Source organism: Salvelinus namaycush, chromosome 21 (genome assembly GCF_016432855.1).
Source record: "Salvelinus namaycush isolate Seneca chromosome 21, SaNama_1.0, whole genome shotgun sequence".
Lineage (NCBI taxonomy): Eukaryota > Metazoa > Chordata > Actinopteri > Salmoniformes > Salmonidae > Salvelinus > Salvelinus namaycush.
Genome location: NC_052327.1, coordinates 35,081,393 through 35,153,481, shown reverse-complemented (window position 1 = coordinate 35,153,481; position 72,089 = coordinate 35,081,393). Strand labels below are relative to the sequence as shown.

At 42.6% G+C, this 72,089-nt stretch overlaps 3 protein-coding genes across 5 annotated transcripts; 1 reads left to right on the top strand and 2 right to left on the bottom strand.

The window, feature by feature from the left end:
* The first annotated feature begins 28,881 nt into the window (after positions 1–28,881).
* Positions 28,882–35,614, top strand: znf277 (zinc finger protein 277). Of its 3 annotated transcripts, none has more exons than XM_039017623.1 (11): positions 28,882–29,009; positions 30,903–31,119; positions 32,508–32,596; positions 32,710–32,792; positions 33,171–33,373; positions 33,624–33,756; positions 33,912–33,976; positions 34,128–34,224; positions 34,337–34,379; positions 34,641–34,815; positions 35,056–35,614. In XM_039017623.1, exons 1-11 carry the CDS (start codon positions 28,976–28,978, stop codon positions 35,240–35,242), a joined length of 1,326 nt encoding a protein of 441 aa, XP_038873551.1. In that variant the 5' UTR covers positions 28,882–28,975; the 3' UTR covers positions 35,243–35,614. The 3 variants fall into 3 exon arrangements, with proteins under 3 accessions (XP_038873551.1, XP_038873550.1, XP_038873552.1); XM_039017622.1 differs by having other exon boundaries at positions 34,083–34,224; XM_039017624.1 differs by lacking the exon at positions 34,337–34,379 and having other exon boundaries at positions 34,083–34,224; positions 34,658–34,815.
* Positions 35,615–41,225: 5,611 nt separating this feature from the next.
* tmem168b (transmembrane protein 168b) lies at positions 41,226–47,606 on the bottom strand. Its single transcript, XM_039017620.1, has 5 exons — positions 46,283–47,606; positions 45,831–46,136; positions 45,442–45,584; positions 43,149–43,423; positions 41,226–42,982 (listed from the first exon to the last, which is right to left on the bottom strand). Exons 1-5 carry the CDS (start codon positions 47,108–47,110, stop codon positions 42,435–42,437), a joined length of 2,100 nt encoding a protein of 699 aa, XP_038873548.1. The 5' UTR covers positions 47,111–47,606; the 3' UTR covers positions 41,226–42,434.
* Positions 47,607–48,507: 901 nt separating this feature from the next.
* Positions 48,508–60,973, bottom strand: bmt2 (base methyltransferase of 25S rRNA 2 homolog). Its single transcript, XM_039017619.1, has 5 exons — positions 60,746–60,973; positions 53,032–53,173; positions 52,617–52,748; positions 52,324–52,438; positions 48,508–51,937 (listed from the first exon to the last, which is right to left on the bottom strand). The coding sequence occupies exons 1-5, from the start codon at positions 60,906–60,908 to the stop codon at positions 51,305–51,307; spliced, it is 1,185 nt and encodes a 394-aa protein (XP_038873547.1). The 5' UTR covers positions 60,909–60,973; the 3' UTR covers positions 48,508–51,304.
* Positions 60,974–72,089: the final 11,116 nt, after the last annotated feature.

The following is a 72,089-nucleotide window of genomic DNA, read 5'->3' as shown; positions in this document are numbered from 1 at the left end:
GCAAAAAATATTACATTTTATTTGGAATGGCAAGCCAGACAAAATAAAAACAGGCCTATTTATATAATGAATATGAATTTGGAGGGCAGAAATTATTAAATATTAAAGCATGAGCCCTCTCACTAAAGCCTTCAGTCATACAAAAGCTATATTTTAAATCCAAACTGGTTCTTTAGCAGATTAGTAAGAATGGCTCACCCTGTGTTTAAGAATGGCCTTTTCCGCTTTATTCAGATTGCAACCTCTCACTTAAGGTTATTTGAAAATAAAAGAATCTCCAAAATGTAGCTTTTTTAAAAACAAGCCATAGAAAGTTGGTTGCAATTTCAGTTTAATCCAACAGAAAAGACAGAACAAATATTACAACAAATATTATGGTTAAACTCAAATATACTAATTAATTTTTTTTAAACATGAAAATAATGGTGTAATCTTTGTAAATGATATCATAAATAGGACTATTATTTAGAATTCAAGGGACACGTAACCAGCATGTCTACCGCAGCATTCTGCAGCGATACGCCATCCCATCTGATTTGCGCTTAGTAGGAATATTATTTGTTTTTCAACATGACAATGACCCTAAACACACCTCCAGGCTGTGTAAAGGCTATTTGACCATGAAGGAGAGTGATGGAGTGCTGCATCAGATGACCTGGCCCAATTGAGATGGTTTGGGATGAGTTGGACTGCAGAGTGAAGGAAAAGCAGCTAACAAGTGCTCCTCATATGTGAAATGCTTCTTCAAGACTGTTGGAAAAGCATTCCTCATGAAGCTGGTTGAGAGAATGCCAAGAGTGTGCAAAGCTGTCATCAAGGCAAAGGGTGGCTAATCTAAAATATATTTTGATTTGTTTAACATTTTTTGGGTTATTACATGATTCCATATGTGTTATTTCCTAATTTTGATGTCTTCACTATTATTCTACAATGTAGAAAATAGTAAAAATATAGAAAAACCTTTGAATGAGTAGGTGTGTCCAAACTTTTGACTGGTACTGTATATGTCTCATCAAAAGACTCCACTATGGAAGTAACCACTTTACTGTACCGTTTACACCTTCTGTATCCTGTGCATGTGACAAATAAACGTAGATTTTATTTGATATTGTGTGTGTTTACCAGAGACGGTAATGTGAAGAATAACATGACCTGCATCAAAGTAAAATTAGGATATAACGTTAGGCCAACGAGACAGTGTCCATGTTAAAAAATTCTCCGGTAGAATGCACTGCTTTTATTTCGTCACACATACTTCCGTAAGCTATTTTTGTAATTAGCTCGCCATTAACTTGTAAGTAATGATCTTGGTGTGAGTTTATTTTCCTGTAATAAAATAATACAAATTAGCTAAAGTTAAGACGTCAGCTAAATGATATGGTCATTATTTAAACTTGCTAGCCAGTTAAATTAACATTAGCTAGCTAGCTAGCTAACAAGTTAGAAATGAACCAAAACATTGTTTAGAAAGTTGCTTTTAGTTGCCTGGTTTGCTAGATGGACATATAGTAAATTCATTTTTAAACGAATGAGGGTTTAGGTGTTAAAATACACCAGGTATGCTATTTTGGACCACCACGACAACGACAAGTTTGATGTCGGACGACAATAGAATGTTCATGATATCTCTGCAACAACTGGCTACTGACATGTCCATAGACATAGTATAAACCAGTTTTTAGTCTTGAAATCTTTGTTTTTTTAGTACACCACTGTACTCACTCTGTTTAGCACATGGCCTCACATGTGAATCCTTAAAGAGATGGGTGGGGCTAAGGCTTAAGAGGGTGTGAACAATACTGAATGGGTGTAGACAAAGAAGAGCTCTCCAGTAGGTGTACCAAAACATTCAAGGGGCATTTTCTCAAAAGTGGGGTTTCAAGTTGATCAACTTCCAAAGCAAAATGACTTCCCATTATTCCTCAGCTGTAGTGTATGATATATTGTTTTCTAGCTCTGAGTCTAATTTTATCCAATGTAAAAAACACCATTTCAAATTTTGCTAGATAAGACTGAATCGAGCCGGTCGGTCACGTTTATTAACTAATACACAAAACAACACTTTTTATATTTAAATGATTATACAAAATCCTTGCAACCAATATAATGTTATATATATGGGGGATACAACCATCCCAGCTCTGCAGATTTTGCTGCGAAGAGACAGAATCATTAGATCATTTGTTTTGGTACTGTCCATACGTGGCTTGTTTTTGGTCACAGGTTCAGGAATGGCTGAAGAACTGCAACATTTACTTGGTGTTAACTCTGCAAATAGCACTGCTGGGTGATGTGAAAAGTCATAGTCAATACATTCAAAATATAATAACATTCTTAGCAAAACATTTGATCTTTAATTTACAATCAATAGAAACTATGTTCAGAAATAGATGGGAGGTGTTGAGGGAAGCTGGATGGGAATAAAAATAACAAAAAAACAAGAAAACGAATGTAAAATATACCGTGCCCGTAAAATGTATATACAGTAGGTTCATAACTATTGTGAATCAGCACAGTTAAAAACATATTTGTCAAATAGAAATCAAATCTGGATGATCTTCAGAGATAGAAGCTGATCTACACCCTAAATATATATATATTTTTAAAAGACACACCCAAGAAATATCCACATCAAACCACACCCCCAAGACAACTCTCGTTTGCCTTCAGTCATGGCTGCTAATATTTCAAATGAGGATGGATGAAAAATTAGGCAAAATCAGGATGTGCAGTCGCCCTTTATGATCAACCTGCAGCGCTCTGTGCTCAGTCTCTCTACCTCTGGCCCTATGACTGCTCTGTTCTGCTCCGGCCACAGTCAACCTGCAGTAACGAAGCTAATTAAAAAGGCCACGCACAGAATCAACCTACATCCATGGCACTCACACACACATTGCTGAGGGAACACACACACACACACATTGCTGAGGGAACACACTCACACACACATTGCTGAGGGAACACACTCACACACACACATTGCTGAGGGAACACACACACACACACATTGCTGAGGGAACACACACACACACATTGCTGAGGGAACACACTCACACACACATTGCTGAGGGAACACACTCACACACACATTGCTGAGGGAACACACTCACACACACACATTGCTGAGGGAACACACGCACACATTGCTGAGGGAACACCATTGCTGAGGGAACACACACTCACACACATTGCTGAGGGAACACACACACACACACATTGCTGAGGGAACACACACACTCACACACACATTGCTGAGGGAACACACACACACACACATTGCTGAGGGAACACACTCACACACACATTGCTGAGGGAACACACACACACACACACATTGCTGAGGGAACACACACACACACACACACATTGCTGAGGGAACACACACACACACACACACATTGCTGAGGGAACACACACACACACACACATTGCTGAGGGAACACACTCACGCACACATTGCTGAGGGAACACACACACACACACACATTGCTGAGGGAACACACACACACATTGCTGAGGGAACACACACACACACACATTGCTGAGGGAACACACTCACACACATTGCTGAGGGAACACACACACACACATTGCTGAGGGAACACACTCACGCACACATTGCTGAGGGAACACACTCACACACACATTGCTGAGGGAACACACTCACGCACACATTGCTGAGGGAACACACTCACACACACATTGCTGAGGGAACACACACACACACACACATTGCTGAGGGAACACACTCACACACACGCATTGCTGAGGGAACACACTCACACACACATTGCTGAGGGAACACACTCACACACACACATTGCTGAGGGTACACACACACACACACACACACATTGCTGAGGGAACACACTCACACACACATTGCTGAGGGAACACTCACACACACATTGCTGAGGGAACACACACACACACATTGCTGAGGGAACACACTCACACACATATTGCTGAGGGAACACACTCACACACACATTGCTGAGGGAACACACACACACACACACACACACATTGCTGAGGGAACACACTCACACACACATTGCTGAGGGAACACACACACACACACATTGCTGAGGGAACACACTCACACACACACATTGCTGAGGGAACACACACACACACACATTGCTGAGGGAACACACACACACACACATTGCTGAGGGAACACACACACACACACACACATTGCTGAGGGAACACACACACACACACATTGCTGAGGGAACACACTCACACACACATTGCTGAGGGAACACACTCACACACACATTGCTGAGGGAACACACTCCCACATACATTGCTGAGGGAACACACTCACACACACATTGCTGAGGGAACACACTCACACACACTTTGCTGAGGGAACACACACACACACACACACACATTGCTGAGGGAACACACACACACACACATTGCTGAGGGAACACACACACACACACATTGCTGAGGGAACACACTCACACACACATTGCTGAGGGAACACACACACACACACACATTGCTGAGGGAACACACTCACACACACATTGCTGAGGGAACACACACACACAATTATATAGCCTATGCAGACACACACACACACACACACTGAGCCCTACAGCATCCGACCCAAACAAATTCATGATTTCCGCACCCCTGTATACTTTATGTCCTATTTAACACCGTAATCTATTTTCCCAACCCACCATAGGGTATTGTAAGACATCAGTTACCATGTGGTAGAGGGAGAGGAACACCAGCATGAAGGCAGAAAATCAATAGTAGTATAACAATCCATCCTGACATGACCATATTGCCATTCTTACACTTCCATAGATTACATAATCCATATCAAAACCAATTGAATCAAATAAGGCATTAGGCCTATAGCGAGCTACAGTGGGTGTGAGGGAGGCACAGTACAGCTGTCCTACATTAGGCCAGCTTTCCTCCTCTGCTGACTGCTTGCAGAGTTGTGTTTATATTAACTGACAACCTTGTATTGATTCATATCCACCTAGCCAATACAGTATAGATCTATAAACCCATTAGGATACTACTACCACCCCATTACCTGGTATCTGGAAGCATAAAGTATAGTTTCTCACACATTTTCCCCACACAGTTTCTCCATTCAGCCATGAGAAGACTGCAGAGTGAGGAGACAGAGAGAGCGAGAGAGAGAGAAAGAGAGAGAGAGAGAGTGAATGCAGTATCAAAGAAAGGGTCAGAATGAAAAAGGCGAGATAGAGGGTATAGCTTGATGTGTAGCCTGAGGTAACGGTAACGGCTTATAATATGTCTGGGTAACACATGCTGTGTGTGTGCAATGAGCATGGGCTAATGCATGGGGAATCAACTCCCCCCACACTGAGCCATGACCAACCACCCTCGGCCTCGTCTCTCCATTTTTCTCCCCACCATAGGTTTTACGTTTTCTGTCACTGGTCTGAAATGTCTTCCTTTGCAGTGCTGCCAGATTGTTGTATTATCTGTAGGCCTACCAATAATGCATGGAGCGCCTGAGCGTGGCATTGTTTACTGCGATGTGACAACTGCACTCAAGCACATTAAAGTGTGCTCCACTGACGGAAAAAGCCTTTGTCAAGGCTGAGGCAAATGCATTAATACTGTTGACACGGTGACAAACGAGTTAACGCACCACATCTCTCTTTGAGCATTTGTATTCATGATGATACCCAGCTCTGTAACAAGCTGTGGCAATACTCTAGACAGATTATCTATCTATCATAAACAACCATTCATCTGGTAATGTTATTCTATTGTGCTGCTTTGAAGAAGTGGGCATCTGAGATTTTGTTGATAAAAAGAAAATGGACTGTAGTTGTTATAAAGTAATGACACTGTATCTACCCAAGTAGTCAGTTTATGAAGTCCATGTCTGAACATTTCCTAAAAGACATTGGAACTAAGATTGGAACGGGCATAGGCCTATGGGACCACACACACACTTCACCGAATGTTGATCTACCGTCCATCTGCCATTCGTTTGGTGTGGTGTGTTTTAGCGACCAGTTCGGCATGGTGTGTTTTAGGGACGTCTGACTTCCGACTTTTTCGCAGAATCGGTTTCCTAATTACGACGACACACTGTTCAGAGGTTCTAAGGGTAATTTCCATGTAAAAGGACCCATGAGCACCAACATGTGAAGTTCATAGGAGCATATAAAATTGGGTGTCAAAAGAAAGCTAAGAGTCTATCTTTTTGAGAAAGTAAGGCATATACAGTTGAAGTCAGAGGTTTACATAGACCTTAGCCAAATACATTTCAACTCAGTTCTTTACAATTCCTGACATTTAATCCTAGTAAAAATTCCCTGTCTTAGGTCAGTTAGGATCACCACTTTATTTTAAGAATGTGAAATGTCAGAATAATAGTTGAGAATGATTTATTTCAGCTTTTATTTCTTTCATCACATTCCCAGTGGGTCAGAAGTTTACATACACTCAATTAGTATTTGGTAGCTTTGCCTTTAAATTGTTTAACTTGGGTGAAACGTTTCGGGTAGCCTTCCACAAGCTTCCCACAATAAGTTGGGTGAATTTTGGCCCATTCCTCCTGACAGAGCTGGTGTAACTGAGTCAGGTTTGTAGGCCTCCTTGCTCACACACGGTTTTTCAGTTCTGCCCACAAATGTTCTATAGGATTGAGGTCAGGGTTTTGTGATGGCCACTCCAATACCTTGACTTTGTTGTCCTTAAGCCATTTTGCCACAACTTTGGAAGTATGCTTGGGGTCGTTGTCCATTTGGAAGACCCATTTGCGACCAAGCATTAACTTCCTGACTGATGTCTTGAGATGTTGCTTCAATATATCCACATAATTTTCCTCCCTCATGATGCCATCTATTTTGTGAAGTGCACCAGTCCCTCCTGCAGCAAAGCACCCCCACAACATGATGCTGCCACCCCCGTGCTTCACGGTAGGGATGGTGTTCTTCGGCTTACAAGCCTCCCCCTTTTTCCTCCAAACATAACGATGGTCATTATGGCCAAACAGTTCTATTTTTGTTTCATCAGACCAGAGGACATTTCTCCAAAAAGTACGATCTTTGTCACCATGTGCAGTTGCAAACCGTAGTCTGGCTTTTTTATGGCGGTTTTGGAGCAGTGGCTTCTTCCTTGCTGAGCGGCCTTTTAAGTTATGTTGATATAGGACTCGTTTTACTGTGGATATAGATACTTTTGTACCTGTTTCCTCCAGCATCTTCACAAGGTCCTTTGTTGTTGTTCTGGGATTGATTTACACTTTTCGCACCAAAGTACATTCATCTCTAGGAGACAGAACGCATCTCCTTCCTGAGTGGTATAACGGCTGCGTGGTCCCATGGTGTTTATACTTGCGTACCTTTGTTTGTTCAGATGAACGTGGTACCTTTAGGCATTTGGAAATTGCTCCCAAGAATGAACCAGACTTGTGGAGGTCTACAATTTTTTTCTGAGGTCTTGGCTGAGTTCTTTTGATTTTCCCATGATGTCAAGCAAAGAGGCACTGAGTTTGAAGGTAGGCCTTAAAATACATCCACAGGTCCACCTCTAATTGACTAAAATTATGTCAATTGACCTATCAGAAGCTTCTAAAGACATGACATCGTTTTCTGGAATTTTCCAAGCTGTTTAAAGTACAGTCAACTTAGTGTATGTAAACTTCTTACCCACTGGAATTGTGATACAGTGAATTTTATGTGAAATAATCTGTCTGTAAACAATTGTTGGAAAATGACTTGTGTCATGCACAAAGTAGATGTCCTAACCGACTTGCCAAAACTATAGTTTGTTAACAAGAAATTTGTGGAGTGGTTGAAAAATGTGTTTCAATGACTCCAACCTAAGTGTATGTAAACATCCGACTTCAATTGTATACGTTTTTCAACCATTTTCCATCCTAAAAAATAGGAATAAGCAAAGGCTTTGATTTCTTGTCAAACAGATGGAAAAGGTGTCTAGGAAAACATATACCAGAAAAGTCTTAAAAGATATTATTCTCTCTCTCTCGCTCTCTCTCTGAATATTTCTCAATATGCAAAGAAGAATAATGCATTTTTCTACCTTTGTTTACCTATTTAGGATACATCACCATGTGGAGAATTACATTCATATCCATAGTTATGCATTTTTGTGCAAATTCCATTACCGCAATTATGTTACCGGGTGTTTTTAACTCAACGTGTCATATAATAGCTGACACCCAATTCTTTTTGCATCTGAATCTTTGATTCTTAATTTGGAGCAGATATCTAACAACGTTTTTGGAAAATGTGGTCGCATAAAATAAATGAGGGAGATTTTACCAACCTTCTGTTGCCAAACTTTGCATCTGCACAGTTCTTCCAGTAAATTCGCAATTGGATTTCCAGGGCTCTGTCTTCCATATCAGCCAATGAGTAATGTTCACATAGGAAAGGCATCTCTGACTAGTAAATCCACCAGGGATGATACGCTAACGGCGTTTTCACACAGTTTTGAGCTATAGTTAGACTATTTGTTACATTGTATTTTTTTTTTCTCCATTTGGTCTGGTTAATTTCACATTACCAAATATCAAAGGAACTAAAATTCCTAAACAAAACCATGTTTCCCAGCCTGGTCTCATAGACTAGACATAACATAGTAAACGTAAATCCGGGACACTCAAATTAGTATGAGATGTTACGTTTGAAGATTACTTAAGGCAAGGTTACTTAAGGCAAAAACGAAAGGAAGGTGGTTGGTCATGGTGGATGGGTGGGCTTATAACGCGAACATCTAGCAACCCAGAGGTTGCATGTTCACATTTCATCACAGACAACTTTAGCACTTTAGCAACTTTGCTTGTGTTGCCCGGTATATTGGTACCACGGTAATATCACGGTACCAAAATGTCATGATACTTATAATACCAACTTTTTCGTCCCTACCAATCTAAAGAACCCGCTGGAGCCAGTTATAACATTTTTATAGAGTAATTTGTTTATAAGTTCAGTTAAATGTTTTAAGCAACAGCAACTAGTCTCTTGTATGCACCAGTCCAATAATGTCCACTTCACTTTCATGGGTATATACGTGGGGCAGCTGTAATCAGCCAGCCACATCCCTTACCAGCCATCACTCACCTGCTTCTCTCTGTCCACTCTTCCTGCACATCTATTCCCCCATATGTATTTAAAATACAATTTAGCCTTGATGGCGATCGGGGATGGAGACCCTGATCAGTCTTCTGTTTTTACATTTGTACATTTGATACATTGGATTAGTGCACAGAGTGCAAAGTTGATACATTGTACATCATTTCATCCCTGATATAACCAAGAGCACAGGCCAGTCTGAGTATTGGCTTTGCAAGTTCGCTGTCACGCAGCAGTGCCATAGGAAAAACAGCTTCGTGACAAGCAAGCTTACAGCAATGAAAATGGCTCGTCTCTAGCTCAAACGGTTAAAAGAATATGACATAACCGGAGCTACCTTTTTATCTTCATGCGGGATTTCGCACGCATTTGATATAATTTCACAAACCATGGATGGAAAGTCCTGTTATACCCAGAAGACTATACCTGTACATCAGTGAAAAGTGAGTATGACTGATGGAAAGTTATACATTTCATGTTTAATGATATGGGTTTGTCCATTTCCAGATAGTTAGAACCTTATGTTAAAGAAAGATCCACACCAGATCATGGTGACTATATTATGTTTTAAAGAATTATTATTATTATTTTTTTAAGTCTACACATGTTGGTGCTGTCTTAAATGTTATTCTGGTTGGTTTTACATGCATTACCCGCTAATTATTGGTTTGATAACAAACACCGTTGTTCAAGTCATGTTACCTAGCTAGCTAATAACCTGGTAACTTGACAGTAGTCCTAGGCAAATTTGATTGCCACAGGAAGAAAGTAAAAGGGTCTGCTACTCATGAGATGTGCTTCAAAAGGTGGGATTCATATAGGCCTAACTATATAAAACAATTGATCTCTTTCTGGTGCTCCTTACATTCGGTTTGGTGCCTAACATTTGTTAAAGTTGGAAGCAGTGTGTGTATGTTTGTGGTAGAGAGAGTGGTGTGTGTGTGTGTTTATGAGACCGAGGGAGACGTGTGTCTGTGTTAACTAAAGAGTAAAGGTTTCATGCAGTATTTTCCCCTTACTGCAACAATGACATGCAGATCAGTATGCATGTACAGTATATTCCTTCCTCACATTCCTCCAGCCAACTCACAGGTAGGCCTTTGCAAATATTAGCAAATTAGCCATTCTACGCAGTATTGTATGATACAGTGAACAGTGTGTAGTTAAATTCAATATGTGTTGAATTGAGTAAAACTGTGAATATCAGTGACAGGTTTTTGGTGTAGCACATGCGCATAATGTTTAGAAAACAGGAACAACCGTACGGGGGACGTGACAAACAGGAAGCTAGGCCACTCTGAATTTCCCCTCCGTGGTATCGCATTACAACTTGGTATCGTGATACTTGGCCTGGTATCGTATCGTTAGTAAAATCTGGTATTGTGACAACACTAAACTTTGCAACTACTTAGCATGTTAGCTAACCCTTCCCCTAACCCTTTTAGCTAACCCTTCAACCTAACTCCTAACCCTAACCCCTAGCCTAGCTAACATTAGTCAGCTAGCTAACATTAGCATTAGACACCTAGCTAATTAGCCACAACAAATTGGAATTCGTAACATATCATACATGTTGCAAATGTATAACATATTGTATGAATTGCAATTCGCAACATATCATACTAATTGTAATTTGTAACATATCATACGAACTGGATAATGGACATCCTGTCGAGGCTCAGGAGAAGATCCTGAAACGAAAGGTCAAGGGCAGGCAGAGGTCAGTAATCCAGAGCAGAGTCCGAAAGGTACAGAACGGCAGGCAGGCTCAGGGTCAGGGCAGGCAGAATGGTAAAAAACGGTAAAACTAGAAAACAGGAACTAGAGAAAGACAGGAGCATGGGAAAAATGCTTGTAGGGTTGACGAAAAAAAATGAACTGGCAACAGGCAAACAGAGAACACAGGTATAAATACACTGGGGATAATGGGTAAGATGGGCGACACCTGGAGGGGGGTGGAGACAAGCACAAAGACAGGTGAAACAGATCAGGGTGTGACACATCCACAAATTAATACATACCATAGGAAATATAACATATCATACTAAATGGAATGTCTCGGGTTTATGTACAGAACAATATGAAATGGTCTGAGACCAGGTTGCAGCCTCAGCCCAGCCCAGTTCCATGCGAGTAATGTGTTTATTGGACAAAAATTATTCAATTAAATCCATTTATGATTATCATGAAGCATCACTTGTGTGTCCCAATATTCATATTACTTTAGTTTTGGACTTCTAACAACATACGCGAGGAAACAGCGCAATAGCTGCTCTAACTGCGATGGGAATAGACTATATTCAGTAGACTATATCCCCGGTATAGACCCCGTCTCTCCTAATCTGCATCGGATGCGCTGCTACTCACAGAATGTTTCAGAGATATCAAGTTATGATGCTGCGTGTATTTCATCAAATGCTCGCAGTCAAACAACCAATAATAACACTCAACTCAAAAACTCTGGTTAATTTCCTGTGTTTGAACTGCGCTCTCATCTGCAGCAATTCGCACCACAGTAAGAATTGAATGTGACCAGGACCACCCTCTTTGAGAGAACCACAGTAAGTTGTTCAGTGCGCCCCTGAGTGCAGATAGGGATCACACCACTGCAAACAAACCAAACTAAGGGTTTAAACAGACTAGAGTTCGGAAAAATTGCACCAAACCAATTTGGTGTGAAAATAATGTCCCCTAAGGCAGCAAGGGATACTGATTGCAGCCAGCCGTTACTAGTTTTCCCCAAACTCTTTGCAGTTCTGCCTCTGCATCATTTCTCCTCAGTTTACCGAAAAGCACTCCGATCCTCACAAAACCCCCGCCCTGAGAGAGGGCTTGATTTGAGCTTTAGAGAGCCGGAGCTTGGCAGTAGCAACAGAACGAACTGGAAAAAAGGGCAGGGTACCAACCAAGACTTTACAATGTCAAGACCAGACATAATACTGAGTAATGTATCAAACTTCAGAATCAATTAAATGTAGGCAATGAATATTCTAAGCTCAAATAACCTCATAATGATTCATAATTTCTTTGTGGTGAACATGTAGTAAAAAATGTAATGTAACAAACCTCCAAACAAACTTCAATGCCATACTTCCGTGGCCTCCAACTGCTTTTAAATTCTAGTAAAACTAAATGCATGCTCTTCAACCGATTGCTGCCCGCACCCGCCCGCCCGACTAACATCAATACTCTGGACAGTTCTGACTTAGAATATGTGGACAACTACAAATACCTAGATGTCTAGTTAGACTGTAAACTCTCTTTCCAGACTCACATTAAGCATCTCCAATCCAAAATGAAATCTAGAATTGGCTTCCTATTTCGCAACAAAGCCTCCTTCACTCATGCTGCCAAACATATCCTCGTAAAACTGACTATTCTACCGATCCTTGACTTCGGCGATGTCATTTACAAAATAGCCTCCAACACTCTACTCAGCAAATTGGATGTAGTCTATCACAGTGCCATCCGTTTTGTCACCAAAGCCCCATATACTACCCACCACTGCGACCTATATGCTCTCGTTGGCTGGCCCTCGCTACATATTCATCGCCAAACCCACTGGCTCTAAGTCATCTATAAGTCTTTGCTAGGTAAAGCCCAGCCTTATCTCAGCTCACTGGTCACCATAGCAACACCCACCCATAGCACACGCTCCAGCAGGTATATTTCACTGGTCATCCCCAAAGCCAACACCTCCTTTGGTCGCCTTTTCTTCAAGTTCTCTGCTGCCAATGACTGGAATGAATTGCAAAAATCACTGAAGCTGGAGACTTCACCCTCTCTAACTTTAAGCATCAGCTGTCAGAGCAGCTTACCGATCACTGTACCTGTACACAGCCCATCTGTAAATAGCACACCCAGCTACCTCATCCCCATATTAGTATTCTTTTTTTCTCTTTTGCACCCCAGTATCTCTACTTGCACATCCTCATCTGCACATCTATCACTCCAGTGTTAATGCTGAATTGTAATTATTTCACCTCTATGGCCTATTTATTGCCTTACCTCCCCAGTCTTACTACATTTGCACACACTGTACATAGACTTTTATATTGTGTTTTGACTGTACGTTTGTTTATCCCATGTGTAACTCTGTGTTGTTGTTTTTGTCACACTGCTTTGCTTTATCTTGACCAGGTCGCAGTTGTAAATGAGAACTTGTTCTCAACTGGCCTACCTGATTAAATAAAGGTGAAATAAAAATAACATAATACAAGCAGAAGGATCCAGCCAAGTGTAACAGATGTAAATCGTACTCTCCTTGCGTTGTGTTTTGTCCAAATAAATCACATCAGCCAGTGGTCCCAGTTGAGCATCATTTATTTCTGTTGCTGTTGTTAAATAGCAAACAGCACGTTAGTTGTGCAGGGCTTAACGGTATTGATGGCTGTCGATGGCAAAAATCCCTTTGTCAGAGTCTATCTAGAAGATAGCGAAGGAGTCAGGCGCAGGACACAGGTAAGAGTAAAAGAACACTGTAATTTACTCAATCCAAGACCTTAACAAAAATCCCGTATAAAAACAAGGACAAAACAGGACATCGAACTCCAACACACAAAAGACAATCACGCACAAAACAGAAAGGGAAACCAGAGGGTTAAATAAGGAACATAATTATGAGATGGGAACCAGGTGTGTAAACAGACAAAACAAAAGGAAAAATGAAACATGGATCGGTGGCAGCTAGAAAGCCGGTGACGTCGATCGCCGAATGCCGCCCGAACAAGGAGAGGGAACAACTTCGGTGGAAGTCGTGACAGTACCCCCCCCTTGACGCGCGGCTCCAGCAGCGCGCCGACACCAGCCACGGGGACGACCCGGGGGACGACGATCCGGATGGAGTCAGTGAAATTCCTGGAGTAACGATGGGTCCAGGATGTCCCCCACCGGTACCCAGCATCTCTCCTCCGGGCCGTACCCCTCCCACTCCACGAGGTACTGAAGGCCTCTCGCCCGACATCTCATCGCCCCTCGATGTCCAGAGGGGGTGGAGGAACCTCCCGCACCTCAGACTGCTGGAGAGGACCAGCCACCACCGGCCTGAGGAGAGACACATGGAACGAGGGGTTAATACGGTAATCAGGGGGGAGCTGTAACCTATAGCAAACCTCGTCCAGTCTCCTCAGGACTTTGAATGGCCCCACAAACCGCGGACCCAGCTTCCGGCAGGGCAGGTGAAGGGGCAGGTTTCGGGTCGAGAGCCTCACTGCGGTGGCGGTCGGCACTCATCTTCTGCCACCTGATGGCCCTTTGTAGACGCACATGGGCAGCGTCCCATGTCTCCTCCGAGTGCCGAAACCATTCATCCACCGCAGGAGCCTCGATCTGGCTCTGATGCCATGGTGCCAGGACCAGCTGGTAACCTAGCACACACTGAAAAGGTGACAGGTTAGTGGAGGAGTGGCGGAGGGAGTTTTGAGCCATCTCTGCCCAGGGGAGAAACACCGCCCACTCCCCCGGCCGGTCCTGGCAATAGGACCGCAGAAACCTACCCACCTCCTGGTTGACTCTTTCCACCTGCCCGTTGCTCTCGGGGTGAAAACCTGAGGCAAGGCTGACCGAGACCCCCAGGCGCTCCATAAACGCCCTCCAGACTTTAGACGTGAATTGGGGACCCCGATCAGAAACTATATCTATATAATAGGGCCTCCGCAGTCTGTAGGGCCGTAGGGAGACCGGGCAAAGGAAGGAGACGGCAGGACTTAGAAAGCCGATCCACAACGACTAGGATCGTGGTGTTACCCCGCGAGGGTGGAAGATTCGTCAGGAAATCCACCGAGAGGTGTGACCACGGTCGTTGTGGAATGGGAAGGGGTTGTAATTTTCCTCTGGGCAGGTGTCTAGGTGCCTTGCACTGTGCGCACAACGAACAGGAGGACACATAAACCCTCACGTCCTTAGCTAACGTGGGCCACCAGTACTTCCCAGCAAGACAGCGCACTGTCCGACCGATGCCAGGATGACCAGAAGAGGGTGAAGTGTGAGCCCAACAGAACAAACGATCGCGGACATCGAACGGAACATACTTACGCCCAACCGGACACTGGGTAGGAGTGGGCTCTGAACGTGACGCCCGTTCGATGTCCGCGTCTATCTCCCACACCACTGGTGCCACCAGGCAAGAAGCTGGAATAATGGGAGCGGGATCTGCGGACCACTCCTCTGTGTCATATATCCGGGACAGTGCGTCTGCCTTAACGTTCTGGGAACCTGGTCTGTAGGAGAGGGTGAAAGAAAAGCGGGTGAAAAACATGGCCGACCTTGCCTGGCGAGGGTTCAGTCTCCTTGCTGCTCGAATGTACTCCAGATTGCGGTGGTCAGTCCAAATGAGAAAAGGGTGTCTGGCCCCCTCAAGCCAATGTCTCCACACTTTCAGAGCCTTGTCAACAGCCAACAACTCCCGGTCCCCCACATCATAGTTTCGCTCCGCCGGGCTGAGCTTCTTCGAAAAGAATGCGCAGGGGCGGAGCTTTAGTGGCGTACCCGAGCGCTGAGACAGCACAGCCCCTATCCCTGCCTCGGACGCGTCCACCTCAACTATGAACGCTAAGGAGGGATCAGGATGAGCCAGCACGTGAGCCGAGGTAAACAGAGCCTTCAGGTGACCAAAAGCCCTGTCCGCCCCAGCTGACCACTGCAGTCGCACCGGTCCCCCCTTCAGCAGTGAGGTAATGGGAGCCGCTACCTGACCAAAACCCCGGATAAACCTCCGGTAGTAGTTGGCAAACCCTAAAAACCGCTGCACCTCCTTAACCGTGGTTGGAGTCGGCCAATTACGCACGGCTGAAATGCGGTCATTCTCCATCTCTAGCCCTGACGCGGAAAAGAGGTACCCTAGGAAGGAGACGGACTGTTGGAAGAACAGACATTTCTCAGCCTTGACGTACAGGTCATGTTCCAACAGTCGACCAAGCACCCTGCGTACCAAGGACACATGCTCGGCGCGTGTAGCGGAGTATATTAGAATGTCATCTATATACACCACTACACCCTGCCCGTGCAGGTCCCTGAAAATCTCATCAACAAAGGATTGGAAGAATGATGGAGCATTCATTAACCCGTACGGCATGGCGAGGTACTCATAATGCCCAGAAGTGGGGCTAAATGCTGTCTTCCACTCATCTCCCGCCCGGATACGCACCAGGTTGTAAGCGCTCCTGGGGTCCAATTTTGTGAAGAAGCGCGCCCCGTGTAATGACTCGGTCATACTAGCTATGAGCGGTAGAGGGTAACTGTATTTTACCGTGATCTTATTTAAACTTCGATAATCAATACACGGGCGCAAACCTCCATCCTTCGTCTTCACAAAAAAGAAACTCGAGGAGACAGGTGAGATGGAAGGCCGAATGTATCTCTGTCCCAGAGATTCGGTGACATATGTCTCCATAGCCGCCGTCTCCTCCTGTGACAGAGGATACACGTGACTCCTCGGAAGTGCAGCTTCTACCAAGAGATCTATCGCACAATCCCCCTGTCGATGGGGTGGTAATTGAGTCGCCTTTTTTTTACAGAAGGCGATTGCCAAATCGGCATATTCGGGAGGAATATGCATGGTGGAGACCTGGTTTGGACTTTCCACCGTAGTGGCACCTAAGGAAACACCTACACACCTCCCTGAGCACTGACAGGACCATCCCCTGAGAGCCCTCTGTTGCCACGAAATAGTGGGATCATGCGAAGCCAACCAGGGAATCCCCAACACAACAGGGAACGCAGGAGAGTCGATTAGGAAGAGACTAATTCGCTCCCTATGACTCTCCTGCGTTGTCATAGTGAGCGGAGCTGTGACCTCCCTAATTAGCCCCAACCCCAAAGGACGACTGTCTAAGGCATGTACAGGGAAGGGAACATCAACAGACACAATCGGGATCCCTAATCTCATAGCAAAGGAACGATCGATAAAGTTCCCATCTGCGCCTGAATCTACTAGCGCCTTATGCTGGGAACGCGAGGAAAACTCGGGAAATTCTATCGACAACCACATGTGTGCAACAGGGAGCTCTGGGTGAGTGGTGTGCCTACTCACCTGGGATGACCCACCAGTACTCCGCCTGCTACCTCTACCTCCTGGGGAACCCCCCCAGCACCGACCAGCAGTGTGCCCTCTGCGGCCACAGTTGGTGCAGGGAATGGTCCCCCCTCCGGTCCCCCTCGTTGCAGCGCCTCCCAATTCCATAGGCGTTGGATCAGGAGCGCTGGGGGATGGAACTGACAGACCCCGATCAGGACGTCCGCGGGAGGCCAACAGGTTATCCAACCGGATCGATAGGTCTACCAGCTGGTCCAGTGGAAGGGTGGTGTCCCTGCAGGCTAGCTCCCGACGAACATCCTCTCGTAAGCTACACCTGTAGTGATCGATCAAGGCCCGCTCATTCCATCCCGCGCCGGCCGCCAGAGTTCTAAAATCCAGCGCAAAATCTTGAGCGCTCCTCATCCCCTGACGTAGATGAAATAGGCGTTCTCCCGCCTCTCTCCCCTCCGGGGGATGATCGAATACCGCCCGGAAACGGCGGGCGAACTCCTCATAATCATCCAACGTCTGACCTTCCCTACCCCAGATGGCGTTGGCCCATTCCAGGGCTTTACCGGTCAGACAGGAGATGAGGGCGCTCACTCTCTCGCGTCCCGAAGGGGCTGGCTGGACAGATGCCAGGTAGAGCTCCAGATGGAGTATGAACCCCTGACACCCGGCAGCTGTCCCATCATACGCTCTCGGGAGCGAGAGCCAAATCCCACCGGATCCTGATGACGGAGAGGTGGACATCACGGTAGGTAGTGGGGAAACCTGAGGAGACGACACAGGGTTCACGGGAGAACCTCCTCTCTCCCATCGGTCCATGTTTTGCAGCATGCAATCCATGGCTGTACCCAGACTCTACAGCATGGTCGTGTGCTGCTGAACGCGCTCCTCCATTTGAAGCGGAGGGCTGGCTGCACCTGCTGACTCCATTATATTGGTGCGTGATTCTGTCAGAGTCTATCTAGAAGATAGCGAAGGAGTCAGGCGCAGGACACAGGTAAGAGTAAAAGAACACTGTAATTTACTCAATCCAAGACCTTAACAAAAATCCCGTATAAAAACAAGGACAAAACAGGACATCGAACTCCAACACACGAAAGACAATCACGCAAAAAACAGAAAGGGAAACCAGAGGGTTAAATAAGGAACATAATTATGAGATGGGAACCAGGTGTGTAAACAGACAAAAGGAAAAATTAAACATGGATCGGTGGCAGCTAGAAAGCCGGTGACGCCGAACGCCGCCCGAACAAGGAGAGGGAACAACTTCGGTGGAAGTCGTGACACCCTTGCATCACATTTTCATACTGGTCGAACAAAATACAAAAATACAATACAAAATATAACATGTGTAAATACCTGTTGTTAAATAGGAAACAGTACGTTAGTTGTGCAGGGCTTAACAGTATTGATGGCTGTCGATGGCAAAATCTGTAGCATGAAGACAACTGTGTTAGCAGTGGGCTTATGTGACCATTACGTCGGTGTATGCTAGCTAACACACTTATTTACAGCAATCATATGCCAAAGCACATCCCTAACAGGTACCATATACCCACACATGTATAAATCAGTAATGTACAGCAAACTTGTACATATTGTAAAATAGAAAATAGAAAACAGTATTCAGAACGTGACCTGACGTTCGCGATCTCCCCCTATCTGCAAGTGGGGCCAATCACAACACGCCTTATTGTCATCAGAGTTGAACCAACCAATAAGAATGCTTGAACATTAAATACACCTTTCTTTAGAGGCAAGTGGAAACATAACCAACCCTGTTACACAAGCACCAGCTGCCTAGCTGCTCTCTCACTAAGTCACGCCTATAGTGCATTGGGAAACGTGAACCTTTGAGCATAGCATGTAACAGACAACCTCCAACGCACATCGGGCTACAATCGCTGCTCATCTATGGTCTGTTTTAGCTAAGAGTCAAGCAGTTTAATGAAGGGAACACATGAATAAACAGCTTCATAGATGTAGCAAGCAGACCCCTGCCCACTACTAGAGTACTGTAATCATTGGTATTAGCATGCCTCTGGGGTCCCACAGTTCCAAAGTTGAAAAGTTCATGGCTTACTAAAAAAATGTACTTATGAAAAATAAACGGTAGCTATTTGGTTATGGTAAGAAAACTGTATTTTTCTAGATGTTTAAGACCCCCGAAGCAACAGTCAGAGCTGCAGACACCAACACATTTGAAATCAATAATCACCATTGGCATGTGGGGGAGTGAGAGCAACAGAGCTAGACCCTTAGCTAGTATAGGGGCATTTCCATATAAAATGACTCATGAGCACCAACATGTGAAGTTCATAGGAGCACATCAAATTGGGTGTCAAATGAAAGATAAGGCTCTATATTGATGAGAAATTAAGGCATACAGTGCATTCGGAAAGTATTCAGACCCCTTGACTTTTCCACATTTTGTTACGTTACAGCCTTATTCTAAAATGGATTCAATCGTTTTTTCCCCTCATCAATCTACACAGAATACCCCATAATGACAAAGCAAATACAGGTTTTTATGAAATTTTGCTAATTTATTACAAATAAAAAACTAAAATGTCATGTTTACATAAGTATTCAGAACCTTTACTCAGTACTTTGTTGAAGCATCTTTGGCAGCGATTACAGCCTCGAGTCTTCTTGAGTATGACGCTAGAAGCTTGGCACACCTGTACTTAGGGAGTTTCTCCCATCTGCAAATCATCTCAAGCTCTGTAAGGCTGGATGGGGAGTGTCACTGAACAGCTATTTTCAGGTCTCTCCAGAGATGTTAGATCAGGTTCAAGTCCGGGCTCTGGCTAGGCCTCTCAAGGACATTCAGAGACTTGTCCCGAAGCCACTCCTGCGTTGTCTTGGCTGTGTGCTTTGGGTCGTTGTCTTGTTGGAAGGTGAACCTTTGCTCCAGTCTGAGGTCCTGAGCGTTCTGGAGCAGGTTTTCATCAAGAATCTTTCTGTACTTTACTCCATCTTTTCCTCGAACCTGACTAGTCTCCTAGTCCCTGTCGCTGAAAAACAGGCCAATGGCATGATGCTGCCAGCACCATGCTTCACCGTAGGGATGGTGCCAGGTTTCCTCCAGACGTAACACTTGTCATTCAGGTTAAAGAGTTCAATCTTGGTTTCATCAAACCAGGGAATCTTGTTTCTCATGGTCTGAGAGTCATTTAGGTGTCTTTTGGCAAACTCCAAGCAGGCGTTCATGGACCTTTTACTGCGGAGTGTGTTCCGTCTGGCCACTCTACCATAAAAGCCTGATTGGTGGAGTGCTGCAGAGATGGTTGCCCTTCTGGAAGGTTCTCCCATCTCCACAGAGGAATTCTGGAGAGTGACCATCGGGTTCTTGGTCACCTCCCTGACCAAGGCCCTTCTCCCCCAATTTCTCAGTTTGGCCAGGCAGCCAGCTCTATGAAGTCTTTAGTGGTTCCAAACTTCTTCCATTTAAGAATGATGGAGGCCACTGTGTTCTTGGGGACCTTCAATGCTGGCAAAAAGGTGCCCTTCCTTAGATCTGTGCCTCGACTCAATCCTGTCTCAGAGCTCTACAGACAATTCCTTCATCGTCATGGCTTGGTTTTTGCTCTGACATGCACTGTTAACTGTGGGACCTTATATAGACAGGTGTGTGCCTTTCCAAATCATGTCCAATCAATTCAATTTACCACAGGTGGACTCCAATCAAGTTGTAGAAACATCTCCAGGATGATCAATAGAAACAGGATGCATCTGCACCTGAGCTCAACTTCGAGTCTTACAGCAAAGGGTCTGAATACTTATGTGAATAAGGTATTTCTGTTTTTTTATTATTAATACATTTGCAAAAATTTCTAAAAACCTGTTTTTGCTTTGTCATTTGTATTGTGTGTAGATGATGAGGAAAAGCATTTATGTACTCAACTGTGGAATAAGGCTGTAACGTAACAAAATGTGGAAAAAGTCAAGGGTCTGAATACTTTATGAATGCACTTTAATATATATAAAAAATTGCACTTCTTGTGGCTGCTTCGCCTCTACCAGCCTGTTGGGGAGTTGGAGCAACGAGACAAGATCCTATTTGGATGTGACATAAAGGGGGTGCATTTAAAAAAATTAAAACCATAATAATGTTGAAGTAAAGACCCCTGCTAACTAATATCAATACTTATTTGCCTTCTGTAAATGTAAGAAACATTGCCTTGTGCCTTGTAATTCCGTTACCAAAAACACACATATCGTTAAGATATTTCCTATTTTCTCTCCCTCATGAGGAGGGAAGATAATGAACGGACACAGAAGGAATTACCGAAAAATCAGTAATGGAATTACTGCAGTTGAATTGGCTACAATGGGAAATCACATTAGTCACAAACCCCAGTTGGGTCACCTGCTACTGTCCTCCCTTTCACTGGCATACTGTTATGCTCAGCTCATAACTGGTGGTCAAAGCAAGACTGTGAAAACAGTCTGGACAACCCCTCACTGTCCTTCTCTCTGCCACTCTCTCTCTCTTCTATCTGTCTCCAGTTAATGTCACCTCTCCCAACTCATACTGACACTTACCATGACACCTACCACCTACTCTCTTTCCATTTACTGTAACAAGCATCCTCACCCCCTGAGTACCGACCGAACACCGGACGTCCACGGACTTGAAAAGTTGTTGAAATTTGGTCAGTCCACCCTGGGTCGACCAAATCTGAACCAATCATAGACGTCTATGTTTCACAAGTTTGGACAGCACAGTACAGAACAGTAAAGTACAGAACAGTACACTACAGAACAGTACAGTACAGTTGTACATTAGAGTAGAGTTCAGCACAGTAGAGCACACTAGAGTAGAGTACAGTATAATCTACTGTATTGTACTGTACTCTACTGTACTGAACATATCTATTTTACTGTACTCAACTGTACTGAACTCTACTGTGCTATACTGTTCTGTACTGTGTCTAAACTTGTGAAACAGACGTCTGTGATTGGTTCAGATTTGGTCTGGTCCGGACCAACCAAATGTGTTTTTGTTTGGAGGCGGAGCTCATTAGAATAATAACCAGTGTGTAGAATAATACCCATATATGCAAAAGAAGGATACTACATATTTCTATCTTCGTGTACCTATTCAGGATACATCACAATGAAGAGAATGATATTCACAATTATTCATCTCTCTATAGTAAAGATCATGGACCCATAATGTAATTCCGTTACCGTAATTACATTTCCGAATGTAAATCCACTTCACCTACTGTAGTTCATTAACCAAAATAAAAAAAATTCAAACTCAAGGTGTCATGTCATAGCTGACAGCCCATTCTTTCTGCAGACATCTTTGATTCTTAATTCAGAGTAGATATTTAACAGAGTTTTTGGAAAACGTGTTCACATAAAAAAACTGAGGGAGATTTTACCGTAATTCTGCTACAAAACTTTACATCTGCACAGTTCTTCCAGTAAATGTGTTTTAGTGAAGTTTTCTGCGTAAATTGTTCAAAGTACTGTAGTCCTTGTGCATAGACTTGTATGGTTTGTTAAACTTTGAAATCAATGGTTTTGGTTTGGCATACATTTTAAAGTGAGAAATCAGTCAAAGCGTAATTCCGTTAACATGGAATTGCCCATAGCCTAATGGAGGGGAAACATTGGTCTGAGAGCTTGCCATGCAAATTTAACCACCCCCAGGCCTGTTGTCAGTTAGCCTAAACCCATCACACCATTCCTGAATGGTTCAGTGGGTTCAGACTGCAGACACCACACTGAGAGAAATAAACAAATAAGTAACAAACAAATAAGTCAACTTTGTCTCCTGTATGTTAAAAACACCAACTATCTCTCTCTGTCTGTCATCTGTCCCTGTCTCTTCACCAACTACAGGAATAAAGCACTAATTAGAGAATCACATTATCAATATGAGAGACCGTTTTTTCCATTAGAGAAATGGCATCGAGCCCCAGCCAGCTAGCAGCAGATTGATTTTTCCTGATGAGTGCTTAATTAAAGACAAGAGTCCACTGCAGATGGAGAAGTAGCACCTCACTGCCTCCATCTGTGACTACCGCTACCACACTGCTCAGCAGGCAGTGTCCATGTGGCCAGTCCACACGGCAAGTTGTGTGAAATGGTGCATGGTGGATGTATGTATCCTTCCTAGAAGAAGGGGGAAAATGTCTGCTGTGATTACTCTATATTCTTAATTAATCTTATCCCTTTGGGATTCATATACTGTAATACGATCCATTTTGAGTAGTAGGCTATTTGGGTGGTGGGATAGTCTTATGAAGTCTTCAAAGGTTGTATAAAATAAGTTGTATACTGACTAAACCCTTTACCCTAATCACTGTCTGTTTATTAATCTCTTCCAGATGCTGAGCAGCCTGGTGTGATGCAGGGCATCAGCTAAAACTAAGTTGACTATTGGAGGGGTGTATAAGGGCACACGGCGAGACCCAGATTCAGACACAGGACGCAGATGGTTAAAGTCCAAGATGTTTATTAACAATCCAAAAGGGGTAGGCAAGAGAATGGTCATGGACAGACAAAAGGTCAAAACCAGTTCAGAGTTCCAGAGGTACGAATGGCAGGCAGGCTCGAGGTCAGGCAGGCGGGAATGGAGTCCAGAAAAACAGGCAAAGGTCAAAACCGGGAGGACTAGTAAAAGAGAATAGAAAAGCAGGCGCATGGGAAAACCACACTGGTTGATTTGAACATACAAGACAAACTGGCACAGAGAGACAGGAAACACATGGATAAATACACCAGGGAAAATAAGTGACACCTGGAGGGGGTGGAGACAATCACAAGGACCGGTGAAACAGATCAGGGCGTGACATGGTGTCAGTTTGACTGTAAGCTCACGGGTACAAGCCCAATGCCCAGGCCCACAAATGGGATTTGTCTGTCAAGCAGAACATCAGACTCACTGTTTGCCTGCACCTGGAAGATGAATTACGACAAATCCCTGCTTCTGATGACTTTGGGTATTCAATGGGAAGTTTAAGGTCTGAGTGACAATGTAGACTAATCACTACGAAGGGTATACTTATTTAGAGAAGTAATGTGATAAGTGTAGAACTGAATCATCTAACAAAGATAAATAAAATGTACCATTTCATGAACTTAGTCTTTATTCATGCAGCAGGTAAATAATGCCATAGAAAGTATTGCCATATCGAGGAGATTGAAATACTGCTAACTTCCCTTTTCGTCCTCATGCTAGCTAGCAGTAGCCACAGCAGCCATTATGGAATGGCATATTGTGTTGAACAAAAAGGAGCTGATTGACTGACACTGCCATTCCAAAATGGCGGTGTCGGCTACTACTAACTAGCATGAGGACAAAAAAGGCAGTTTTCCAGGAAATTAGCAGTATTTCAATCTCTTTGACGTATCAGTGTGGATAAAGGCAACATTTGGAGTACAGTGGCATATTCCATCCCTGCGTTGAGGTACGTTTCCCGACCCATATCTCATGCAGGCTTCATAGTGTATTAATTTAACCATGATTGTGTACAGACCCCAGTGCAGCTCAGCGTAAACAAGAGTAATGGTAGGGTTGGAATCTTCTGGCAAAATATAGGGTCCCCCCCAGAATCTCACATTTCCCTTGTTTTTATTTATTTCAGATACCAAATCAGTAAGCTGCTATATTGACTTTACTTCATATATGGGTTATTGATCTGATAATGAAAATGTAACTCCTCCCCTCCACCTTATAATAAACATTTAAAAACGTTAGAATGTATTGTTGTATTTGTGAATCCACAAAAATGCTGAAGATTTTTGGTTTAATGTGCTTTCAATTGCTAAAAAGTTATCAAAGCCTTTTGAACAACTGGTGCTTTAATTTGGAGCAGATACTTATGGGTTTGGTAAGGAACAGATTGAAGAGAGATCAGAGCAGGAGCCTATCATTCTTATCTCTCCAGGGACAGAACATCCTGTACTCTCAGCTGAATGTCTTAAATGGCATATGAAGAGAAATTGGGTATTGGCTACAATATCTCCTCATTCATGCTTAGAGCTATGAAAATACAAAAAGGAGTGAATTATTACTCACACAGCACATTCATCCTGACTCCTTAAACCATTTCTGTGGAGACATTGAGCCTCACAGCTACATAATATGGAAATTGAGGCCTGGAAGTCAAAAAAAACTTCTTAACAAAAAAGGGAAATGGGTGATAGTGAAATAATTTAATGAAGTATGCAGAAGTAAATGTGCCAATTAATAGCTAGAGTATGTCACGTTTTCCCGGTATGGAGATTCACCTCTGAATCTTGTTAAGGGTTTGAGTCTTTTTAGATAATAAATGGATCAAGTTTAGTTCTATTCAGCTCAAGGCTCTGACCTTGGAGCAGTACAGTAGGCGGGTTAAAGATGGATAAGTAGGCTAAGGAAGGACACTGAGGATGCTCTACAGTAGGATTTGTTTATAGAGCCTGTCCGATTCTTGTCTTTGATCATTCTGGAGAAGCTGCTGGGTGGACATCATCTCAACACATAGCTGCCAATGGCAAGGACAATACAGACATTAGCCTGCACTGAATTTATGCATGAACACTGTGGTCTAACAGCAGTTTAGAGAGGAAAGCCATAGAGGGATAAGATTATTTTCTCCAATAATGCTCAGATTATTTGCATTTATGGTAAGGATCATCTGGAAATACATAACAGGAGAGTGCCTCAGGTATGAACTACACAATCTAAGTATATTTATGAATATCTTGTTTATTTCTTATATCCAAGACTTCACTACACCTCCGCATCACAAATGGAATAATAGAAAGCTGTCAACTAGACATCTGGATAGGTTTATCACAAACCTTGTTGCATTGAACACGATGTGAGAACGTTATGTAATGAACAAAAGCCACTATGGCTTTTGAAGAAATAACTTAAGTCTTTAAGAATTTATTGTGAATGGTGATGCTTCTTTTTAATGTAAACTTGGCAAATGGAAAATGCACACTGAAACCAAACGATGGTCTTCTAGAAGATGTGCTGCTCAGCTTACCCATTGAACACAACAGACAAGCTGTTTACAAAGAAAATAAGCAATGACTTTCCAGTTGTTGGGTGGGTGTGTAGAACTAAACAGATTAATAAACGCAGCATTTGCCTGAGAAACGTGTCAATCGTGGTTGAATAGAATAGAGGGTGGATAAGAAGCACAGTGTGAAATGGGGACAGCATACACACAGACTTATAAATCAAAATCCACATTTGGAGAAGACAAAGCTTCACTGATAATAAAGAGTTGGATTTTCCTTGAGGGCTTAATTAAACCCTTAGAATCTAAATGCTATTATCAGTCCCCAACCCTGCACTGCAATTGACAGCATGGCCACTTTGCTTATGAGTCACCAGCCATTAGGGCCCTCTGATATTTGTTAGGTAACAATATATCAACATTGCTGCAACGTTTATGAGACATAAACGTGTTTCTCTGGGGGGCTATATGGCATGATACGCACCCAGTAGTTATGTCTAGCCTATATAGGGAATAGGGTGCCATTTGGGATGTAATCTATGATTTAAAGTAGGTGGTTACACACCAGTGCTCAGTCTGAAAGAAAAGGATCATGCTTCTGGACACTAGGCAGAGTCAGACAGTGACCCATGCGAGTGGTTCTTCCCACATAATGACATCTTTTGAGGCTGCAGACTTCTAAATGATAAAAACAGGTGCTGAGCAGGTAGTTGCTATGCAACAATCGGGTGCGAAGCTAGCAGCAGCAGCCAGGTGGGCTTCAGCAGAGAGGAGTGAGCACACACAGAGGTGGTTATTAGAGACCTTGGAACACGGTGGGGAACTCTAAAAGGCTGCTGGAACCACAGGTAGAACGGAGACTTTTCCAGTTTAATAGGCAACCTGCAGCTTGGGCTTGTCTGGTGAAAGAGAGTCGAGCAGAGTGGTTCTCTAAATTGTTTCAAATTCAGAGTTGTAGACTTGAGTCCAGAGCGCTATTGTAATGCACAATACTGTATTGATTGCTTCTTTTCACATCCATTGTGTCAAAGAATGAACATTCTGTCTGGCCAGGCGGAAAAAAATACAAATTTTCTTATTGTAAAACATAAATATGAAGGAGAAAATGAGGCACAAAGATGAAATAGATTGGAGTTGATTGAACTGTTTCATGACAAGTTGATGCTATTTGAGCGTACTGTTATAAATACATTTGAAAGTGAGATTGCCATTGCCATCTATGACACCGGTTTATCTCTGAAATAATTATATCCACAGATAATAAGAGCCTATTCTCTCTTCAGTATTTGGAGTTGAGATTGGTTGAGCAAAGAGGGGAACAGTGGGCTGAAACAAATCTACCTCCCTCACCACCACAGTGGAGGCTGGTAAGGGAGGATGGCTCATATGGATGGAATGTAATGAATGGTACCCTTACCACCACCTTCCCTTATTCACCACCACTCCCTCCTCTCTATCCCCAATCCCTGGAGTTTAATTAGGCTCTCTAAGCTCTGTCTGAATAATGAAACACCTGAGCACACCTGAATGTCTCTGCTCAAACAGACAGAACGAGACACAGAGAGAGAGAGAGAGGGGGGGGGGGGGGGGGGGTGGAAGGGGAGAGATGATTTGCATTTTGCGCCGTACTTCCTGGTAAGCCTGCCCTCCAAGGCTATGGTATAGAAGAAAATAACATAGATATTTGTCCACAGATGTGAAGATTATAGATTGTATGTCTACAATAATTTACATTCAATAACTGGGCTTACGTCTTTTTTTCTTAAGTGTATGACCATTTGAAATGTGTTTGAAATTCAATGAAAAATACTTTACAAGACTACCATCTAGTGGTGTTTTTACACATTACAGCGGGTCAATTATCCTTCTCCAGGAGAGGAGAGGGATGTGGAAGCGCGAATGAGCAAGGCAGGGGCTAAGGAAATTATATGGGCACTGGTGGTGCAGAGCTGGCAGGAGCAGTGGAACAGCAACACTAAGGACAGGCATCTATTCCCTGTTCAGAGTAAAGTCGGGGAGGATGGTATGAAGGGACAGAAGAGAGGAGGCCATTTTTACAAGGCTACGGGTGGGACACAGCCGGTTTAATAAGTCATTATATGTGATAGGAAACAGGAAGGTGTGATGACCGCAAGGAAACAGAGACATTGGAGGGGTGGGTATGTAAACGTTCCAACAGGAATCCGTTCCAAAAACTTCTTAAAGTACAAGGTTGCCAACAAAGCATACAATGTAACATGATCAATTCACCTAATGTTTGCTAAATAGCTGTTGAATAGGCATCAACTCACCACGTAGCTTATTCTTAATGTTTGTTCATAGGTTACCAGAGTGAGGACAGACATTTTTCGGAGTGAAAAACGTAATTAATTAGCCCACTCCCTGCCCGGTATCGTATTATGCCACGATATAACTTTGTACGCGTTATTTGTGGGCAACCTTGTTATTTACGAAGTTTTTGGATCAGATTCCTGTTGGAACGTTCCAAAAATTATACCCACCAACATTGGAGCATGTGCTGATACAGTGTGGGCAGTATGATAGGGAAAGAGAGACTGAGAATAGGGGAGAATGGGATACAGTAATTGAGTTTAAGTAGCATACTGAGTTGAACATCGTTAGATACAATCACAAATATTTTGTTATATTTTTTAAGAGAAACGTTATTTTGTTATATTTTTTAAGAGAAACGTAGCTGGCAGATAGGATTCAGTTCCTCCCAATAAAGTAGGTGGCGGTAATGCTCCACAACGTTGGATGCCAACTGCCGATAAACGCCAAAGAAGAACACCAGCCGTACCGCCGATAAACCGAACAGAAGAGCGTCAGCTGTATTGACCACGTGACATTTGAAGATGGCTGCCTGCATGGAGAGAAAAATAAATTCAGGTACGTGTCACTATCTCTGGATAACGCAAATAATTAACCCATATGACTCTCCCCATGTCTCTATAAGAGGTATATATGAACGCAATTTCCTATTTAAGAAATGCCTAATTTAATACACGTTAACCCTTCAATATTGCTAAAGAAGTAGCTAGCTGTTCAACTTGCTAGCTATAACTACCTGTAAAATGCAATTCTGACAACTTCTTTTTCAGGATTCACTCATACGGTATCATGACTTTGATGCAAATAAAGTAGCTAAGTAATGTGTATAATGTTTTGGAGTCAGTTATTCACAATGTGATATTGTGCTTGTACTCATTGGGGCCGATTCAGACTTAGGAACTTTACGCCTTTTCTACGCACTTCTCAGTATTTGGTATTCAGACTTACATTATTCAGTCCCATAACGTGCTCTGCAGTTGTGGCTACCAAACATATTTTATTGTGGAGTTTAAATTCAATAGGGTTTTCAGCACATTATTTATCTTAAAGCCATCCCGTTTAAATACGGTGTACCTTTTTTTTTGCTCGAATTTTGTCAACAGACTAGAATATATCGAGAAAATGGTTCAGAATATTAGGGATCAATGAAAGAAAGCCATCAAAATATATGTATATTCCTCTCCGTTTCAGCACCAATTGGTAGATGTAAAAGGGGTACACAGAATCTCTGAATGTCTCCCCTATGTGGAAGCTAGGTAGTAAATTGCAACAGTACTAGGCTGCATTCAAAAGACATTTCCCCGTAACATGGTGGAGACTCACGCTTGAGCATTTTACTTTCGGTTTTGGTCCACCAGCTTCAAACGGTTGTAAAAATGTTATTTTTTGTTATTGAAAATATATTTCACAGCGATTTTAATGGTACACTGATTCCTTACACGACTCAGTGCTTGATTTCTCAGAAACTGAAATTGAGTTAACTCTAGAATTTAATAACCAGGAAATGAGTGGGCTGCTTGACCCGATTTCCGCTAGATAACTCAGCCAAAAAATACAATATAATGCAAAAAATAAAAATTATCCTATGTGTAGCTCCTTTAAAAATAGTCTGATCTTGTAGATTTTTTTAGATTTAGTAAATAATGTAATTTATGAATCAAAAGTTCTACAACCCATGTTGGAATATTAGTGTACATTTTAGTGTACTTTTTCTCTTTCCAGTTAGCGGGTAGATTTGCTTTTAGCCAAATCCTTTTAGAGCCAGCCAAATAATTTCATGTTTTGAAAAGTTATCCTAGATCAGGATTCATTGTTTGAATGGTAAGATGCCAATCATTTGAGTGTGAGTGTACTATGGTAAAGTTGATATGCTTCAGTTAGCCATATGACTGGTTTCACATTTGTCTCCAGCGATTTATAAGGTAAAATAGATCTATAACAAGTGTCATTATTTTTACTATTCCCTTATCCAGATGGATTACTCATTTAACTAGCTCTTATCAATAGCTCTTATCAAGTTGTACATTTAAAATGCATGGAGAATGGTGTTTTTATCGGGGGGAAATAAAGTAGATGCTTTTTCCACTTGGAACTGGCAGGTTGGCTAGACCTTATTCGTGGTTTCTTTGCGCATAAATGTGGAATTATTAGGGAATTAAGTCAAGGTCAGAATACAGCGTATCATCTGTAGACACACCTCCGCCACACCTTCATATATTCTATCTCCACCCCAAACGAATAGCAGGTGAATAGCATGCTGTTCTCATGCTTAAGTTCAAGATCAGAATATGCATAGAGAGAAGTGCATACAAAGTGAATTATGTTCCATTTACGTGCGCTTAACTTTTTTTTTTTGTCATATTGCTTAGTTTTAATGCTCCATTTTTGAGAAGGGGTGAGAATCATATCAAGCAATGTTTAATAAGAGCATGTTTCACTCTCTCCCCTCAGATGAACAGGAGTGGATACTGGAGCCTCTGTGTTTCCCTGAGCAGCCTGCTACAGACATCGGCACCAACGCATCCTCTCATCATGACATGGAGGTGGTGACCTGTGTGCTCTGCTCTCACTTCGCCCCTTTGTCAGAGAAGGACCGCCTCCTAAAGCACCTAGTACTGGAGCACAAGCTGGTCATCGCTGATGTCAAACTCATCGCTGACTTTCCTAAGTATGCAGCAGAGATACTATATTTGTATATATCCTGAGTATACAAAACCATTATTTTCATGACATAAACTGACCAGGTGAAAGCTATGATCCCTTATTGATGTAACTTGTTAAATCCACTTCAATCAGTGTAGATGAAGGGGAGGAGACTGGTTAAAGAAGGATTTTTAAGCCTTTAGACATTGAGACATGGATTGTGTATGTGCCATTCAGAGGGTGAATGGGCAAGACAAAAGATTTAAGTGCCTTTGAACTGGGTATGGTAGTAGGTTCCAGGTGCACCGATTTGTGTCAAGAACTGCAACGCTGCTTGGCTTTTCATGCTCTCAACCGTTTCCCATGTGTATCAAGAATGGTACACCACCCATAGGACATCCAGCCAACCTTGCACAACTGTGGGAAACATTGGAGTCAACATGGGCCAACATCCCTGTGGAACGCTTTCGGTGTTCAGCCATGTGTGGGCCTTGGAGGGCATAGGCCATCCACTGGGGAGTCAGGTCCAGCCAATCAGAATTAGTTGGGTTTTTTTCCCGCAAGAGCTTTATTACAGACAGAAATACACCCCCCCCCCCCCCCCCCCCCCCAGACGATCCCTCAGGTGAAGAAGCCAGATATGGAGGTCGTGGGCTGGCGTGGTTACAAGTGCGGTTTTCTAAAATAACGTTGGAGGCAGCTTGTGGTAGACAAATGAACATTCAATTATTTGTCAACAGCTCTGGTTGACATTCCTGCAGTCATTATGCCAATTGCATGCTCCCTCAACTTGAGACATCTGTGGCATTGTGTTGTGACAAAACTGCACATTTTAAAGTGGCCTTTGTCCACAGCACAAGGTGCACCTGTGTAATGATCATGCTGTTTAATCAGCTTCTTGATATGCCACACCTGTCAGGTGGATGGATTATCTTGGCAAAGGAGAAATGCTCACTAACAGGGATGTAAACAAATTTGTGCACAAAATGAGAGAAATAATCTTTTTGTGGGTATGGGACAACTCTGGGATTTTTTATTTCACCTCATGAAACATGGGATCAACACTTTATGTTGCGTTTTATATTTTTGTTCAGTGTATAAAATATATTTTCTACGGTATGTAGCCTCTCTTGAGTCCTCCTGACCACATAACTAGAATGCATCTATTTCTATGGTCCTTGATTATCAAGTTCCCTATCACAACACAGGTTTGATGTTTGATCTATACAAACCGTTATTAAACAGTAATAGCTGTCATGAAAACTGGGATAATTCACATGGAGAGATTGTCAAGCGTGGCTGGCTACTTTTTGTGTACAGTTCCCTCCCTCTTCTCCAGAGGAAATGTATCACATACTGCCTGTCTATCACACAAAAAAATTAACTGTGTTCTACTGTGTCCATTTCTTTCAGATACATGGAATACTGGAAGAACAGAATCTCTGAGAAACCCATCACAGATTTCTGCAGTGTGATCAAGACTAACTCGCAGGGCCCTGTTGGTAAGTAGTATTAATATACTATAGATAGCCTTGAGGTTCACAATATGGCTGCTTCTACTTTACCCTGTTCTTGCATTATATTATTTAATATACCCTCTTGATGTGCTTTTCAGAAAAACAGGAGCATTACTTCCTTCTGTGTGATGTCCTGCCAGAGGACAGGGTCCTCAGAGAACATCTCCAACAGAAACGACTGGTGAGTTACATTTTAGTCAATTAGGGTTAAGTGCCTTGCTTGACAGATTTTTCACCTAGTCGGTGCTGGGATTTGAACCAGTGACCTTTCAGTTACTGGCCCAACGATCTTAACCGCTATGTTATCTGACAAGTTTTCAGAACAACCTCTATTTTATGTATACACTATACTGTATGTCCCTAGGCTAATATTCACAAAGCATCTTAGAGTAGGAGCGCTGAGCTAGGATCAGGTCTTCCCTGTCTGTAGAAACATTCTTATTATAATCTAAAAGACAAAACTGATCCTACATCAGCACTTCTACCCTGAGACACTGTGACTTCCCACTGGGACTGCATAGTTTAATTTATGCTAGTAACTTACACTGTTGGTCCACAGGAGGAGATCCTGGAGCAACAGCAGAGGGAGAGGGATGACGACAGCTTCCAGCGCATCTGCATGTTCTGCAATGACGAGTTCACTGGGAACAGGTCGTCACTGCTCAACCACATGGCCAGGGAGCACTCGTTCAGCGTGGGACTGCCTGACAACATAGTGTACTGCGTAGAGTTCCTTGACCACCTACAGAGCAAACTGGATAAGTAAGTTAGTTTTTGGAATGGATATCCTTTTTATGTTAATGTTTGTTTATGCTATTTTTATCATTTGAAAAGAAAATTGTCATCTGTAGCCATCTGTAATTTACTAATTGGTAACACTGTAGTAACGTTTTCCAGTACTTTTTGTTTTTCTGTGAAGGAGAATGCTGGTTGGTGTCACACAGACATTAGCATTACTCAACCAAACAATGTTTCACAGAGCTTTGAGTGTTTCATTGTTTTTTGTTCCCAGTCTGCAGTGCCTGTATTGTGAGAAAACATTCAGAGACAAGATGACACTGAAGGATCACATGAGAAAGAAACAGCACCGCAGAATCAATGGCAACAACAGCGAGTATGACTGCTTCTACATCATCAACTACCTGGTACGCTCAGTGTTGTGTGAGAGTATAACTAATATAAATGCATATTGCCATATTTGACCTGAAAATATATTATTTTCACATTTAATTAGTTTAAAGGGTCATCAAATGATGATAGACCATAGTCTTCATCACTTTATCTATTTCCCCTGCTACAGGAGCTGGGGAAAACATGGGAAGAGGTCCAATCTGAGGATGATCGGGAGATGGAGGATGAAGATGAGTAAGGATTGTCCTAGTGACACAGTCATTGTTTGGGATGGTCAAATAGTAGGTTAGATGATTTGTAATCAGTGTTCTCTTGGATTGAATGGTATGCACTTTTGCAGTGTTGTATTTACCATTGAGGAAATGGCTGTCTGTCCTCTCTTCAGTGATTGGTCAGACTGGCAGGCTCACCCAGTGTGTGCTGTGTGCCTGTTCTGTGAGCAGCAGTCAGAGAGCATGGAGAAGATCTACACACACATGGAGGTAACAGTCCCCTTACGCAGTTGTTGACAAATTAGGCCCATGCATTGCCGGTTTGGGAACAGCTACTTCAATATGGTTCATGGATCTGTTTTTCTTCACCATGCATTTTCAGGAAAGCCATGGATTTGATCTGCACAAGTTGAAGACTGAACTCAGTGAGTAATATTGCACACCTGCTATGCTTTGTTGTACAAAACCCACCATAAAAACAAACACGTACATCCATCAAAATGAATGGGCATACCAGTTCTTCCCATACTAGGGCTACATTTACAGGCAGCTGAGTTATATTTTTCCACTAATTGGTCTTTTGACCAATCAGATGAGCTCTTTTGCCAATAATTAGGCAAGGGATCATAATTTGGTTGTGTGTATAAATGCAGCCTAAGTGGCCTGATAAGCATGTCTTCTCCCAGATCTGCGCTTCTACCAGCAGGTCAAACTGGTAAACTACATCAGACGAGAGATCCACCAGTGCCGTTGCTACGGTTGCCAGGAAAAGTTTGGGTCCAAACCTGAGGTTATACGTCATGTAATGGAGGCAGGTCACGTGATGCAGCTACCAGAGACGTCAACCTGGGACCAACCACAGTAAGTCTGGAGCTCTCATAAGTGATGTGCATGGAAAATGTATTGTTTACTTGTAATATTGTTAACTAAAACCATATTAAGAACAATAACAAGACTATTGTTTTACTACAGTTTAAAAGTGATGTGTTATTGGAATGCTGAATGAATGGTATTGTTAATTGCTCAACTCTCCATCTGGTGGCTATTGTAACTGTTTCTGATGTCTAAGTGCCAGTCATTACAGCCCATTCTCCAATCCAGGTATTACTTCCCCACCTATGAGAACGACGCCCTCCTCTGTGCCTTGTCGGACAGTGACAGTGAATCAGAACACACAGGCCCTTGGGGAGACGTCCCTGTCATAGCTGAGGACATCTCTAACCTGAAAGTCCTGAAGCAGACTAGCGTCCTCAGCCACCTTCTGAAGAACACAGACAGCTCTAGTTAAAAAGCTGGATGGATGGACCAATGATGTTATAAACTCAGTGGAGGATGCTCAGGGGAGAACGGCTCATAGAGGGACACAGTGCAACAACTTCTTGCTTCGCTGTATCTCCAACAAGCCAGTGATGCTCATCACACTGTGCACTTAGCAGAGGGGCACACATGTGCAGAAATGAACATGGCCTGTTTCACAAGAATTTCCTGAGCCTGGACTACATTTATGTATGATTTAATGTCGTACATGGTGATTTGTACCAAGTATAACATACCTGCAGGTGGATTTAAGTTTCATACAGTATGATTGCTGACAAACGTGACCTCACTGCAGAGATGTGACAATTGCTGAATGTAAATAAACATTATGAATATACTATAACTGATGGTTCCCTCTCGTTTAGCTTGCTTATACAATAGCTGTATGAATGGCAGGTAGCCTAGTGGTTAGAGCGTTGGACTAGTAACAGAAAGGTTGCAAGATCGAATCCCCGAGCTGACATGGTAAAAATCTGTCGTTCTGCCTCTGAACAAGGCAGTTAACCCACTGTTCCTAGGCCATCATTGAAAATAAGAATTTGTTCTTAACTTACTTGCCTAGTTAAATAAAGGTAAAATAAAAAAACACAACACTACATTTTCTAAACCCCGAGCTGCAATAAAGTAAAAAACAGTCTACAGATTAAATTGGAATCTGTCTGTTACTTAATAGAGGGGATGGACGTCCATTTTCTAGTGCTTTTTGTCAGCCTTGGTGGTCTTAACATGAATAATGTGTTGTGTGGCTTTGTCCAGAACCACCTGCCGTATAGTCGACCCTAAACTGCAAAGTACTGTGTCTCCACCACGTCGTTCACATCAGGACTCACATTCAAACACGTCACTGAAACAGACAAACACACAGAAGTAACACATTTTGGATAAGTAATACGTTCAGTTAAAATACATCACAAAATCATAAGCAATGCATCCTGTCAAGACGTTTCAGTATTTGGAAATGTCGAAGTCAGATTATTTTCAGTATTTTAGAGGAAAACTTTACCTTAGCATCTCCACTGAGACATGGCTGAAGCAGGTGTGTAAGTTGAGTTTAAATGTCACATGCAGCGTATTACATTTCAGGGCACTGAAAACCTAAGCACAGAGAATACCTTCTGTAAGTCATGGTCCCCTCAAATGCACAAAAAATGTAAAACAATTCTTTCACGAGTTCCAGAAGGCAAGCTTAATCAAGCCAAGCTCAATGATTTCAAAGAAAATATCTGCCCCCACCCCATCTCCTCACATCAGAGTGTGAGCTACCCGTCCCAGGGACATCAAGGATTTGTTGATGACTGCGGTCTCGACCAGTCTGTCGTTTGGCTTCTGTCTTGGCGATGAGCTCGGACCCCGCCAAGTCACACAGGGTCAGGGTATTGTGAGACGACACAATCTGTACCCTCCACAGTCAGGGTGAGCAACAGGTGGACCGAGAGCTGAAGAGGGAGAGGCTCTTCCTAGCAATGGGTTCACAACCATACTGGTATTGACATGACTTGAGGTAGGCCTACCTTTTATGTTTATTTTGGTTGAGCCAATCTTTCTATTTTCCCCATTTCCATCACGTTCAGAATGCCGTCCTCCGTCTTCACCTCGACGTGGGTCAGCCCAGACACAGAGATGGACTTCCCCTAGGTCAATATCTCTAATGAACTGGTGGGACTTTGATAGGAGATCATTTAGGTCAGGGTTTCCCAAACCGGGTCCTGGGGCACCTCCTAGGTACACGTTTTGTTTTTTGTCCTAGCACTACACAGCTGATTTAAATAACCAAAGCTTGATTATGAGTTGGTTATTTGAATCACCTGTGTAGTGCTAGTGCAAAATCCTAAATATGCACCCAGGGTGGGCCCCAGGACTGAGTTAGGGAATCTCTGGTATAGGCTGTCATTGTAGATTTCCAACATGTGTGTAAGTCGTCCTAGAGCATGTCTGACCATAGGCTAGAATGCAGACGCTACTGTATATCCATCCGCACAAGACCTTACTATGGGCAGGGTCCCTTCAAATACTTCCTCCTGCATGGAGAGACAAATTGAGAGAGCACACCGGCACAATATCTAATACCATCACAAAAACAAATATTCTAATCACAAGAGGTTGGTGGCACCTTAATTGGGGAGGATGGGCTCGTGGTAATGGCTGGAATGATCTCAAACATAAAAAAACATGGTTTCCATGTGTTTGATGCCATTCCATTTGCTCCGTTCCAGACATTACGAGCTGTCCTCCCCTCAACAGCCTCCTGTGGCCCTAATCCATTGGGTTCTGTGTTTCAATTAAATTCACCTACCTGTGAGGTGCTGAAGGGTTAAACTTGATCAAATAGTAACTTATTCTTGGTTCCCTTGTTGTTGACCAGATGCTCCTGGTCTGAGTATCCGCCAGTGTCCCCCTGGAGCTTCAGCAGCTTGTTGTAGAGGACCTCCTTGTAGAGCAGGAATGGGTTGTGGGGGCCACAAAAAATCTGAACTTATCATGGGGGGGGGGGGGGGGCGCAGTGGTCCACGGGTCTGCATACCCACATCCATACCCCCAACTTGCGGTAAAAACAATTTATCTCCCCCCTTTAACAGTATGCTTAGGGTCATTGTCCTGCTGGAAGACTGAAACAGGTTTCCTTCAAGAATTTCCCTGTATTTAGCACCATCCATCATTCCTTCGATTCTGAACAGTTTCCCAGTCCCTGCCGATGAAAAACACCCCCACAGCATGATGCTGCAACCACCATGCTTCACTGTGGGGATGAGGTTCACGGGGTAATGAGAGGTGTTGGGTTTGCACCAGACATAGCATTTTCCTTGATGGCCAAAAAACTCAATTTTATTCTCATTTGACCAGAGTAACTTCTTCCATATGTTTGGGGAGTCTCCCATATGCCTTTTGGCAAACACCAAACGTGTTTGCTTAATTTCTTTAAGCAATGGCTTTTTTCTGGCCACTCTTCCATAAAGCCCAGCTCTGTGGAGTGTATGGCTTAAAGTGGTCCCATGGACAGATACTCCAATCTCCGCTGTGGAGTTTTGCAGGTCCTTCAGGGTTATCTTTGGTCTCCTTGTTGCCTCTCTGATTAATTCCCTGGTCCGTGAGTTTTTGTGGGTGGCCCTCTCTTGGCAGGTTTGCTGTGGTGCCATATTCTTTCCATTTTTTAATAATGGATTTAATGGTGCTCTGTGGGATTTTCAAAATGTCTGATATTTTTTTAGAACCCAAACCTGATCTGGGTTTCTCCACAACTTTGTCCCTGAAGAGCTCCTTGGTCTTCATGGTGCCGCTTGCTTGGCGTTGGCCCTTGCTTAGTGGTGTTGCAGACTCCGGGGCCTTTCAGAACCAGTGTACAGTCGTGACCAAAAGTTTTGAGAATGACACAAATATTAATTTCCACAAAGTTTGCTGCTTCAGTGTCTTTAGATATTTTTGTCAGATGTTACTATGGAATACTGAAGTATAATTACAAGCATTTCATAAGTGTCAAAGGCTTTTATTGACAATTACATGAAGTTGATGCAATGCAGAGTCAATATTTGCAGTGTTGACCCTTCTTTTTCAAGACCTCTGCAATCCGTCCTGGCATGCTGTCAATTAACTTCTGGGCCACATCCTGACTGATGGCAGCCCATTCTTGCAAAGTCAATGCTTGGAGTTTGTCAGAATTTGTGGGTTTTTGTTTGTCCACCCGCCTCTTGAGTATTGACCACAAATTCTCAATGGGATTAAGGTCTGGGGAGTTTCCTGGCCATGGACCCAAAATATTTATGTTTTGTTCCCCGAACTACTTAGTTATCACTTTTGCCTTATGGCAAGGTGCTCCATCATGCTGGAAAAGGCATTGTTCGTCACCAAACTGTTCTTGGATGGTTGGGAGAAGTTGCTCTCGGAGGATGTGTTGGTACCATTCTTTCTTCATGGCTGTGTTCTTAGGCAAAATTGTGAGTGAGCCCTCTCCCTTGGCTGAGAAGCAACCCCACACATGAATGGCCTCAGGATGCTTTACTGTTGGCATGACACAGGACAGATGGTAGCGCTCACCTTGTCTTCTCCGAACAAGCTTTTTCTGGATGCCCCAAACAATTGTAAAGGGGATTCATCAGAGTAAATGACTTAACCCCAGTCCTCAGCAGTCCAATTCCTGTACCTTTTGCAGAAAATCAGTCTGTCCCTGATGTTCTTCCTGGAGAGAAGTGGTTTCTTTGCTGCCCTTCTTGACACCAGGCCATCCTCCAAAAGTCTTTGCCTCACTGTGCATGCAGATGCACTCACACGTGCCTGCTGCCATTCCTGAGCAAGCTCTGTATTGGTGGTGCCCCGATCCCGCAGCTGAATCAACTTTAGGAGACGGTCCAGGCGCTTGCTGGACTTTCTTGGGCGCCCTGAAGCCTTCTTCACAACATTTGAACCGCTCTCCTTGAAGTTCCTGATGATCCGATAAATGGTTGATTTAGGTGCAATCTTACTGGCAGCAATATCCTTGCCTGTGAAGCCCTTTTTGTGCAAAGCAATGATGACAACACGTGTTTCCTTGCAGGTAACCATGGTTGACAGAGGAAGAACAATGATTCCAAGCACCACCCTCCTTTTGAAGCTTCCAGTCTGTTATTCGAACTCAATCAGCATGACAGAGTGATCTCCAGCCTTGTCAACACTCACACCTGTGATAACGAGAGAATGTCAGCTGGTCCTTTTGTGGCAGGGCTGAAATGCAGTGGAAATGTTTTTGGGGGATTCAGTTCATTTGCATGGCAAAGAGGGACTTTGCAATTAATTGCAATTCATCTGATCACTCTTCATAACATTCTGGAGTATATGCAAATTGCCATCATACAAACTGAGACAGCAGACTTTGTGAAAATTAATATTTGTGTCATTCTCAACTTTTGGCCACGACTGTATATATACTGAGATCATGTGACAGATCGATTGCACACAGGTGGACTTTATTTAACTAATAATGTGACTTCTGAAGGTAATTGGTTGCACCGGATCTTATTTAGGGGCTTCATAGCATAGGGGGTGAATACATATGTGCGTACCACTTTCCATTTTTTTCACTTCACCAATTTGGACTATTTTGTGTATGTCCATTACACGAAATCCAAAATAAAATCCATTTAAACTACAGGTTGTAATGCAAGAAAATAGGAAAAACACCAAGGGGATGAACACTTTTGCATGGCACTGTATGTGAGTCCCCAGGACTAGGGGGTCCTGATTTGAAAAACACTGCATTAACATTGTTTGTTCCAAATCCGTAAACTCCGTCAATATCTCGCCTAATATTCTCTGATAGCCTGAAAGGAGGTGGTTGGCTGCATTACAGACTAATTGACACTTAATGACCTTATGAAGAGATTACAGAAAAGAACTGCCAGTGTATGCATTTCACAGCAAAGTGGAATAGACAGGCCTAGTTTATTGCATACCAGCAGAGTGCATAATTTGTCCACTGAAACAGTACCATAATGTGTCTGTATATCAATCAATTAAAAACACTGAAATCTCCATTTTTATTGCATAGTTGAGACTTCCATCAATGCTTAAGATTAAAACATGTCCATACATATACAGTTGATTAGGCTAAGCTTGCATATCTAAATCACTGTATATGATATGATAAACCCCAGAACACAATCATGCATAAATGCAAGATCACATCCTACATTGGGTCCATATTCCTCCAGGTAGTGCAATCAGTATAGGTACAGTAACAACCCTCAGACTCCCTGAGGTAATTATAGTAGATACCAGACGTCCCAAAAGCAGTATAAACAAAGTTATTCATACAAAAGAAATGAATAGCAGATGTGAAACAGCAGTGAAAGGGAAAGGGGGATACCTAGTTAGTTGTACAACTGAATGCATTCAACTGAAATGTGTCTTCCGCATTTAACCCAACCCCTCTGAATCCGAGAGGTGTGGAGTGCTGCCTTAATCGACGTCCACGTCTTCGGCGCCCAGGTAACAGTGGGTTAACTGCCTTGCTCAGGGGCAGAACGACAGATTTTTACCTTGTCAGCTCTGGGATTCGATCCAGCAACCTTTCGATATTCTTCAAAGCTTTGACATAAAGTAGTTAATTAAAAGCTGAATATACAAATAGGCCTAGGTGTATGGAAACACATGGATAGCAATCAAATATGAAAGTATCGAATTAGAAATCCACATGCCACTCTTGAAAATAAATTAAATACCTATTATCCTAATACAATATCTTAGTAACCTGATATCCTTTTTTGAACAGGGACAAAAAGGCCATTTGTGAAAAATATCAGATTTACAAAGCTGGATGGGGGCATGCATTGGTCATAATTCATGAATAGTGCAATCAGTGTAACCACTGCAACTTTTTGTTGTTTGAAAATCCAATCTGGGAGAGTGACAATATGATACCACTTCACTACAGCAGCAGGGCTTCTCAGCCTGAAATTGTGATAAACAGGGAAAAAGAGGTATACATTTCAATTAGAATTTTTAGAGAGATTGAATTAATAGAAAAGTTTAAAAAAGGTGGGAATATGCCGGTACAACTGGAGTTCAGAGAACGGTACAACTACCCCAATAAACCCACCAAAAGACTAGAAATGAATTGATTTAAAATAAAACTGTAATCAAATAACCACCACTAATGAATCTATAGAATGACTTGTAAGGAATAGCCAAACAATAATTTGGGATAAAAACATGTAGTACTACATCAAAATACCATAGTACATCAAAATCAGGAACCTCATATCAGTAACTTTGTACTTTAGCACACATAAGCAAAACATATAGCTCACACACACAATCTGTAACTGTCTAGTTAGTCATTAAAAGGAAAACATGGGATTTCAGCATGCTAGCAGATACCCAGACTTCCACTCATTGTGCTAATGCTAGTGACCTCTAACTTCCTTCATACTGGACACAGAGACATGATATCCACAAGTTCATCTGACTCTGGGGAAGTAGATAAAGGGCCTCATTGCCAAACTCCCAAAGTTTCCTTTAAGATTTCACAATCAACAGCTGCCTTCACTGAGGGTCCTAAAAACTCAGCGATCAATATCACACAACCAATCAATCAATTACAAAAACTGATTTAGAAAACATTTCTGTACGGTGAAAAACGTGTAAATACAAAGTGAAGAAGCCTTAGACAGTATGGTTCATACAGAGGTGAATTTCTAAGATTTTACCAACTTGAACCCTTGGCCAGTGTCTAGTATGGCCGGGGGAAACCAGTTGAGTTTGACCCTTTTAAGGCACCGTAGGCAGACACTGCATAGCCAAAGCAGGTTCAGCCCCCCACACCAGAGCGCTAACTGGACCACGGGGTAGGTCATCCTGGGGAAGTACATCCTCCAGTGTTGAGTGACATCACTTTCTGTGGGCAGGTGCAGTGTGTAATCACTCCAGTGCTTAGAGATGCCGTAGGCAGCGGTGACAGTCCTTCCCCTCTCCGACCACTGGACAGTGCTGTCTGCATTGCAGTTGTACTCCACCCACTGAGAGGTGAAGTCCCCAAGCTGGGGGGTGTCCTGGAGCTCAATATCCGTGGCTCGGGCTAGCTGGGCCCCCTGCACCGCCACATAAAGCCCCCCCACCTTCCTTACCTCCTTCACCCAGGGTAGGGAGTTCTCACTGTCCAGGACCAGGATGAGGCGGGAGCAGGAGTCACTGTTCTTCTCCCTCCACCATTCCAGGATCTTGTCCAGTTGAAGGCTGCCCCCTCCTGACAGACAACCACAGCACAGGGCAGAGTTAGAGAGAGAGCAGTAGAATGCTGTGGTGGATAGTACTTTATTTTGTGGTTTCAGTACCATAAAATAATGTGCTACAGAGAGTGAGTTAAAGTAACTGAGCTTCACAGAATGACAAAACTTCTAAGTGATTGGTACCTGCTAGTGCCCACTCTCCGCTGCGGTGGGTATGCCCACTGTAAAACACCACATAGGTGTCATGGCGAGGCCCATCGGCTGTGCAGAGCTCCATGAAGGCTTTGAGCTTCACCTGTAGGGCTTCCAGAGTCACCCCGCTGGTGGAGTAGTCGCAGCCGAACGTCTCGATCATGTGGTGGGAGAAGAAATTCTGTATACTGTTCAACATGCCCGTGGAATGCATGTTCAACATATGTACCTGATCCGGAGGTAACAGAGTGGGCTGCCCATCAGGACTGCAAGGGAGAGAGGGAATGAAAGGGTGAAGAGAAGGGAAGGAGTGAGGATGATTGCAGTAAGGGTATGTGAAATTAAAGACTGTAGAAAAGTATGCGCCTGTGTGTTGAGTAAGTATAGTATAGTTTGTACTGTACAGTGCCTTCAGAAAGTATTCATACCCCTTGACTTGTTACACATTTTGTTGTGTTACAGCCTGAATTCAAAATGGATTAAATATTTTTTTCCCCTTACCCATCTACACACAATACCCCTGGACAAAGTGGGAAAAAAAAAATAGAAATTTTTGAAAAAGTATTGACAATTAAATACAATAGTATCTCATTTATATAAGTATTCACACACTTGAGTCAATACATGTTAGAATCACCTTTGGCAATGATTACAGCTGTGAGTGTTTCTGGGTAAGTCACTAAGAGCTTTCCACGCCTGGATTGTACAATATTTGCACATTATTATTTTAAAAATTCTTCCAAGCTCTGTCAAGTAGGTTGTTGATCATTGCTAGACAGCCATTTTCAATACGATTTAAGTCAAAACTGTAACTAGGTCACTCGGGAACATTTGATGTCGTCTTGGTAAAGCATCTCCAGTATATATTTGGCCTTGTTTTAGGTTATTGTCTTGCTGAAAGGTGAATTGGTCTCTCCGTGTCTGTTGGAAAGCAGATTGAGCCAGGTTTTCCTCTAGAATTTTGCCTGTGCTTAGCTCTATTCCGTTTATTTTTTATCCTGAAAAACTCCCCAGTCCTTAATGATTACAAGCATACCAATGTTCCCTCTAATATGTGGTGTTCAATGCAGGCCTACATTGCATGAGACCTTTAGAAAACATTTTTAGATTATGAAGGGCTTGACATTAATTAATGATCTTTTACTTGATCTGTAACACCATGGGCCAAATAGGTGACTGTAAATTGCATTGTATTGTGAGATGCAAGAAACCACTTTACAAAATATAATGAATTGTTATTACCATACAGAGAATTTGATAATGTAGGCTACCCCTCTGCCTATTTGCATAATCAAGCCTGTCTCAAAATACAACACCGCCCCTTGAATTAAAACATAAACTTTTTTTTCCTCTCACCTGACTGGCTTTACATCAACAGCTTGAAATGTAGCCTACCCATTTTGTGCTCTTGTAGTAAAGTAAATTTATTTGCCACATTTCTTGCAGTATTACTTTAGTGCTTTGTTGCAAACGGGATGCATGTTTTGGAATATTTTTTTTCTGTACTGGCTTCCTTCTTTTCACTCTGTCATTTAGGTTAGTATTGTTGAGTAACTACAATGTTGTTGATCCATCCTCAGTTTTCTCCTATCACAGCCATTCAACTCTGTAACTGTTTTAAAGTCCCCATTGGCCTCATGGTGAAATCCCTGAGCGGTTTCCTGCCACTCCGGCAGCTGAGTTAGTAAAGACGCCTGTATCTTTGTAGTGACTGGGTGTATTGATACACCATCCAACGTGTAATTAATTACTTCACCATGCTCAAAAGGATATTCAATGTCTGCTTTTTCTTTTACCCATCTACCAATAGGTATCCTTCTTTGCAAGGCATTGGAAAACCTCCCTGGTCTTTGTGATTGAATCTGTGTTTGAAATTCACTGCTCGACTGAGGGACCTTACAATTATGTGTTGGGTACAGAAATTAGGTAGTCATTCAAAAATCATGTTAAATACTATTATTGCACACAGAGTAAGTCCATGCAACTTATTATGTAACTTGTTAAGCAAATTTTTAACTCCTGGACTTAAGGCTTGCCATAACAAAGGGGTTGAATACTTATTGACTCAAGACATTTCAGCTTTTCGTTTTTAATTCATTTGTAAATATTTAAAATAAAACGTTGACATTATGAGGGTATTGTGTACAGTCCAGTGACATAAAATCTCAATTTAATCAATTTTAAATTCAGGCTGTAACAAGAAAATGTGGAAAAAGTCAAGGGGTGTGAATACTTTCTGAAGGCACTGTATATATTTGGGTGTCCACTATCCATACATTCCTACCTGCAATAGTTGGTGGGGATGACCACTGCATACCCCACACATGTGCCGCCTAGGCAGTTCCCCAGCTCATAGAAGAGGCCGTGGAACAGAGACTCCAGAGCCAGGACCAGCAGGAGCATACTCATAAAGATACTGCTGGAGGACTGAAACACAGACACAATGGGTCACATTCACACACTAACCAAAAAAGTAGGACTATTAAGTTGAGAAGATGGCTCTGAATATCTATGACCTCAAAAACTATGGGAAAGTGTCCAATCTCAATTTATTTTACGCCAGTTAACCTAGCTTATCAATAAAACAAACAGACTAAGTTATATGAGCCATTAAGGTATAACATAGCTGGTCTGGACTGAATAACAGTGCTATATCAATGACTGGAGACATACCTGCCATGATAAAGCAGCCAGGATGACGGTGGACACCAGACTGAAGAGCACCAGGCGTTCAGAGATGAGACAGAAGTGTCTGACTCCTTTAGAGGCCATAACCTTGTCTAGGCAGCTGCTCCCGGCTCCCTGGGCCAGACACACCCTCTGGCAGTCACTCAGCTTGGTGTGGAAGCCCCACAGAGTGATGATGAACACCACGTGACAGATGGCCCAGAACACCCCACTCAGCATGAAGCCCGGGATCATCAGGTACCACCGGTCCAGGTCCACCAGCTTCAGGGCTGCCAGGATCAAGAAGCCCACCTGGGAACAAGGACCACAATGGAAGTAAGTCTACTGTTGACTCTGTTTTTATCCTCAATTATTTTTTGTGTGCATCATTGTACTCACATGGCTGGGGAAACTCTATATGCATTTTAAATGTATCAAATAAAATTAATTCAAATCACCTCCGCCAGGAGCAAAGGCAGGAGGGACAGCCTGCGCCACAGCCCCCTCCAGGCAAGGTAGGGCAGCCAGCGCTCGGTCACCGACAGCCCACTGAAGTACACGTCCAGCAAGGGGTCGCAGATCAGCTGGCTGAAGAAACATGACAGGGCGAAGGGGTTGGTGGTGATGCCCAGCGCCTTGAAGAACAGCACCGCAGTGATGATGGAGAAGCAGACCAGGTTGGGCAGGGCCAGGAGAGCCTTCATGCGCAGGGCCACCATCAGAGTAGCCAGGGCCACCACTAGCACCACTACACTCATGGACTTCTGGATGAATAAGACAGTACTGGCGATGGCAAAGCCTGCCAGCTCTAGGGCCTCTGCTGAGGTGAGGAAGGCAGGGCGGTACCTGGTGCAGCCGCACATCCTCTCCAGCAAAGCCCACAGCGTCCTCAAGACAACACTGGCCAGCAGGAGGTAGTTGGTGGCTTGCTCTTTGATGTTGCTCTCCAGAGTGGGGTTGTTGAGGAAACACAGGAGGCCAAGCAGGAAGCCAAACCACAGGTGGAGGAGGCTCAGGCTGACTTTTTCCATGCTGAAGTAATAGTACAGTATGCTTGCTATCCCGAGGACAAACAGGGCCAGAACAAATATGATGAGGATCATGGGTTCCTCAGTCTTCTCCCATCGCACATAGAGCCCCAGGCAGAGAGCCACCAGCAGGTTCAGACCAGACAGGTAGCCCAGACATCTGACAGAGGACCACATGTTAACCTCTCCGTTGACCTCCTCCAGTCTGGTCATCGCTGCATGCAGACAGTGACTGACACAGTACCGTAAGCGACACATTTTGATATGTAGGAGTAGCTAACAGTTAGTTACAGCTGGTAACGTTATTGGTTAACAGTTCAGAGGCAATTAAAACCTTTCCATGAAGCTAACTTAGCTAGCTAGATTGCAAGACTATGGCGAAAAAAGTCACTCACTAGCTAGCAACCTTGAACTAACAGAGCAGCAAACTTTGAGCTAGTGATAGGTAGTCTAAGCTAGCTAACGTTAGCTAGAAGTTACTAGCTACTTAGCTAGTTTTTGCTAGTTAGCTAGCTACATGATTTTTGCTAGTTAGCTAGCTACATGATTTGCCGGTAGCTAGCTTGCAGTTGTACGACTTGCAGATGGTACGCTTGATTACATGGTCCCTTTGCTGTTTCTCTTCTTTGTGTGTAAATAGATACGTCTCATACAAACCTAGCTAGCCCAAATTAATTTATTTCACTTGAAGGAGCAGGAGACAAAAATACTTATTTTCCACTTCGAAAACTTTTCGGTCAAATGACTGCCGCCATCAAACTAGAACGGCGACTACGTCACTACGGCAAATCAGTAGTACAAAGTGGCGGAGAGGAAAGTCGAAGTATGGAAATTCATAAAGTGTGATGACTAATCAATAAATCTAGACGTACTGTAAATGAGGCTATTCCACTGAATATACAATTACTTTATCAATATAGGTTAAACCATACTACACATTGATATACTTATGCCCTAACTAACATGATCAACACCTAGTCAGCAGATTGTAACGGGCTAATGTGATGCTCAATTAGCCGTTACAGGACAGGTACTGTTTGGCGTAGCAGAGAATTTTAGACCAACCTTGGCCATACCCTCTTCGTTCGAGTCACCCAAACATGTATCTTCTAGAATGTTGGTGTCCAGTTGCAGGTGGTTCCCTTGAATTTAGAAAATGTTCCAGTATTAAAATAAATACAAATGTTGTAATCCAACAATGCATATACCACTATCTTGTCTACTTCATATCTTCTCTCATTGATTAAGAAGGTTGAGTCCACCCGAAACTGCCGTTTGTCATGACACTCACTGGTGTCGATCAATGAGAGAAGATTTGAAATAGAAACAGATCGTAGCGTACCCATCATTGGATTACTTCATGAAGCAAAAACATTTTAATAACAGGATTTTCTAAATTGAAACGAACCACCTGAAACTGGACATTTTAGAAGATACATGTTTGGCCGAATCGAGAACGAAGATGGTATCGTCAAGTTAAGGTTGGTCGAAAAGTCTGTGCTACGCCAAACAGTACCTATCCTGTAACGGCTAATGAAAGGATTACATTAGCCCGTACAATCCACTAGCTAATCAATACCATGACTCAATTAGTTTACTTCAGTCCTATAGGAAAACAGTGAATGGAAGAGGACACAATAATCACACATGAACACTGCATTTCCATTCATTTATAAAAGAGAGAAGAGAAAAAAAAATGCACACATTGTCGAAATCCTTAATACTGAAAATGAAGCTATTCATGCAAGTAATGTAATCTTGGAAGACAGATGAGATGTATTCCTAAATGCTAACTGGTACAATTGACAACGCTCAAGAAAATGAACTAAAATGAGAAAATGTATTTTCTGTTACTAAAGATAAATAGTTGAAAGTACACCAAACATGAACTGACCAGAAAGTTAACAGATTTAGAGCAAATTGAACACAAAGTAATTATTAATGAAAAATTTAAACAAAATACATTGTTCTTAGGGTAAAACATTGAGCCAATGATACTTTGCAGTGGTAGATGGTAGTAGGTAGTTCATTTGGACAGTTGCACATAACAAACATTTGGCAAAAGAAGCCCGTTGAATGCTGCCAAGTGAAGGGAGTTTTCCAACACAGTATGGCCTGGGGATAAGTAAGAAGGCACCTTTAGGATTACAGGTATCCTGATGTACATCATACTGTTTATACTAATAAGACTATGGTTGTTTGTCATGCATCCCAAATGGCACCCTATTCCCCATATAGTGCACTAGTTTTGAGCAAGGCCCATAAAGAATAGGATGCCATTTGCGAGACCTAATCCTAAATCCCCCATGACAGGAATCACATGACTCATGGCAACTGAGAGATTCGTCTACTATTTATGAAATAAAGTGCCACAGACAAGTTCATTACAACACACATCCACACTAAAAAGGGGAACATAAATACCATTCCCCATAAGATACAGTACTTTCAGTATACACCTGGCTATTGCTAAAATGCACTTTGATGGGATCAGAAGTTGCATGACTAATGATGACAGCAGGGTATTAGTGCAAAACCTCATTGAGGTGAATCATTTGGAATTGTTTGAGCGCTCATAACAAGATAATTTTAAATTGTTCGGAGTTAAAACTTAAGCAGAGTACACATTTAGTACTTTCATGTGTAAAGTGATATAGTCAAAATGTACTTACTGATGCAATGAATGACTCAGTATTTGTTGATACTACACCTATACTAGCAACCCATGAATGAAAAAATACAAAATCATACAAAAACAATTCATATTTTTAATTCAGAAATGACTAATGCTAGTCCCATGTAGCTGTTGGTAGAGCGTGGCGCTTGCAGCGCCAGGGTTATGGGTTTGATTCCCACGGGGGACCAGTATGAAAAAAGTATTAAAATGTATGCACTTACTACTACTGTAAGTCGCTCTGGAAAAGAGCGTCTGCTAAATGACAAAAATGTAAAAATGCTTAAGGCAAATGTTGCTGTCCTCAGATACGATGTAGAGTAAAGGAAGAGAGATGAACAGCAACTGACAGCTAGAGCTGTAGTCTCTTGGTCGACCTGTTTCACTTCAGTGGACATAATAAGATATGTTTTATCTCTCCATACACCGGATAGGTGCAGTGAAATGTGTTGTTTTAAAAAGGGTCAGCCATAATAGTACGGTGCCCCTGGAGTAAATTAGGGTTAAGTGCCTTGCTCAAGGACACGTCGACAGAGTGTAGGCAGTCTTCTTTTTTGGAATATGTTACCAGTACCCATAGAGAAGCTACCAGCTACCTATAAAGAAGCAAAGACATTAATCCAGACATATTATTGATCTGATAATGTAGCCTAAATAATATTACAGAAAAAAAAGTGATTACAAACAAGGATGTAATGACAAAAAATGCTAAAACTTCTGGGTTACAACATTGGAGGTAAATTAAGATGAATTAAAACCAGTTGATTCACACCAGCACAGAAAAGAGAGCAATGACTATTTCACAACTCGTACCATGTTACACAATGAGAAAAACACGGTTAACAGTTTCACATTAGTAAAAGTAATTACGTACACCCATCTTAAAGTTCTGAAAATGCTACAAATCTATTGTAAAAGAGCCATGAGATCAGCCCAAAAAATGCTGAATTAAAACGCCATTGTCACACATCGTGTTGGACATGACACGTGTTCAAAAGGGAACAAATCAAAACATTTTGGCTGAGGGTACAATGTATTTTTCTTAATTTTAAAAATTAAAATGCACACCAAGGATTAGAGAAAGTCTAGCCTCATCTGACTAACATCTCAATCGCTCCACTCCAACCAAACTTGACAAACCTCTGTGGTATCAGTCCATTTAAGAGGGATTTAAAGTCAGCGGCTTGCTGGTACTGAAGCACATTCACTGTTTAACTACTAAGAAAAAGCCTTTGAAGGAGTAAAGATTGCTTTTCTTCTGTTAGTAGAGAGTGAGATCAAAGATGGGATAAAAAAAACAAGGGGCAGACTTACTCAGTCTCAGTAATCAGCGACCAAGTTTTTACTTTTAAAAACTACCTTATTTACTGAATTGTGTGTGTGTGTATTGTGTTGTGTTGAGTGACTAACCATCAAAGATACCGAAAAAATAAACTACTGACTTCTGTAAACGTCTTTTTCTTTCACTCTGTGCAAACTGCATTGTTTAGTTAAGGAAGAGGAGGAGTGTGAGAAGAATGCAGCAGGTTCATTTGGTAGCGCAGCAGTTGTGTACAGACAGACTGTATCCCTCCCCCTTGGGCCTAACCACTCGATGTTGCATGTCTGAAGGCTCTGGATAGGTATAAGTAGTGTGGCGTTAAAGCGTCACCCATATTGCTTCCACGTTACAGATCTGTAAACATTGAAGGGTTATGGCCAAGAGGAGTGGTAGGGATCGAATTGGAACTGGTAAAAGAGAAGAAGAGAGTAGCTAGTAGGGTTTTAGCTGGTCTAGCTCAGCTCTGCAGTAGAATGGGGTCCTCCAGCTCGTGTAGGAAGGGCACAGAGCTGCTCTGGCTCTCTCCGCTATCCGAGTCATATGGCGTGTCGGGCAGCTCCATGAAGCCCCACGCCAGCTGGTCGTCCTCGAAGTCGGAGCGCGCCTGAACTGGCACGTCGGTGTAGTCCTCCTCCTCGGGGGATTGGAAGTCCTGAGGGATGTAGAGCATCTCGGGGTAGTTACGGCTGACCAGGTCGCTGGTGGTGGCCAGGGACACCTTGCGGAAGGCGATGAGGTGCATGTGGGAGAACTTGATGTACTTGCAGCGCCTGAAGCCAAGTGACTCCACCGCCACGCGCCAGCTGCGCATCATGAGGGTGTGGCGGTTCTGGTGGGAGGAGTCTGGGGTGATGATGAGCAGCAGGCCGTGCAGTTCCAGCAGCTCGTGGGCCTTCTTGCAGCAGATCCAGCGCTGGTAAGGCGAGGGGAAATAGGAGAGGAGCAGGGAGAAGACCACCACGTGGAAGAGCTGGGCGGGCAGGGCGTCGATGGGGCTACGCAGCTGTCTCAGGAAGGCTTCCACTGTGTCGCCAGCCAGTTGCAGAGGCTGCTGGAGCTGGAGGTTGAGGAAGTCACACTTGTATACACTCTGAGGGGAAAGGGTAGAAACAGATACTTTAGAGTAATACAAGTTGTTCTCATCATGCAGTGGCATTTTAGACCCATATCTAAGACCCACTGTTCTTAATCCATTTAGTTATCAAAATCACTCGATGCTAATATTCTGCCAGTTCCTTCACAGCAGGTCAGGTTTCCACAGCAGGTCAGGTTTCATTCCCATCAACTGTTGACACTTACTGTCAAGGGACAGCATTGTTCTGTGGTCTGATATTCACACAATGAATATTCCTGACATTTTTTAAATGTATTTAACTAGGCATTTTTCCCCGGCAGCAAATTAGTGAGTAAGACAGTAAGAGTCGGGACTTTCTAGCTGGGACCGAGGGAGTGATCACGGACAGTAATAGTACATACCTCGACCGCAGGCACTATGTCAATACCGACTGTGAGGAACTCGTCAAACTTCAGGAAGGGGTTAAAACAGCTGCCAACGTCCAGCAGCCGCATTTTACCAAGCTGGGGGACAGACCTTCAACCAGAGGCGTTAAGTTAGCGTTAAGTCCGACAGAGTAAGAATGCTTAATGATAGCAGTAGCTAATAGAGGTAAGATGTGTCAATATGAACACACAACAGAGCATGCTGAAACAGAGCAAAATAGTCAGATAAAAATGGACATGTTTGATTTAACACTGTCACAATACAGTACCTGGGGATAGAGGAGCTATAGGGCTGGTCACTCAGAGCTGTGGCCGACATGGCCATGGCAAGCCTGGCACTCTTCTCATCCTTCTCCAACATTCTTTTCATCCCACCATCCTGAAAATACTCCTGGCAAACACTGGAGAAATAGTCCCGAAACGTCACACATAATGGTATTAATGCCTTACTGTTAAAACAGTGATATGCTAAGAAATAAATAGGGCAAATCCTAACTTTCCATTGGAATCAATGCATGACTAAGTGAAAATTCAACAAGCAGAAGTAAGGATTTACCCCACAGTGTTGATATCGGAAGGGCTGGATGAGTCATCGGAGTAAGCATAGAGCAGTGGAGTTCTGAGCTAGTACAACACAGCCAGAGGGTTATTTACACGGTCTCCTTTTGTGGGGGACTATTTTACCTGCGACACCAGTCGATGCGTCCCTCTCCCTCGCAGGTCTTGGCCCAGTGGTTGTCAGCCAGGTTCCTCATGGCCAGGGCGTATTCACTCAGAGTCTGTTCATCTTCACAGTGCTCTCGCCAGATCTTCTCAAAATCCCCCACTGTGGAAAGATAACAGGCAGCAGGAGGTTGAAACAAAGTTAACAAACCCAACCAAATCACACCATACAGTATGACATACATATAGTAAAACTACTAAGCACTGTAGGCTACATGAAAGTGGCCCAGACACTGATGCTTTGTTTTCCCATTTCATCACATTGAAATTCTTCATTATAAAATGGCAGGAATTGAAAGTTAGTCCTGTTAGTTTTGTTTCTAAAAAATAACACACAAGCATAGTACGTACGTAGAGTGCACAATAAGCCAACATGAATGTACCTACTTATAAAGTGTGGCCATTCATTCAAGAGGAATCACAATCGTTCAGCCCTTCAGATGAAAACACCACAGGCTAACACTGCTGACGCAACATTGCTTCAACATTTTCAAAACGGTTACTCGTCATTATGTCTGGCATATCTGAAAACTGGATTTTCAAGATGTCTTCACTTCTGTTCCTAGGTCTATATCTTCACAAATTCCCTGCAGCAGGTCTTCCCAGACGCGCAGCAGAATGTGTGTTGAGAGCAAACACGCTGATAAGGAAGAAATCCCATGACCACATAGTGAAAAAAACCTATATCAGATTTGCAGAAATGAAACGACAACAAGACGGGCTGGAATAAACAGCAGTAGTACAAAGCATGATTACTGTGGTAGCAATGCCAAGCAGACCAGATCATGCTTTACTTATTAACCAATCATGGTGTCAGCTGACAGGGTATTTTCAAGAGCATCAGCTAGCCAGTCCTTCTGCTAAAGTGGAAAGGACCTGTTGAATGCTACTTTTTTTTTTATTACTTTGTGTGATTATTGCAATTACATACCTACATACCAGTTGAAGTCGGAAATTTACATACACCTTAGCCAATTACATTTAAACTCAGTTTTTCACAATTTCTGACATTTAATCCCAGTAAAATGTCCCCGTCTTAGGTCAGTTAGGATCACCACTTTATTTTAAGAATGTCATATGTCAGAATAATAGTAGAGAGAATGATTTATTTCAGCTTTATTTCTTTCATCACAATTCCAGTGGGTCAGAAGTTTACATACACTCAGTATTTGGTAGCATTGCATTTAAATTGTTTAACTTGGGTCAAACGTGTCGGGTAGCCTTCCACGATAAGTTGGGTGAATTTTGGCTCATTCCTCCTGACAGAGCTGGTGTAACTGAGTCAGGTTTGTAGGCCTCCTTGCTCACACGCTTTTTCAGTTCTGCCACAAATTTTCTATAGGATTGAGGTCAGGGCTTTGTGATGGCCACTCCAATACCTTGACTTTGCTGTCCTTAAACCATTTTGCCACAACTTTGGAAGTATGCTTGGGGTCATTGTCCATTTGGAAGACCCATTTGCGACCAAGCTTTAACTTCCTGACTGATGTCTTGAAATGTTGCTTCAATATATCCACAATTTTCCATCCTCATGAAGCCATCTATTTTGTGAAGTGCACCAGTCCCTCCTGCAGCAGCAAAGCACAACATGTTGCTGCCACCCCCGTGCTTCATGGTTGAGATGGTGTTCTTCGGCTTGCAAGCTTCACCCTTTTTCCTCCAAACATAACGATGGTCATTATGGCCAAACAGTTCTATTTTTGTTTCATCAGACCAGAGGACATTTCTCCAAAAAGTACAATCTTTGTCCCCATGTGCAGTTGCAAACCGTAGTCTGGCTTTTTTTTATGACGGTTTTGGAGCAGTGGCTTCTTCCTTGCTGAACGGCCTTTCAGGTTATGACAATATAGGACTCATTTTACTGTGGATATATATATACTTTTGTACCCGTTTCCTCCAGGATCTTCACAAGGTCCTTTGCTGCTGTTCTGGGATTGATTTGCACTTTTCGCACCAAAGTTTGTTCATCTCTAGGAGACAGAATGAGTCTCCTTCCTGAGCGGTATGACGGCTGCGTGGTCCCATGGTGTTTATACTTGCGTACTATTGTTTGTACAGATGAACGCGGTACCTTCAGGCGTTTGGAAATTGCTCCCAAGGATGAACCAGACTTGTGGAGGTCTACAATTATTTTGAGTTCTTTTGATTTTCCCCATGATGTCAAGCAAAGAGGCACTGAGTTTGAAGGTAGGCCTTGAAATACATCCACAGGTACACCTCCAATGGACTCAAATTATGTCAATTAGCCTATCAGAAGCTTCTAAAGCCATGACATAGTTTTCAGGAATTTTCCAAGCTGTTTAAAAGGCACAGTCAACTTAGTGTATGTAAACTTCTGACCCACTGGAATTGTGACACAGTGAAATAATCTGTCTGTCAACAATTGTTGGAAAAATTACTTGTCATGCATAAAGTAGATGTCCTAACCGACTTGCCAAAACTACAGTTTGTTAACAAGACATTTGTGGAGTGGTTGAAAAATGAGTTTTAATGACTCCAAGCTAAGTGTATGTAAACTTCCGACTTCAACTATATGTGTTGGGTACAGAAATTAGGTTGTTTTTCAAAACTCATGTTAAACACTATTGCACACAGTGAGTCCATGCAACTTATTATGTGACTTGTTAAGCAAATGTTTACTCCTGAATTTAAGGCTTGCCATAACGAAGGGGTTGAATACTTATTGACTCAAGACATTTCAGCTTTTCATTTTTGAAAAACATAATTCCACTTTTACATCATGGGATATTGTGTGTGTGTGTGTAGGCCAGTGACACACACAATCTTAATTTAATCAATTTTAAATTCCGGCTGTAACACAACAAAATGTGGAAAAAGTCAAGGGGTGTGAATACTTTCTGAAGGCACTGTCTGCTGCAGAGGGACGAGAGAGCATGCAAACTAGTTTTGATCAGTCATGGAAATAAAAGTGCTGAAAACAAATTGGCTCCCTATTTAAAAAGAGTACAAGCTATGAAGGAAAAATATTGTTTAATAGGATACTGTACATACATTTATTTTAAATATCCTGACATGTAACTTATCGTCCCCTCCCCCATCACTAATTTCTAACAGACTGTTTATCATTGAGGCAAGTCTTCTCACATCAACTGCAGCTATTTTGTTTGCGTTGCAGCAATGCATGACCCCAAATTAGCTAATCTTACTGAGAGTGTCCAGTGCCACAGTTTCAGTTTAAGTTCATTGTGTTAAGTTATTCTACCAGTTGAATGGTTGATTTGCCCTGTGCTCTTATGTTGTGATTATCAAACTGGGCAGCGTCTAGGGCTAAATTCAGTCCGTAGCACTGAACAGCTGTGCTACAGCGCGATATCAAATGTTAAAGGCAATGTTCCTGTGTTAGCAGAGACTGCATTCAAGGTAAACGCTGCATATGTCGGCTCAATCGGAAATTACCTTTAAAATTCAATTGCGCTGTAACACCAAACTTCAGAGCTACGGATTGAACCCAGCCCTATTAGTATTTTTGCTCTGCAGCCTGTTTGTTTTGTTCAGATGGTGGGCGGCTAAAAAAATAGCTGAATGGTATGCATGTACAGTTGAAGTCGGAAGTTTACATATACTTAGGTTGGAGTCATTAAAACTCATTTTTCAACCACTCCACAAATGTCTTGTTAACAAACTGTAGTTTTGGCAAGTCGGTTAGGACATCTACTTTGTGCATGACACAAGTCATTTTTCCAACAATTGTTTGCAGACAGATTATTTCACTTATAATTCACTGTATCACAATTCCAGTGGGTCAGAAGTTTACATACACTAAGTTGACTGTGCCTTTTAAACAGCTTGGAAAATTCCTGAAAACTATGTCATGGCTTTAGAAGCTTCTGATAGGCTAATTGACATAATTTGAGTCCATTGGAGGTGTACCTGTGGATGTATTTCAAGGCCTACCTTCAAACTCAGTGCCTCTTTGCTTGACATCATGGGAAAATCAAAAGTAATCAGCCAAGACCTCAGAAAAAAAAATTGTAGACCTCCACAAGTCTGGTTCATCCTTGGGAGCAATTTCCAAAGGCCTGAAGGTACCACGTTCATCTGTACAAACAATAGTACGCAAGTATAAACACCATCGGACCACGCAGCCGTCATACCGCTCAGGAAGGAGACTCATTCTGTCTCCTAGAGATGAACGCATTTTGGTGCGAAAAGTGCAAATCAATCCCAGAACAGCAAAGGGCCTTGAATATGCTGGAGGAAACAGGTACAAAAGTATCTATATCCACAGTAAAATGAGTCCTATATCAATATAACCTGAAAGGCCGCTCAGCAAGGAAGAAGCCACTGCTCCAAAACCGCCATGAAAAAGCCAGACTACGGTTTGCAACTGCACATGGGGACAAAGATCGTACTTTTTGGAGAAATGTCCTCTGGTCTGATGAAACAAAAATAGAACTGTTTGGCCATAATGACCATCTTTGTTTGGATGAAAAAGGGGGATGCTTGCAAGCCGAAGAACACCATCCCAACCATGAAGCACAGGGGTGGCAGCATCATGTTTTGGGGGTGCTTTGTGGCAGGAGGGACTGGTGCACTTCACAAAATAGATGGCTTCATGAGGGAGGAAAATTATGTGGATATATTGAAGCAACATCTCAAGACATCAGTCAGGAAGTTAAAGCTTGGTCGCAAATGGGTCTTCCAAATGGACAATGACCCCAAGCATACTTCCAAAGTTGTGGCAAAATAGCTTAAGGACAACAAAGTCAAGGTATTGGAGTGGCCATCACAAAGCCCTGACCTCAATCCTATAGAAAATGTGTGGGTATAACTGAAAAAGCGTGTGCGTGCAAGAAGGCCTACAAACCTGACTCAGTTACACCAGCTCTGTCAGGAGGAATGGGCCAAAATTCACCCAACTTATTGTGGGAAGCTTGTGGAAGGCTACCCAAAACGTTTGACCCAAGTTAAACAATTTAAAGACAATGCTACCAAATACTAATTGAGTATATGTAAACGTCTGACCTATTGGGAATGTGATGTAAGAAATAAATGCTGAAATAAATCACTCTACTATTATTCTGACATTTCACATTCTTAAAATAAAGTGGTGATCCTAACTGACCTAAGACAGGAATTTTTTACTAGGAGTAAATGTCAGGAATTGTGAAAAACTGAGTTTAAATGTATTTGGCTAAGGTGTATGTACACTTCCGACTTCAACTGTAATTGTATCAGTCAAGCAGTGAATTTGAAACATATTCAAACAGGTAAGTTTTCCATTCCCTGGCAAAGGGCTCCTATTGGTAAAAATAAAAAAGCAGACATTAAATATCATTTTTAGCATGGTGGTTATTACACTTTGGATGGTGTATCAATACACTCAGACACTATAAAAAATACAGGTGTCCTTCCTAACTCAGTTGCTGGAGAGTAAGGAAATTGCTCAGGGATTTCACCACGAGGCCAATGGTGACTTTAAATTAGTTCCAGTTTAATGGCTGTGATAGGAGAAAACTGAGGATGGATCAACAACATTGTAGTTACTCCACAATACTAACCTAATTTAAAAGAGTGAAAGGAAGCCTGTACAGATTAAAATATTCAAAAACATGCATCCTGTTTCCAACAAGGCACAAAAGTAATAATGCAAAGAAATGTGGCAAAGCAACAAAAAAATTGGTGCTGAATACAAAGTTATATTTGGGGCAAATCCAATACATTACTGAGTACCGCTCTCCATATTTGCAAGCATAGTGGTGGCTGAATTATGTTATGGGTATAATAGTAATCGTTTAAGGACTGTGGAGCTTTTCCAGGATATTTTTTTTTTTTTATGGAATGGAGCTAAGCACAGGCAAAATCCTAGAGGAGAACCTGGTTCAGTCTGCTTTCCACCAGACACTGGGAGATGAATTCACCTTTCAGCAGGACAAGTGTGGCCAAGTTACAGTTTTGACTTATATCTACGGCAAGACCTGAAATGGTTGTCTAGTAATGATCAACAACCAATTTGACAGCGCTTGAAGAATTTTGAAAATAAATGGGCAAATGCAAAAATCCTGGTGTGGAAACCTCTTAAGAGACTTACCCAGAAAGACTCACAGCTGTAGTTGCTGCCAAAGGTGATTCTAACATGCATTGACTCAGGGGGTTGAATACTTTTCCAAATCAAGGTGTATTTTTTCAAAAAATTTATACAAAACATTAGAATTTTTCTTCCACTTTGATAGAGTATTTTGTGTAGATCATTGACAAATAAAAGGACAATCAAATCTATTTTAATCCCCTTTTGTAACAAAACGTGGAAAAAGGTCAAAGAGTATGAATACTTTCTGAAGGCACTGTATGGTGAGCAATATTTTTGGAACATCCAATCGCAATAAAATCACAATACATATCGTATCAGCACCTAAATATCGTGATAATATCAAATCGTACAGTTCCTGGCAATTCCCAGCCCTATTAGGAATACGTTTACTGGCAGATTCCTCCATTGTAGGGCAGGCAGTACAGACGTAACCATCTGAATGGAAGACAAATTCCTGCAAAGGCCAATAAAGTGAACTGAACCAGAAACGCCTAGATCTTCTGACCTCTTTATGGTGTTTGGTTTGTGACCAATGATCTGCGAAGGGTCCAATAGTGAAAAGCATGTTTGCGTGACCTTTGTTTTCAATGAAAGGACCTAAATATTGGAGTTAATAACAAGGAGATAGGATTCCGTCTCAATACTAGGCCTCAGACCTTTCAGAGTCCACTTAAAATTTTATTTAACTAAGCAAGTCAGTTAAGAACAAATTCTTATTTACAATGACAGCATACCCAGGCCAAACCCGGACAACGATTGCACTTTGAAGGACATGTTAGAAAATGTTTGTTCAAAACAGACAGGGATCTCAATTCAGCAACTCTGGATGATATGTGCTCATACTATTGGCATATGCCAGTGTCTAATAACATCACATAATGGATGAGCCTGAACTTGAGTTTTTACTTGTAGGGTCTTGTTCTTTTCAGTTTCAGAACAGAGGTGTATTCATTAGCTGGATTCCATTGCAAAACGTTTGCAAAATAAACTATAGGAACCTGAATTTGTCCAATACAAACTCTCGTTTTTGTTGCAAAACGTTTTCCGATTGGAGTAAACGGTTTCCGTTGCTAAACATTTTGCAATAGATAAAACATTTTGCAACGGAGTCCGACTAATGAATACACCCCATGACGTCAAACAAAATGCCATACAACCCATGTTGATCTCTTTGCTAGTACCCATGATCCAGTATGTTACAATTGAACAACCTTACCAAATCACTGTATGGCTGGCTGTAAGATGCGCGATTATTATTTATTTTTTAATTGATGACTGCCAAATCATCTAATGAGGGACAAACATAGCCTCGTTAAAAGTGCACACTGCAGATTGAAATATTCACAGGCGGCCTTGATCTAGCGTTAGTTTAACCTTATTTAAATTGAGTGAATGTAACGTTAGGCACATGTCCCATGATTGCATGACAATGTTTTTTTGTTTTTTTAGACAGTAGAGTAGCGAGACCCTGACATGTTGCCAGTCACTTGCAGTTTGTGCAAGGCCCCAAAAATAGGAAATAACGTTAGTTACCTAATCCGGGCCTTGTTTTCGATCAATTTAAATAGCCCGTTTGATGAGAGACGCCGTAAATTACCCCTGAATTGAGCAAAGCTAGCGTACCTTCTCGGTATTTTCTTCGCAGTTTTCTATGGACGTTCTTGACGACTCCGGACAGTTTTTCCTGCTCCTTCTTCTTGCACCGCGTTTCTTTCGGAATGAGAACGTAGCACGGCTCCAGTTCGGTTTCTGTCTCTCCTGTCTCTGCATTGTTCACCGGGTCCATAGTCCTACGACACTTCTTCTCCTCCTTCACATCTAGCTACACTAGCTAGCTACCGGTGTCGGCCCCCGCGCACCCGATCCACTAGCCAAATACGCGCGCGCTGATTGGTTCGCCTGGACAGATATACTGTGAACTTTTTTCATTGCAATGTGAGTTTTTGTTGGTCAGCATAGCAATGTAACGTTATTGATCTGCTAATTTCCAACTTTTCTCACAAACACAGTAATAAACAGCTCTAGTCTTCACTATCTTGGTGCACAGTCAGTACACAACACTATGCTCATTATGTCTTAGCAGGATCAGATGGTGACAGGTGTCCCAGCAGGGTCCGACAGCCAGGGAAGACCCATCTACAGAGCTCAGGTGACTTTTGCAGTATATTAACAATATCAGTGAATCATACAAAGTTCCATCTTGAATTGATGGGTAGACCTACAGTAGCTACAGGACAGCAGTTTCAGTTTAAAGCTACAGTCTGAGATCTGGGAATAATGGTAATTTCAATTATTGAACCATTGATTCTTAGATAATATAATTCTTAGTCATGCCTCATTTTAGGAGTATCAGATGGTGACAGGGGTCTCAGCAGGGTCAGGCAGCCAGGGAAAACCAGTCTGTGATGGAGCTGAGGTACATTTTTGAAGATACATCACTTTATTCTCTCTGGATAAGCCAGATACTTCAAAGATTGAAACTATTTTAAGGCAGTGTGACAAACCTTTGTTGATTTCCAAACTGTATTAAGTGTTGATAGAGGATTGTCCCGATGCCACAAAACATGTAAAACAAAAATGTGAGGAAGACCTGGAAGAAGCTATTGATGATGATGAATGTATACAGATACCTGTATGTTTGAATGCCCAGTCATGTTCATATAATCTCAGACATAAATTACTGCAGTTTAAAACCATTCCACAGAAGATGCTATATGCCAGTGAAACTGAATTACGTGCAATCAGCAATGTCATTCATTTGCTGGAGGTGTAAAACACAGGGATATGTTGTATTTGCATTTGCATATGTTATGGTCTTGTGAAGGCTGGCTGAATTCTGGCAAAGAGTATGTTATTTTATCTCAGCATGTCTACAGATTTGACCTTCTCCCTGTTTTTGTTTTTTGGAAATGTTGATACTGAAGACTGTTACAAGAAGAAACTGTAACCAAGCATTTATAGCGGTCTTAGAAATGCATTGCCGTTAATTGTAAGGTTGGTTATCCTCCCACAATGTCACAATGGATGGCATAAATGTCAAGTTATGTATCACTAGATTTGTTTGTTACAAGATTAAGGGTAAACTGAGCAATTTGCATAAGGTCTCGATGCCTTATATGGAATACAGTATGACAAAAGGAGTCTGTATTGAAACATGCCCACGTCAGGGGAGATATCTATTTCGGCAATCCCTAGCTGCTGGGCTGCTCAATCCTAGCCCTGGGGGTCTGCTGTCCTGTGGGTTGTCACTCTGGCCTTGGTTTAACATACCCAAAACCAATAATGAATATTTCGCTAAGATCCTAAAGCTGAGTGGTGTGTACTGGGTTGAGGCGCTGCAGGGCGGTGGACCCCTAGGAACAGGACAGGGCGATCCAGCTATATTGTGTGCAAGGAAAAAGAGCTCTACAGTACTATTAGGCTTATGATATGAAATATACTGAACAAAAATATGAACGCAACATGCAACAATTTCAAAGATTTTGCTGAGTTACAGTTCATAAAAGGAAATAAGTCAATTGAAATAAATCCATTACGCCCTAATCTATGGATTTCCATGACTGGGCAGGGGCGCAGCCATGGGTGGGCATAGGAGGGCGTAATGGAGCCAGACCAACCCACTGGGTCCCAGGCCCAGCCAAACAGAATGAGTTGTTCCCCACAAAAATACTTTATTACAGACAGAAATACTCCTCAGCACCTCCTCACTCCTCAGACAATCCCGCAGGTGAAGAAGCCAGATGTGGAGATCCTGGGCTGGCGGGGTTACATGTGGTCTGCGGTTGTGAGGCTGGTTGGACAAACTGCCAAATTCTCTAAAACAATGTTGAAGGCGGCATATCGTAGCCAAATGAAAATTGAATTCTCTGGCAACAGCTCTGGTGGACATTTCTGCAGTCATCATGACAATTGCACGCTCGCTCAAATCTTGAGACATCTGTGACATTGTGTTGTGCGACAACACTTCAAATTTTAGAGTGGCCTTTTATTGTTCAGGCACAAAGTGCACCTGTGTAATGATCACACTGTTTAATCAACTTCTTGATATGCCACACCTGTCAGGCGGATGGATTATCTTGATAAAATGTTCAGTTACAGGGATGTAAACAAATTTGTGCAACATTGCTTTTTGTGCATATGGAGCATTTCTGGGATCTTTTATTTTCAGCTCATGGAACATGGAACAATCACTTTACATGTTGCATTTATATTGTTGTTCAGTATATATGGAGGATTTGCTGTTTGTGTTTTAATGTATAGTCGTGGCCAAAAGTTTTGAGAATGACACAAATATATGGGGGGTATGCCTTATGATTAACGAGACGTGGTGTGATCATAACAACATACAGGAACTCAAGTCCTTCTGTTCACCTGACTTAGAATTCCTCACAATCAAATGTCGACCGCATTATCTACCAAGGGAATTCTCTTAGATTATAATCACAGCCGTATATATTCCCCCCCAAGCAGACACATCGATGGCCCTGAACAAACTTTATCTGACTCTATGTAAACTGGAAACCACACATCCTGAGGCTGCATTCATTGTAGCTGGGGATTTTAACAAGGCTAATCTGAAAACAAGACTCCCTAAATTCTATCAGCATATCGATTGCGCAACCAGGGCTGGTAAAACCCTGGATCATTGTTATTCTAACTTCCGCGACGCATATAAGGCCCTCCCCCGCCCTCCTTTCGGAGGACTGACCAAAGCTGACCATGACTCCATTTTGTTGCTTCCAGCCTACAAACAGAAACTAAAACAAGAAGCTCCCACTCTCAGGTCTGTTCAATGCTGGTCCGACCAATCTGATTCCACGCTTCAAGACTGCTTCGATCACGTGGATTGGGATATGTTCCGCATTGCGTCCAACAACAACATCTCCACCCCGCTGATCCTCAACACTGGGGCCCCACAAGGGTGCGTGCTCAGCCCTCTCCTGTACTCCCTGTTCACCCACGATTGCGTGGCCATGCACGCCTCCAACTCAATCATCAAGTTTGCGGACGACACTACAGTGGTAGGCTTGATTATCAACAACGACGAGACGGCCTACAGGGAGGAGGTGAGGGCCCTCGGAGTGTGGTGTCAGGCAAATAACCTCACACTCAACGTCAACAAAACAAAGGAGATGATTGTGGACTTCAGGAAACAGCAGAGGGAGCACCCCCCTATCCACATCGACGGGACAGTAGTGGAGAGGGTAGTAAGTTTTAAGTTCCTCGGCGTACACATCACGGACAAACTGAATTGGTCCACCCACACAGCGTTGTGAAGAAGGCGCAGCAGCGCCTCTTCAACCTCAGGAGGCTGAAGAAATTCGGCTTGTCACCAAAAGCACTCACAAACTTCTACAAGGCAGCAAAGAAACCACTTCTCTCCAGGAAAAACATCAGGGACAGACTGATTTTCTGCAAAAGGTACAGGGATTGGACTGCTGAGGACTGGGGTAAAGTCATTTTCCCTCCCGATTGTTTGGGGCATCTGGAAAAAAGCTTGTCCGGAGAAGACAAGGTGAGCGCTACCATCAGTCCTGTGTCATGCCAACAGTAAAGCATCCTGAGACCATTCATGTGTGGGGTTGCTTCTCAGCCAAGGGAGTGGGCTCACTCAATTTTGCCTAAGAACACAGCCATGAATAAAGAATGGTACCAACACATCCTCCGAGAGCAACTTCTCCCAACCATCCAGGAACAGTTTGGTGACGAACAATGCCTTTTCCAGGATGATGGAGCACCTTCCCATAAGGTTAAAATGATAACTAAGTGGCTCATGGAACAAAACATAGATATTTTGGGTCCATGGCCAGGAAACTCCCTAGATCTTAAACCCATTGAGAACTTGTGGTCAATCCTCAAGAGGCGAGTGGACAAACAAAACCCCACAAATTCGGACAAACTCCATGCATTGATTATGCAAGAATGGGCTGCCATCAGTTAGGATGTGGCCCAGAAGTTAATTGACAGCATGCCAGGGCGGATTGCAGAGGTCTTGAAAAAGAAGGGTCAACACTGCAAATATTGACTCTTTGTGTCAACTTCATGTAATTGTCAATAAAAGCCTTTGACACTTATGAAATGCTTGTAATTATACTTCAGTATTCCATAGTAACATCTGACAAAAATATCTAAAGACACTGAAGCAGAAACTTTGTGAAAATTTATATTTGTGTCATTCTCAAAACTTTTGGCCACGACTGTCACGCCCTGACCTTAGAGAACCTTTTTATTTCTCTATTTGGTTAGGTCAGGGTGTGATTTGGGTGGGCATTCTAGTTTTCTATTTCTTTGTTGGCTGGGTATGGTTCCCCATCAGAGGCAGCTGTCTGTCGTTATCTCTGATTGGGAATCATACTTAGGCAGCCTGTTTTTCCACCCTAGTTTGTGGGATGTTGTTTTTGCACTGTAGCTGTATAGCCCTGCAGAACTTTACGTTCGTTGATCTTTTGTTGTTTTTTGTTGTTCATTCGAAAATAAATTAAGATGTACACTTTCCACACTGCGCTTTGGTCTCATTCCGACGATGGACGTAACAACGACTGTACACTACAGGTCAAAAGTTTTAGAACACTTACTCATTCAAGGGTTTTTCATTATTTTTACTCTTCTACATTGTAGAATAATATTGAAGACATCAAAACTATGAAATAACACATATGGAATCATGTAGTAACCAAAAAAAAATTTAACAGATCAAAATAGATTTTATATTTGAGATTCTTCAAAGTAGACATCCTTTGCCTTGATGACATTTTTGCACACTCTTAGAAATTCTCTCAACCAGCTTCATGAGGTAGTCACCTGGAATGCATTTCAATTAACAGGTATGCCCTGTTAAAAGTTATTTTGTGGAATTTCTTTCCTTCTTAATGCGTTTGAGCCAATCAGTTGTGTTGTGACAAGGGGTAGGGGGGTATACAGAAGATAGCTATATTTGGTAAACGACCAAGTCAATATTATGGCAAGATCAGCTCAAATAAGAAAAGAGAAACAACATTCCATCATTACTTTAAGACATGAAGGTCAGTCAAGGACCACCACAGGAAAGAAAGACCCAGAGTTACCTCTGCTGCAGAGGATAAGTTCATTAGAGTTACCAGACTCAAGAAATTGCAGCCCAAATAAATGCTTCACAGAGTTCAAGTAACAAACACATCTCAACATCAACTGTTCAGAGGAGACTGTGTGAATCAGGCCTTCATGGTCGAATTGCTGCAAAGAAACATCTACTAAAGGACACTAATAATAATAAGAGACTTGCTTAGGCCAAGAAACACGAGCAATGGACATTACCCAGTAGAAATTTGTCCTTTGGTCTGGAGTCCAAATTGGATGATCTCTGCATGTGTATTTCGCACCATGAAGCATGGAAGAGAAGGTGTTACCTAGTCTACCTAACTTGATGCTTTGCTGGTGACACTGTCTGTGATTTATTTAGAATTCAAGGCACACTTAACCAACATGGCTACCACAGCATTCTGTAGCGATATACACTGCTCAAAAAAATAAAGGGAACACTTAAACAACACAATGTAACTCCAAGTCAATCACACTTCTGTGAAATCAAACTGTCCACCTAGGAAGCAACACTGATTGACAATAAATTTCACATGCTGTTGTGCAAATGGAATAGACAAAAGGTGGAAATTATAGGCAATTAGCAAGACACCCCCAATAAAGGAGTGATTCTGCAGGTGGTGACCACAGACCACTTCTCAGTCCCTATGCTTCCTGGCTGATGTTTTGGTCACTTTTGAATGCTGGCGGTGCTCTCACTCTAGTGGTAGCATGAGACGGAGTCTACAACCCACACAAGTGGCTCAGGTAGTGCAGCTCATCCAGGATGGCACATCAATGCGAGCTGTGGCAAGAAGGTTTGCTGTGTCTGTCAGCGTAGTGTCCAGAGCATGGAGGCGCTACCAGGAGACAGGCCAGTACATCAGGAGACGTGGAGGAGGCCGTAGGAGGGCAACAACCCAGCAGCAACCCAACAACCCAGCAGCATTTTACCAAGAAGGAGAGTGATGGAGTGCTGCATCAGATGACCTGGACTCCACATTCCCCCGACCTCAACCAAATTGAGATGGTTTGGGATGAGTCGTACCGCAGAGTGAAGGAAAAGCAGCCAACAAGTGCTCAGCATATATGGGAACTCCTTTCAAGACTGTTGGAAAAGCATCCCAGGTGAAGCTGGTTGAGAGAATGCCAAGATTGTGCAAAGTTCACATCAAGGCAATGAGTGGCTATTTGAAGAATCTCAAATCTCAAATATATTTCGATTTGTTTAACACTTTTTTGGTTACTACATGATTCCATATGAGTTATTTCCTAGTTTTGATGTCTTCACTATTATTCTACAATGTAGGAAATAGTAAAAATAAAGAAAAACCCTTGAATGAGTAGGTGTTCTAAAACGTTTAACCGGTAGTGTATATTTTAGGTGTATGTTTTTTTAACATTTTGTTTTTTAAAACTTTTGTTTCCAAACCTTTCCATTGGGAAGGAAATTGTGTTGGGAGAGAGTTGAGTTATGTACTTGCTGGTGGGGGTCGGGCGTGCAGGTGGCTCGAGCTGGCTGGGCAGTCTGTCTGCAATTTGATATAGAGGATGTCTTAATAAAGACAATCAAAAGTCTTTGTATTTTTATAAGAGTTGTTAATTTCTTAGGCTATTGGTTAAAGGTGCAACACAATTATGATTATTAATGACCGTATCTAGTTCAGTCTTATCAATCACTTATTAAACATTTTTAATAATCATGTCTACCTAACTTGATGACTATTGGCATTTTTGCTTACTTTTTGTTGTTCTAAACATATTGCATTGTGTAGAAATGCAGGAAATGAGCTTTAGATGGCAAAAAAAGTCCTCCCCTAGACCCCCTGCCAGGTTATGTCCCCCCCACTTCGAAACCCAATTTTGTGCCCCTGAATTATAGCCATGGTTTAAAAAGGAATAATCAACTCAGGGCTCTATGCGTTCTCTGGAAAATAATGCAACTCCATGGAACTCCACACCTTCCACGTTGTTCATTATTTTCCAGAGAACACATAGCCCCTCGTTGATTTTCCCTTTACAGTGCCTTGCAAAAGTATTCACCCCTTTGGCATTTTTTCTATTTTGTTGCATTAAAACCTGTAATTTAAATGGATTTTTATTCAGATTTCATGTAATGAACATACACAAAATAGTCCAAATTGGTGAAATAAAATGAAAAATATAACTTGTTTCAAAAAATACATTTAAAAATATTGAAAAGTGGTGCACGCATATGTATTCACCTCCTTTGCTATGAAGCCCCTAAATACGATATGGTGCAACCAATTACCTTCAGAAGTCACATAATTAGTTAAATAAAGTCCACCTCATGTGATCTGTCACATGATCTCAGTATATATACACCTGTTCTGAAAGGCCCCAGAGTCTGCAACACCACTAAGCAAGGGGCACCACCAAGCAAACGGCACTATGATGACCAAGGAGCTCTCCAAACAGGTCAGGGACAAAGTTGTGGAGAAGTACAGATCAGGGTTGGATTATAAAAAAATATCAGAAACTTTGAACATCCCACAGAGAGCCATTAAATCCATTATTAAAGAATATGGCACCACAACAAACCTGCCAACAGAGGGCCGCCCACCAAAATTCACGGACAAGGAAAGGAGGGCATTAATCAGAGAGGCAACAAAGAGACCAAAGATAACCCTGAAGGACCTGCAAAGCTCCACAGCGGAGATTGGAGTATCTGTCCATAGGACCACTTTAAGCCTTACACTCCACAGAGCTGGGCTTTGCGGAAGAGAGAAAAAATAAGCAAATGTGTTTGGTGTTCGCCAAAAGGAATGTGGGAGACTCCCCAAACATATGGAAGAAGGTCCTCTGGTCAGATGAGACTAAAATGTAGCTTTTTGGCCATCAAGGAAAACACCATCACCCCGATAACACCATCCCCACAGTGAAGCATGGTGGTGGCAGCATCATGCTGTAGGGAGGTTTTTTATTGGCGGGGACTGGGGAAACTGGTCAGAATTGAAGGAATGATGGATGGTGTTAAATACAGGGAAATTCTTGAGGGAAACCTGTTTCAGTCTTCCAGAGATTTGAGACTGGGATGGAGGTTCACCTTCCAGCAGAACAATGACCCTAAGAACAATGACCCTAAGCATACTGCTAAAGCAATACTCGAGTGGTTTAAGGGGAAACATTTAAATGTCTTGGAATGGCCTAGTCAAAGCCCAGACCTCAATCCAATTGAGAATCTGTGGTATGACTTAAAGATTGCTGTATACCAGCGGAACCCATCCAACTTGAAGGAGCTGGAGCAGTTTTGCCTTGAAGAATGGGCAAAAATCCCAGTGGCTAGATGTGCCAAGCTTATAGAGACATACCCCAAGAGACTTGCAGCTGTAATTGTTGCAAAAGGTGGCTCTACAACGTATTGACTTTGGGGGGTGAATAGTTATGCACGATCAAGTTTTCTGTTTTTTTGTCTTATTTGTTTGTTTCACAATAAAAAATACCCCCACAATCCATTTTAATTCCAGGTTGTGAGGCAACAAAATAGGAAAAATGCCAAGGGGGTGAATACTTTCGCAAGCCCCTGTATATTAGCTTCATTTCGAGGTGACAGCTTTATAATGTATTGTAGCCAATCTAAAACGTGTATGCAAAGGTGGATGTAAGAGAACAGGTTGCGCCGGTTTTAAAGTCTGGCCACAATGAGCTACTGGAGACATTTTTCCTGTATGCATGTTGTTCCAGGGACAACAAAATAATGAGGTCCCTGGGTATGATGTCCCAGGCTAGGGGCCTGGAACAACATATATTTAGGATGTTCCTGGGACAATATTTAGGCAAAGAGATTCCATCCCCTCTGATTCAGGTTTGATGTTCTTCATTGAAGTTCCTGGCCTGGGAGCCTCTAGCAGCACTTGTAACACTGGGTTACTTTGTAGCTACATACTGCCACCTAATGGTAGGTAATATTGAGACAGAATCCTCCTCAGACCTTCCAGAGTCCACTATGGAGGACATGTTAGAAAATCTTGTTCAGACAGGGATCTCAATTCAGCAACTTTGGATGAAACCATGTGCTCATACTATTGACATGGGGCCTGTGGCTCATTAAACTTCCCATTGTGGATGAGCCGTGTGAACTTTAGATTTGACTTGTAGGATTGTGCTCTTTTTAGTTTCACAGGTAACAATGACATCACACAAAAGCCATTGGTGACTTTAATATTCACATGGAAACGTCCACAGACCCACTCCAAAAGGCTTTCGGAGCCATCATCGACTCAGTGGGTTTTGTCCAACATGTCTCCGGACCTACTCACTGCCACAGTCATACTCTGAACCTAGTTTTGTCCCGTGGAATAAATGTTGTGGATCTAAATGTTTTTCCTCATAATCCTGGACTATCGGACCACCATTTTATTATGTTTTCAATCGCAACAAATAATCTGCTCAGACCCCAACCAAGAATCATCAAAAGCCGTGCTAAAAATTATCGGACAACCCAAAGATTCCTAGATTCCCTTCCAGAGTCCCTCCACCTACCCAAGGACGTCAGTTTGGAAACCCAAATTGGTCTACACGGAAAAGTTCTGGCCTGGTTAGATCTTATCTGTCAGAAAGATATCAGTTTGTCTCTGTAGATGGTTTTTCCTCTGACAAATCAACTGTACATTTGGGTGTTCCTCAAGGCTCCGTTTTAGGACCACTATTGTTTTCACTATATATTTTACCTTTTTTATCATATTACTCCAGTGCTAGCCTCTACACTGACTTCCTGTTAAGGCAAGGGCTGATTTCAAGGTTTTACTGCTAACCTACTAAGCATTACATGGGCTTGCTCCTACCTATCTTTCCGATTTGGTCCTGCCGTACGTACCTACACGTACGCTACAGTCACAAGACGCAGGCTTCCTTTCTGTCCCTAGAATTTCTAAGCAAACAGCTGGAGGCAGGACTTTCTCCTATAGAGCTCCATTTTTATGGAATGGTCTGCCTATCCATGTGAGAGACGCAGACTCAGTCTCTACCTTCAAGTCTTTATTGAAGACTCATCTCTTCAGTAGGTCCTATGATTGAGTGTAGTCTGGCCCAGGAGTGTGAAGGTGAACGAAAAGGCATTGGCGCAACGAACCGCCCTTGCTGTCTCTGCCTGGCCGGTTCCCCTCTCTCCACTGGGATTCTCTGCCTCAAACCTTATTACAGGGGCTGAGTCACTGGCTTACTGGTGCTCTTCCATGCCGTCCCTAGGAGGGGTGCGCCACTTGAGTGAGTTGAGTCACTGACGTGATCTTCCTGTCCGGGTTGGCGCACCCCCGTGGGGGAGATCTTCGTGGGCTATAATCGGCATTGTCTCAGGATAGTAAGTTGGTGGTTGAAGATATCCATCTAGTGGTGTGGGGGCTGTGCTTTGGCAAAGTGGGTGGGGTTATATCCTGCCTGTTTGGCCCTGTTCTGGGATATCGTCAGACGGGGCCACAGTGTCTCCTGATCCCTCCTGTCTCAACCTCCAGTATTTATGCTGCAACAGTTTATGTGTCGGAGGGCTAGGGTCAGTCTGTTATATCTGGAGTATTTCTACTGTCTTATCCGGTGTCCTGTGTGAATTTAAGTATGCTCTCTCTAATTCTCTCTCTCTCTCTCCCTCCCATCTCCTCGGAGGACTTGAGCCCTAGGACCACCTGGCCTGATGACTCCTTGCTGTCCCCAGTCCACCTGGTCGTGCTGCTGCTCCAGTTTCAACTGTTCTGCCTGTGGCTATGGAACTCTGACCTGTTCACCGGACATGCTACCTTGTCCCAGACCTGCTGTTTTCAACTCTCTAGAGACACCAGGAGTGGTAGAGATACTCTGAATGATCGGCTATGAAAAGCCAACTGAAATGTACTCCTAAGGTGCTGACCTGTTGCACCCTCTACAACCACTGTGATTATTATCATTTGACCCTGCTGGT

Bases quoted from the DNA above. Each gene is read 5' to 3' on its own strand.
- bmt2 (XM_039017619.1), bottom strand. From the start codon at position 60,908: ATGGACCCGGTGAACAATGCAGAGACAGGAGAGACAGAAACCGAACTG. The intron at 52,439-52,616 runs GTACTGTATTGT...CTCTGGTTGAAG, and splicing joins TATAGCTCCTCTATCCCCAG to GTCTGTCCCCCAGCTTGGTA. The intron at 51,938-52,323 runs GTATGTACTATT...CTTTCCCCTCAG, and splicing joins ACATAGTGCCTGCGGTCGAG to AGTGTATACAAGTGTGACTT.
- tmem168b (XM_039017620.1), bottom strand. From the start codon at position 47,110: ATGTGTCGCTTACGGTACTGTGTCAGTCACTGTCTGCATGCAGCGATG. The intron at 46,137-46,282 runs GTGATTTGAATT...CCTTGTTCCCAG, and splicing joins TGCCTTTGCTCCTGGCGGAG to GTGGGCTTCTTGATCCTGGC. The intron at 43,424-45,441 runs GTAGGAATGTAT...TCTCCCTTGCAG, and splicing joins ATCCCCACCAACTATTGCAG to TCCTGATGGGCAGCCCACTC.
- znf277 (XM_039017622.1), top strand. From the start codon at position 28,976: ATGGCTGCCTGCATGGAGAGAAAAATAAATTCAG. The intron at 33,757-33,911 runs GTACGCTCAGTG...CCCCTGCTACAG, and splicing joins TCTACATCATCAACTACCTG to GAGCTGGGGAAAACATGGGA. The intron at 34,380-34,640 runs GTGAGTAATATT...GTCTTCTCCCAG, and splicing joins CAAGTTGAAGACTGAACTCA to ATCTGCGCTTCTACCAGCAG.